The sequence below is a fragment of the Salmo trutta genome, chromosome 5, assembly GCF_901001165.1.
Source record: "Salmo trutta chromosome 5, fSalTru1.1, whole genome shotgun sequence".
Taxonomy (NCBI): domain Eukaryota; kingdom Metazoa; phylum Chordata; class Actinopteri; order Salmoniformes; family Salmonidae; genus Salmo; species Salmo trutta.
The window spans coordinates 54,626,827-54,683,372 of NC_042961.1; the positions used below are offsets into that span (position 1 = coordinate 54,626,827).

At 41.6% G+C, this 56,546-nt stretch overlaps 5 protein-coding genes across 9 annotated transcripts in view; all 5 read left to right on the forward strand.

The window, feature by feature from the left end:
- Positions 1–1,531, forward strand: part of LOC115194543 (E3 ubiquitin-protein ligase TRIM7) — a 10,456-nt gene extending 8,925 nt beyond the window's left edge. The window contains exons 7-8 of the mRNA XM_029754301.1: positions 1–32; positions 1,177–1,531. The exon at positions 1–32 is cut by the window's left edge and continues 342 nt beyond it. Coding sequence (XP_029610161.1) covers positions 1–32; positions 1,177–1,389 — 245 coding nt within the window. The 3' untranslated portion in view covers positions 1,390–1,531. The remainder of the gene's footprint in view (positions 33–1,176) is intronic.
- A 1,583-nt stretch (positions 1,532–3,114) lies between these two features.
- On the forward strand, positions 3,115–16,363 carry LOC115194541 (E3 ubiquitin-protein ligase TRIM39). Its single transcript, XM_029754297.1, has 10 exons — positions 3,115–3,326; positions 4,154–4,281; positions 4,522–4,868; positions 4,976–5,171; positions 5,542–5,637; positions 7,521–7,754; positions 7,867–8,014; positions 9,802–9,828; positions 14,174–14,441; positions 15,279–16,363. Exons 1-10 carry the CDS (start codon positions 3,320–3,322, stop codon positions 15,547–15,549), a joined length of 1,722 nt encoding a protein of 573 aa, XP_029610157.1. The 5' UTR covers positions 3,115–3,319; the 3' UTR covers positions 15,550–16,363.
- Positions 16,364–21,161: 4,798 nt separating this feature from the next.
- On the forward strand, positions 21,162–33,174 carry LOC115194540 (E3 ubiquitin-protein ligase TRIM7). 3 transcript variants are annotated; one of them, XM_029754293.1, is made up of 10 exons: positions 21,162–21,191; positions 21,346–21,501; positions 22,650–23,275; positions 23,445–23,678; positions 24,272–24,367; positions 26,272–26,393; positions 29,717–29,828; positions 30,007–30,154; positions 30,377–30,403; positions 32,016–33,174. In XM_029754293.1, the coding sequence occupies exons 3-10, from the start codon at positions 22,652–22,654 to the stop codon at positions 32,570–32,572; spliced, it is 1,920 nt and encodes a 639-aa protein (XP_029610153.1). In that variant the 5' UTR covers positions 21,162–21,191; positions 21,346–21,501; positions 22,650–22,651; the 3' UTR covers positions 32,573–33,174. The 3 variants fall into 3 exon arrangements, with proteins under 3 accessions (XP_029610153.1, XP_029610154.1, XP_029610155.1); XM_029754294.1 differs by lacking the exons at positions 21,162–21,191; positions 21,346–21,501 and adding an exon at positions 21,542–22,553; XM_029754295.1 differs by lacking the exons at positions 21,162–21,191; positions 21,346–21,501 and adding an exon at positions 21,552–21,626.
- Positions 33,175–33,290: 116 nt separating this feature from the next.
- LOC115194542 (E3 ubiquitin-protein ligase TRIM17) lies at positions 33,291–36,651 on the forward strand. Of its 3 annotated transcripts, none has more exons than XM_029754298.1 (7): positions 33,291–33,451; positions 33,872–34,455; positions 34,547–34,642; positions 34,874–35,107; positions 35,230–35,377; positions 35,480–35,551; positions 35,644–36,651. In XM_029754298.1, exons 2-7 carry the CDS (start codon positions 33,874–33,876, stop codon positions 36,222–36,224), a joined length of 1,713 nt encoding a protein of 570 aa, XP_029610158.1. In that variant the 5' UTR covers positions 33,291–33,451; positions 33,872–33,873; the 3' UTR covers positions 36,225–36,651. The 3 variants fall into 3 exon arrangements, with proteins under 3 accessions (XP_029610158.1, XP_029610160.1, XP_029610159.1); XM_029754300.1 differs by having other exon boundaries at positions 35,480–35,506; XM_029754299.1 differs by lacking the exon at positions 33,291–33,451 and having other exon boundaries at positions 33,858–34,455.
- A 257-nt stretch (positions 36,652–36,908) lies between these two features.
- On the forward strand, positions 36,909–53,917 carry LOC115194978 (uncharacterized). The gene is made up of 17 exons (XM_029754881.1): positions 36,909–37,033; positions 38,321–38,904; positions 38,988–39,083; positions 39,214–39,447; positions 39,537–39,684; positions 39,767–39,786; positions 40,970–41,085; positions 41,230–41,379; positions 46,344–46,456; positions 48,234–48,445; positions 48,877–49,088; positions 49,314–49,473; positions 49,696–49,791; positions 50,267–50,500; positions 50,842–50,989; positions 52,701–52,727; positions 52,908–53,917. Exons 2-17 carry the CDS (start codon positions 38,323–38,325, stop codon positions 53,444–53,446), a joined length of 3,087 nt encoding a protein of 1,028 aa, XP_029610741.1. The 5' UTR covers positions 36,909–37,033; positions 38,321–38,322; the 3' UTR covers positions 53,447–53,917.
- The last annotated feature ends 2,629 nt before the right edge of the window (positions 53,918–56,546 follow it).

The following is a 56,546-nucleotide window of genomic DNA, read 5'->3' on the forward strand; positions in this document are numbered from 1 at the left end:
CCCCTGTGGCCATCGGAACACAAAGGAGCATGGTATGTTGATGGCATAGTTGAATAGAGGGTACTTGGCCCAAAGTGCACTTGAGTCTAGTACAGCTCTATGGTTAAATAAATATGACTATACTTTAAATGTTCTTCACCAGGAGAGGGCACAATCACACAAGGTTCTCTCATTCTGATTCATGCATGTCTTTTGGAGCTAGCCTTTTAAAGTGTCATGATGAATATTTGAAGATACAAGTTGAATATTTCTAATGTTCGATCACTCTGTGGCGTAGATATGAGTCAAACATTTTATTCCAGTCTCAAAGTTGAATAATTGAAAAAAATATTTTAGTCCAAAACTGAGATTTGCTAGATGGAAAAAATGTATGTCACAGATTGAAGGGGTACTGTGAAAGTTCTCCTTGGGTTTATTTCAATCCTGCCCACAGCTGGCATCACTCAAGTTGCCATCAATTTGGCTGCAGCTGAACACGACCAGATCGTAATGCCCATGGTTATTTTGGTTTGACAGTGGGGCTAGTTGGAGACCATCAGTAAATTACACTATGTACATGGGACAATATTTTAAAAGGTCAATAGCTTATTTTTTTTCTTAACCTCAAACCAACTATACATTGTAGGAATGTGTATGCATATTGAAACCATTTAATGAGACAACTAAAAGGTGTGTAACATGAAGATATTGTTGCATTGGAGATATTGTTCCATTGTAAGTTATTGATGGTCCCTAACTAGCCCCACAGATAGGCTATCCAAAGTCAAACCAACTTTGCCACAGTAGCATACCAGCTGACGGAAAGCTTAATGGCGAAAGAAGTTGGCTTGCTAACTAGTCTACTTCCATATATGACCTGGTTAGACACTTTCAAGTTTTCTAGAAGGGTGATTGACTAACTGTGGGTTTTGGCAGGGAAAGTACAAATGCTTCCCTTGCTCGAACACACACACACACACACACACGCGCGCACTCGAGGCCCACATCAAAGCACGCCTCAAACCCAAATCCTGCTCTGTCGCATTTCCTAATGAGAGGAATTGAAACGGAGGCTAAATCCGGAATCATATCTACGCCTTTAAATTCAAGTCAAATGTATTTATTCCGGAGGGGCAATTTTATTCAAATACAATTTTACTTAAGTAACTATTAATAAACGTATTGCATACTTTACAGGCACACTTGGGTGTATACTTTGATGGGCTGGAGCGGCGCGTGTCTTTCTACGACGCAAATTTCGGTCATCACCTCTACACATACCACAACGTGCCAACCAATGAAAGACTCTTCCCTGTCTTCAGCCCTGATTTCTTCAGTCCTGGAGACAACCCTGCCAACCACATCATGATTGTTAGACCCCTGACTGCCACAAACCACCTACGTGGATGATGATGCTCAGTGCCAGTCCAAGCATTTTGAGGGAGAATTCTGGTCAAGATCACTATTTTTTTTTGTTTTCTTGTCAATTTTTTTTTTATCCAGTTAAAAAAATGTTTTTAAAGATGTCTTAATAAAAGTCAAACATTTTTTACCTCGAGCTCCTTATTGTTGCATGTAGAAAACCGATCTCTCCCTTCCCGTCTAACAGGACCGTATAGTGGCATTGCCTTATTTTCATTTAATGTGAGCTGAATTTGAAGATTTTTATTTTTTTTCTTTGTTTCCTCTGTCCTTCCTCTGTTTTCTCAATGAATCTTATTGGAGGAGGTCTGAAAGAGTGAGCTTGGGTCTTCCCCTCTAATGGAGTTGAGGAGACCCAGGGGAAGTTCTCAATTGCATATTCCTCGTGTCCTCTAGTCTCATTCTCAAAACCCATTGGATGAGTAAGCCAGGGGTCCCTCCCCTCTGTCCTCTTCCTCCAATCGGTTTTGAGGAGGAGACTACGTGACGGGTATGAAATTGTACTCTTTCCCAGGATGGAGGAATCAAGGGTTGACTGCTAGTAATGTTTTCAGACGGCCATGGTTTAGGCACATGCAGTGCTAGACTTGGGCAGGAGCTCACAGTAACTGGGTACTTGCAAAAATGATGGTGGGGGGGATGGTCAGACAGTCTATTCCAAAACCACTCAATTCATTGGGGTGATTTGTTCAGAATGTTGCAGATGGTAAGAGGGCAATTTATTATTATTTTTTTATCTGGGCTGCATTCCACTTCTCCACATTTCTCCCAAAGTGTACTTGAGCATTCATGTATTTGAAAGCATTGGCTTGGTGTAAGCATTGGCTGGAAAGTTTCCACCATTGTTAAATCTGTAACTGGGAGTGTACACTTCGGGAGGACAGAGACATTGTTGGCACTCAATCATGACTGGGAGTATGCAAATGTGAGCGACAGAAGGGATGGGGATGCTGCCTAGGTAATCTTTCTACATCACCTCAACTTTCTTCCATTTTACACTAAATTGTTTTTTTTTTTACATTTACAGTGTATATGAATGGACAAACCATTGACCAATACAATTGTTACAGAAGTTATGGCCCTGAGGATTAGTGAACAATTCCAGATTGAGCAATTGAACTGTCTTTCAAGCAGACTATTTCTAGAGGAAGCTATATCTGATAATAGAATAGTGTGTTGGTCAATGCCATGTGAATCTTGACCCAAAACCCATATCGCTTGTGACTTCACAAACATTTGCAAATATTTCCAATCTGTGTTTAGCGCCAACTGATGGCAATGGAGTGAAATGACAGACTCATGCGTAGGCTACTTCAGTGTGCATTGTCACACAGGTATATCTTGACTTAATCTGGTTAGTTTTTGTAATGTTTTCATGGAAAGGAACAAAACTACAATCCATTATAGCATAGGCCTAATTGTGACAATTCTGACAACTTTGCTGAGGCTTCTGGAGTGATTGTGATGTCGTGGTATTGAGGTTGAGTAGGGTCTACACCTTTATGCACACTAGAGAAGCACTAATTTCCTACCATGTCCTGTATTCGTAAAGCCTTTGACTAGGATTGCTGATCTAGGATCAGTTTTGCATTTTGACCATAATATGATTTATATGGACTTGGACAAGGGGCCTGATCCTAGATCCACACTCCTGCTTCGTGAATACAGGCTCAGGTGAAGTTTGGACACACCCACAGTGCTCACTGCTCAGATCAAAGTGCGAGAGGGAGGGAGATACTGCAGGGTGTGATGTTGAGCTCGAGGGAGAGACAGTAGTGTGTTTCACAGGGCCAAAACCTGTTGTGGATTTCCATAGAGTGACTGCCAGTACAATACAGGGGAGTAGGGAGAAAGCTCCAGAATCCTGTACAGACACGGGACTGTGTGGACACACGAGAAACAGGATACCTTAATCAGCATGCAGAGTAAGTTAACCTTTATATTTCTAAACATTTTTATCCCTTTTTATTGTTGTAATATCTCATATGTCATCAAGTTGGTTACTAAGAATGATGCTAAACTTGTTTGGACAGGTTTTTCTCACAGCATGTGGGGGGAGTGTTTTCAATAGTGCATTTAAAGAAATGTTGATCTAGTATAGAACAATTTACAAAAGTATGAATCGATGGTATGGTCAGAAATTATTTTTAAAGTCAACATGAAAGAATAGTATCTAAAAGTAGTATTTTTATTTTTTTGCATGAATTTGATAATAGTTCTTTGGAAATTGACATCGGTTATTCTGCCATATGCTCTCCCTTTAACTTCAAACTTCCTGTATTTGTGAAGCTGTTTTGTTAATAGTATTGTTATTTGAAGTTGAAAAGGTATTTATCGAAATATGGCATGTCATTTCAGTTCAAGTATGTTGCGTCCCAAAGGGCACCATATCCTCCATCAGTGCACTACATTTGACCAGAGTGCACTGTATAGGGAATACAGTGCTATTTGAGACGCAGACAGTACGCATCCGTACAGATTCTTTTAAAACCTAGAGCAGGTACAAGGTAGACATACAGCCTGCATTTCTACATTCCAGGGATGGTTTACAACTGGAACGTTTGGAACAAACTCTTTCATGACCCGTTTGCTGATGGGAGTGAGCATTGTGTTGCTGTTTAAAAACTTAGGGCTGTGGTGCTCATTTAAACATACTGGCTTTTTCATCTCTCCCTCTTATGCACTCACTCACGTGTGCGCGCACACACACTCTCTCACTCACCTCCCTCTCTCCTCGCCTCCCCCCTGTCAGGTGTGAGATCCCCAGGGAGGGGGGGCACCTTGTCAGAGGAGTCATTCCAATGTTCTATCTGTCTGGAGGTCTTCGTAGAGCCTGTCTCGACCCCCTGCGGACACAGCTTCTGCAAGGCCTGTCTTCAGGTATCACATTTACTTTATAAAGCCTTTTTTACATCTGCAGTTGTCACAATGCTTTAGTTACCTGGCCTAGACCCTAAAAAGCAAGGAAAACCTAAGCGAAATGTACGTGGCCAGAAAAAAATATTCTAGATGGTATTAAGGAACCGAGGAAGAATACTAGACTACGTGCTTCCAACCCCTCATTGTGTGTGTTTCCATGGACTATAAAGAAAATGTATCGTCTTTCTTCTCATTCTGTAGGGCTACTGGGACCACAGCAAGAAGTTCCAGTGCCCCATGTGTAAGAAGAGCTACACCCGAAGGCCGGAGCTCAGCATCAACCGGGTCCTCGCCGAGATCTCTTCCCAGTTCCAGGGGCTCGATGTGGGTGTGACTTCACCGAACACGAAGGCGGGTGCGGTGGCTGGGTGTCTGGCGGCGGGACATGGGTTTCACGGAGAGTCACCGGCAGCTGCGGCAGAGGGTGGAGAGTTCGCCCGGGCAGGCGAGGTGCCATGTGATGCGTGCATTGGGAGGAAGATGAGGGCATTGAAGTCTTGTCTCAACTGTCCCGGGTCATACTGTGACGCACATCTCCGACATCACAAGTGAGAAATAAAAACGATATATATATATATTTTTCCGCCTTCTCCCTATGATTGAAATGTAATTGACCCCCACCCTGACACATAAGCTAAACTTGACCTTAACACAGGAAGGTGAAGTCTCTGATGTCCCACCGCCTGGTTGAGCCCATGCACCACCTGGAAGAGAAGATCTGTAAGAAGCACGAGCGCCTACTGGAGGTCTACTGTCGTAACGACCACGGCTGCGTCTGCATCTCCTGCGCAGAAGCCTCACACAAGACCCACGAGATCGTCTCCGTCGACCGTGAGTGGAAGAAGAAGATGGTGAGTCCAGGGTAGACAGACAGATACAGCAAAAAGATAGCCCACTGAGCTAAAGCCTGGCTATTAAGCCTAACAGTCTTGTAGTGCACAGGATACCCTGGTTTATTAAAATTACAGAAATTGTGTAGCACTACAGTGCATTAGCTCAGCAGACAGACAGACAGGCAGGCTGAGATGTGTAACACAATATAACTTGTGGCTACATTATTGTTGGGTACTGCCAGCCCTTGGGTAATGGAGGTGATTTGGCATTCATCACACCTAGCATCTGCATCACATCTAGCCAGTAATTTAAAAAAAATCACCCCCTCTTGTGTATTTTTGGTTTTGTACTATACATCAGACTTGGATATTTTCTGCCCTCACACAGAGTCATCTGGGCAAGTGGAGGTCGGAGCTGAAACATCTGATCAAGGAGCGGGCCAAGAAGTTAGAAGAGATCAACCAGTCCATACGGGTCATAAAAGTGAGTCCCTTGTATAAATGGTGATTTCATCAAAATGCACTGTCTTTGTCTTTTGTTGTGTTTGGTTGAGTGAGTGTAAACTGGATTGTTTTATATTAGGGCAAATCAACAATAGTGCATTGTACAGTATAGTTGATTGGCATACTGCCTCTTGATCAAGCCTCTTTTTTTTTTCTTTTTTTCTGTAACATGAACATCCATCTTGACATATGGTGAATAGTCATATGATGTATAAATCAAATAGATTATATTTGCATAGTGTCATTACCCCCCCATAGTGTCCCCAGCCCTTACGCTAGGTCTTACAGTTGACTACCATAGAAAGCGTTTTTGCTCCCATGTTTGTAATGGCTCTGGTCCATCCCCTAGGCAGACTAACCGGCATGGCCAGTGCAAACATTTACCTGAGTGCCCACACCCTGTTTTAATCCTATACTCCTTAGCTAGAACCTCTTGGAAACTCCCTTTGTGGACCAAAGAGGTTAATAAGGTAGGATTTCTGTAGGATTTAAAGGGGAAATCCGGTATTCCAATAACAGCAAAACGACCACCCCGCCACTTGTTTAGGTAAACAGCTGAGGCATGGGACTAGAGAAAATGTAGCCACTCTCAAATGCATAGAGGCACTAGCCAAGGTCATGGGGTCAATTCCTGCAGGGATTACATACTGTAGACACAGCCAATTGAGACTAGGCTAAATGGTAGTAAACAACCCTGTTTTCTCTCTAGCAGTACTTCCTACTCACTAAAGCTTCCTAAGTTCACTGCTACACTGGTTGACCAGTCTCCTGGTCAGATATTGACTGTAAATAGAGCACAGTGCAACTGCAGTTCACTTGAGCCATGTTTAATGTTAAATGCGATGAGGTTACAGAGGGAGGGGATATATTGTGGGTTACTTTCTGACTAGAGGGAGGGGGGAAAGGGATGGGGGGTTGATAACCAATTTTGTTAATAGGTTCTGATTTTCAGTGTTTTTGTATTATACACTTTTCCTGTGTAATCATGAACATGTGACATGGAAAGGAAGTATAACAAAACACACAGTGTTTCCTCCAACTCAAACCGGTAGATATTTGAATGTGGGCTGAGGGAGATAAGGCAGCCAGACCTGTTAGGCGAGTTGTGCTGTTGGCAAAACGGGTGGGTGGGTGTCTGTGTCCACAGCTTTAGTCACTTTGCATCATTCAAACACCTACCTCAGCCGTGTGTGTTTTCACACCACAACCTCTTTCCTGCATCACCCCGTCTTTATAGCAGTGCTCAGAGGGACATGGAGGAGAGCGAAGGATTTAACTCTCTCCAGAATGTCTGTATACAGTACAGTGCATTCACAAAGTATTCAGACCCCTCGACTTTTTCCACATTTTGTTACGTTACAGCCTTATTCTACTAGTTTTCATCAACAATCTACACACACTACCCCATAATGACAATGTGAAAACGGGTTTATAGAAATTAAGACAAATTTATAAGGATTTTTTTTTAAGTATTCAGATCCTTTGCTATGAGATTCAAATGAGCTCAGATGCATCCTGTTTCCATTGATTATCCTTGATGTTTCTACAACTTGATTGGAGTCAAGCTGTGGTAATGCATTTATCTGTATCTCTAGAATATGTCCGTACATGTCACGCTGTCCTCTCCCATCTCTGACTCTCACTGTATATAGACTTTTCTATTGTGTTATTGACTGTACGTTTGTTCCATGTGTAACGCTGTGTTTGTGTTGCACTGCTTTGCTTTCTTGGCCAGGTTGCAGTTGTAAATGAGAACTTGTTCTCAACTGGCCTACCTGGTTAAATAAAGGTGAAATAAAACATTGAAAAAATAGAACAATGTCTCAATGTCTGTGTACGTCTATCTATCACCTGTCTTTATAGAGCACTGCCCAGAGGGAGTTGGAGGACAGCTGGCAGGTGTATGCAGAGCTGCAGCGTCTAGTGGAGCAGAGCCAGGCTGAGCTGGTGGAGCTGATCGCTACGAGACAGCGTGAGGCGGAGAGGCATGCCCAGGAGCTGGCCCGAGGTCTGGAGGACGAACTGAGCCAGCTCCGGAAGAGGAGCGGAGAGCTGGACGCCCTGGCACAGAACCAGGATAAAGTCATCTTCCTCCAGGTAGGCTAAGACATGACGAGGGGATACACAGACCCACACACACAAACTCAGACGCACATACACACACACACACACACACGCACAGTTAAACCTCTCCTCGTCCTCCCTGCAGAGCCTGCCCACCCTGGCGCCCCTCCCAGAGCCCAGTAATTGGTCAGGAGTGAGTGTGAACACAGACCTCTACATAGGAACCATCCAATCATCCGTCAGCACCCTTGTCGACAGGTTCCAGGAAGAACTGAAGAGTCTGTATGGAAAAGGTGGGTAAAATCAACTATTATTATATAGAGCAAATTATACCTTGTTTTTCAGGGTAAAATAGTGCTGCACTACCCACAGCAGGGGTAGGCTACAGGTACTGCAGGATTTTGTTGCCACTTGGCACCACTCCTGACCAACTGAGCTAATTGATCAGTCCAGTGATTGCCTAAATTCAACACACCTGGTGTTCCACGTCGGTTAAATCAAAAACATGAAGTTCTACGGCACTCCAAGACCAGGGTTGCCTACCCCTGATCTACAGTTTAAGGCTTTAGTCAAATGTGTAAAACTGTTAAAATCGAGAGACAACCATTTTCACTTGCTTACTGTGACCTCACTTCCTGTTTCCAAATCCCATTTCTCTCCAGATAGAATATACCTGTAGGCACCAATCTAGGATCAGTTTAGTTTCACTCAAACCTTATCTCAACTACAAAGAAGGAAAAAAAACACCAAACTGACCTTATGTCAGTGTTTATCATGGCTCCTAATAATGGCCAGAACGGAGGGAATGGAATGGCATTGGTTGGATGTATTTGATACTATTCCACTCCAGCCATTACCATGAGCCCGTCCTCCCCAATGACGGTGCCACTAACCTCCTGTGGTGTCGATGTAGATATCTAGATGTAGGTCATTAGACTAGCACCTCTATATATAAAGAGTGAGTCATCAGATTGAAGTACAGTAGATGCCAAAGGTCAGCCATCTGTTAGTAATGAGATGGCAACAACAGGTGACTGACTGACTGACAGCGCCGACTGTCGCTCGCCCGCCCGTGCCAACTGTCGCTCTCCCGCCTGCGCCGACTGTTGCTTTTTTTGTACCATCTTTGAAATGCAAGAGAAAGGCCATAATGTATTTTTCCAGCTCAGCTGCATTTTAGATTTTGGCCACTAGATGACAGCAGTGTATGTGCAAAGTTTCAGACTGATCCAATGAACCATTGCATTTCTGTTCCAAATTTTGTATCTAGACTGACCAAATGTGCCTAATTTGTTTATTAATAAACTTTTTATGTTCAAAACTGTGCACTCTCCTCAAACAATAGCATGGTATTCTTTCACTGTAATAGCTACTGTAAATTGGATAGTGCAGTTAGATGAAACAGAATTTAAGCTTTTTGCCAATATCAGATATGTCTATGTCCTGGGAAATGTTCTTGTTACTTACAACCTCATGCTAATCGCATTAGCCTACGTTAGCTCAACCGTCCCTCGGGGGACCCACCAATCCTGAAGAAGGTTTAAAGTACAAAAGGGAAAATAAATAAACATAAATATGGGTTGTTTTTACAATGGTTTTTGTTCTCCACTGGTTGCCCTTGTAGCAACAGGTCACAAATCTTGCTGCTGTGATGGCACACTGTGGCATTTCACCTAATAGATATGGGAGATATCAACATATGATTTGTTTTCAAATTCTTTGTGGGTGTGTAATCTGAGGGAAATATGTGTCTCTTATATGGTCACACGTTTGGCAGGAAGTTAGAAATCGCAGCTCAGTTTACAACCTCATTTTGTTGGCAGTGGGAACATCCTGTAGACTGTCTTCTCTTTAGAGCCAGGTCTGCCTACGGCGGCAGCTCTCAATAGCAAGGATATTCTCACTGAGTCTGTACATAGTCAAAGCTTTCCTTAATTGTGTGTCGGTCACAATGGTCAGGTATTATGCCACTATGTACTCTGTTTAGGGTCAAATAGCATTCTAGTTTGCGCTGTCTTTTAGTTCATTCTTTCCAATTTCAAGTAATTATATTTTTGTTCTTGCTCTCTGTCTTTTCCAGAGCTCAGGCAGCTGCAGAACTATGCAAGTAGGTACAGTTACCTGTATTCTTTTTTAGATTTGTGCAAATTTGACTTTCAACTGTGATTTGTCTAAACATACTCCTCTTTGAAACAACTTTGTTTTAACGTTAATGACAGAATCCTGTGGACTACTGAAATGTTGGTCAATATCAGAGGAAAATAGTAAGGCTTTGTTGAACCTCAGTAATTCAGCTCTGTCTATACTTCACCATACATTGTCAGTACTGGGTCATGATAACAGTTAGGATTTGATACAAACCTGCAGTGGAGGTTGGTGGCACCTTAATTTGGGAGGACGGCATGGTAATGGCTGAGCAGAGTAAGTGGAAAGGTATCAACAACATCAAACACATGGTTTCAATGTGTTTGATGCCAATCCATTTGCGCCGTTACAGACATTTTATTATGAGCCATCCTCCCCTCAGCAGCCTCCACTGGTTGTTTAGTCCAGGGATATGTCCACTCTAGAGGTCGACCGATTATGATTTTTCAAGGCCGATACCGATTTATTGGAGGACCAAAAAAGCCGATACCGATTAATCGTCCGATTTTTATTTGTAATAATGACAATTACAACAATACTGAATGAACACTTATTTTAACCTCTCTCGGGGAGCGTCCCACCCATGTTTCACACTATTCAACAGCCAGTGAAAAATTCAAAACCACAAAATGTCATTCAAAGTTGTCAAACAAAGGACTATTTTACACCATTTTAAATGTACACGTCTCCTTAATGTAACCACATTGTCCGATTTCAAAAATGCTTTATGGCGAAAGCATGAAGTTAGATTGTTAGCACAGTTCCAACACAAGAAAAAGCACACAGCCATTTTCCTAGCAAGGACAGGCATCACAAAAACCAGAACCTGCTTAAATTATGCACTAACCTTTGACGATCTTCATCAGATGACACTCCTAGGACATCATGTTACACAATACGTGCATTTTTTGTTCAATCAAGTTCATATTTATATCCATAAACCCCCTTTTACATTGGCGCGTGACATTTAGAAAATATTTTGCCTCCAATACTGCCGGTGAATCAGCACAATAATTTACAAAAATACTAACCATAAATGTTGATAAAATATTAAACTGTCATTCAAAGAATTATTGATGAACATCTCCTTTATGCTAACGCTGTGACAGATTTCAAAAAAGCTTCACGAGGAAAGCACACTTTGCAATAATCTGAGTACTGCGCTCAGAAAAATACACTAGGCAATACAGATACCCGCCATTTTGGAGTCATCTAAAATCATAAATAGCATTAGAAATATTCACTTACCTTTTGATCATCAGAAGGCACTTCCAGGAATTCCAGGTCCACAATAAATGTTGCTTTGTTCGATAAAGTCCACAATTTATGTCCAAATAGCTCCTTGTTGTTAGCGTGTTCAGTTAGCTACTCCAAGTGTAGGAAGCACGCGGAAAATGTCAAGACGGAAAGTAAAAAAAAAAGTTATATTTACGTTCGTTCAAACATGTCAAACGTTGTATAGCATCAATCTTTAGGGCCTTTCACTTAGAACTTCAATAATATTCCAACCGGACGATTCCCTTGTCTTGAAAAACATTTTGGAACACAGCTACCTCTCACGTGAATGCATGCCAATGAACTGATGTCCTTCCCTGGGTCACCAACTTCCTCACCTTCTTGTTCGCTCTCTGTTCATCATAGACGCCTCAAACAACTTTCTAAAGACTTGACATCTCGTGGAAGCCTTAGGAAGTGCAAAATGAACCCTAAGTCACTGTGTTCGATAGGCAATGACTTGAAAGGACTACAAGCACCAGAATTCTCACTTCCTGGTTAGATTTCGCTCAGGTTTTTTTTGCCTGCCATATGACTTCTATTATACTCACAGACATCATTCAAACAGTTTTAGAAACTTCAGTGTTTTCTATCCAAATCTACTAATAATATGCATATTTTAGTTCCTGGGCCCGAGTAGTAGGCCGTTTAATTTGGGTACGTTTTTCATCCGGCTGTGAAAATACTGCCCCCTACCCTAGAGAAGTTAACTTAATATCAATAAAATCAATTTAGCCTCAAATAAATAATTAAACATGTTCAATTTGGTTTAAATAATGCAAAAACAGTGTTGGAGAAGAAAGTAAAAGTGCAATATGTGCCATGTAAAAAAGCTAACGTTTAAAAGAAATTCATGTTAGCAGGCAATATTAACTAAATATGCAGGTTTAAAAATATATACTTGTGTATTGATTTTAAGAAATGCATTGATGTTTATGGTTGGAGCAACGTGTACCTAAGCGGTTATATGCGACGCAGGACAGGCTAGATAACTACACATGGTTCATATTACTAGTTTAACCTCTACGGGCCACGGGGGCAGTATTGAGAATTTTGAAAAAAATATGTGCCCATTTTTAACTGCCTCCTACACCAACTCAGAAGCTAGGATATGCATATTATTAACACATTCGGATAGAAAACACTCTGAATTTTCTAAAACAGTTTGAATGGTGTCTGTAAGTATAACAAAACTCATATTGCAGGCAGAAACCTGAGAAAAATAGATTAAAAAAAATGAGAATTTTGTGGCTGTACTATTTAGTGTCATTGTTTTAAAGATACCACAGTGAGAAAGGATTCAGTTCGCAACTCCTACTGCTTCCACTAGATGTCAACGATCTTTAGAAAGTTGTTTGAAGCATCTGTGATAAATACACACCGAATTAGAAAGCTTACAAGTTGACACGTCATCACTTCATTTTTTGCGCCTGCGCATGAATCTGAGAAGAGTGCCTTTGTCATTATCGTTTATTCTAGACACTTGATAGGTTGTGTGAAAATATTACTGATGTTTACTGATGTTTCACGTTAAAAATGGAACAAAAGATTAGTGCTAAACAACATTTGACATGTTTAAACAAACGTAAATAGATTATTTACTAGGTTTTCTTTAGTTTTTCGACGTGACTTTACACTGCCCACCTCATTTTGTGGGAGCCTACTGAACGCTAACTATTTGGACATAAATTATGAACTTTGTCAAAAGAAACCACATTTGTTCTGGACCTGGGATCTCTGGCAGCGCCTTCTGATGGAGATAATCAAAGGTAAGGGGATATTTAGAATGTTATTATCGATATTAGATGATGCTAATGCTAACGGTATAGCTTAGCTTAGCTTAGCATATAGCTTATTGTTGTTAGCATAGTACCCAGTTTATACAAAATGTGATTTCCCAGTAAAGTTATTTTGAGATCTGGCCCTTCGGTAGCAATTACGAGATGATAATATATTATTCTTTGAATGACAATATTATAATTTACCAATGTTTTCGAATAGTAATTCCGTGATTTGTAATGCTGGATTCACTGGGTGCATTCGAGCCGAAAAAAATTCTGAATTTCACCGCGACTGTAAATGCTGTTTTTGGATATAAATATGAACTTGATGGAACTAAAAATGCATGTATTGTATAACATAATGTCCTATGAGTGTCATCTGATGCAGATTGTCAAAGGTAAGTGCATAATTCTAGCTAGTTTTCTGTCTGTTGATGCCCTTCTTTGAATTGGCTAAACATTACACGCAGCTATTGTCAATGTACTCTCCTCACATAACCTAACTTTATGCATTCTCCGTAATGCCTCTGAAAATCGGACAGCGTGGTTAGATTTAGGAGATATATCTTTCAAATGGAGGAAAATAGTTGATTATTTGATTTTTTGAAATGATTACTCTTGCAGTTTTGAATTCCCCGCCATGGTCACATGACAATGAATCCCAATACCGGGATAAGATCGGGATAAGATCCTCAACAGGTTAACTAGTGATTATGATTGTTTTTTGTAAGATAAGTTTAATGCTAGCTAGCAACTTACCTTGGCTTCTTACTGCATTCGCGTAACAGGCAGGCTCCTCGTGGAGTGCAATGTAAAGCAGGTGGTTAGTAACCGTAAGGTTGCAAGATTGAATCCCTGAGCTGACAAGGTAAAAATCTGTCGTTCTGCCCCTGAACAAGGCAGTTAACCCACCGTTCCTAGGCCGTCATTGAAAATAATGTGTTCTTAACTGACTTGCCTAGTTAAATAAAGATCTAAAAAATATATAATAAACGGCGTCCAAAAATACAGATTTCCGATTTATTATGAAAACTTGAAATCAGCCCTAATTAATCGGCCATACCGATTTAATCGGTCGACCTCTAGTCTGCTCCTCCATTTTGTTTGGTAAACTACAGTACATACATTGTTTTAAATGGAACTTGGACTGGTTGCAATATAACCCACCCTCTTCCAAATATAACTTACTCTCTTCTCATAAGAATAAATGCTTTTCTCAACACGGCTCTCTCTCTCTCTCTGCTCCTCCAGCTGAAGTGTACCTGGACCCGGGTACCGCCCAGAGGAACCTGGTCCTGTCAGAGGATGGTCGCCAGGTGATATACGAGGAACGGAAGCACAACCAGTCGGAAGGCACTCGTCGCTTCAGCCCCGCCCTCTTTGTGCTCGCTCGCGAGGGCCTCTCCTTTGGACGCCATTACTGGGAGGTCGAGGTGGGCCGCAAGACTGCCTGGACTGTGGGTGTGATGCGGGCATCGGCACGTCGGAAAGGAGAGATAAAGCTGAGCCCTGATGGAGGGTAATGCTGACTTTCTGTTTAATTGTTTTAATTTTTCAATTAAAATGTCATACATTTGAAGGATAAAAGTTAAAATGCAACACATCCTTCCACAAATTTGAACACAAAACATCACAAATTGCCCTAGTGGCGCAGTGGTCTAAGGCACTGCATTGCAGTGCTAGAGGCGCCATTACAGACCCGGGTTCAATCCCAGGCTTTATCACAACTGGCCATGATCGAGAGTCCCATAGGGCAGCATACAATTGGCCCAGCGTCGTCCGGGTTAGGGGAGGGTTTGGCCGGGGGGGACTTTACTTGGGTCATTTTGCACTAGCGACTCCTTGTGGTGGGCCCGGGCGCCTGCAGGCTGACCTCTGTCAATTGAACGATGTTTACTCCGACACATTCGTAAGCTGGCTTCCGGGTTAAGCGGGAGGGTGTTAAGAAGTGCGGTTTGGCTGGTCATGTTTCTTAGGACGCATGACTCGACCTTTGTTTGCCTTCCCAAGCCTGTTGGGGAGTTTCAGCGATGAGACAAGATCGAAGTTGGGGAGAAGGGGGTAAACAAAAGTATACAAAATTCATAATAATAACATTCATAAAGCTTCAGTCTAGATAGATTTCATGACCTTATTGTTACAGAGCATATTGTTCAGTGTAGCAAAGTAATTATTTAATTCTACCCTTTTAAAATATTGAGTAGGATGTTTGTTTTATTTTATTGCTAACACTTGCCGATAAGGGTACATGAATAGACATTAACAAATGCTGTAGTTAACATTAGCTAATACATTTACAGATCACTTATGGATGTGATATTTAGCAAGAATAATAATCTGTCAATTCATCACAAAGGTACTGGTGCCTGTGGCTGAAGAGTGGGGAGGTCAAGGCTCTGGCATCTACTCGACAGCCCCTCCAGCTGACCTCTCACCCCCAGAAGATTGGCATCTTTCTTGACTATGAAGGTGGCCAGTTGTTGTTCTACGACGTCAAGGCGCGCACGCACCTCTTCACGTTCGTGGATACGTTCAATGAGAGTTTGTATCCGATATTTAGTCCCTGTCTCAACCAGGATGGAAAGAACACGGCTCCGCTCATCATCAGTGCCGTGAAGCATAGCTGAGACAAAACATGACATGGGATGTGTCCCAAATGGCACCCTTTTCCCAATACAGTGCACTAAGTTTGACTGCACTCCTATGGGCCCTGGTCAAAAGTAGTGCACTATGCAGGGAATAGAGTGCCATTTGGGACACAACCTTGACAACAACCCATTCTGCTCAGAGGTTGACCAATCACAGTTTAGCCACTTGATTAGGGGCCTGAGTTCTTCCTCACTGTGTGATCTTACCAGGAAAAACTGTGGGAACCAAGTGATAGCCGATATACTGTATAACTAAGGCCCAGAGTTTTCCTCAGGTCAGGTAACATGGTCAGGAAAAGCTAATATTTGATTGACCTTACTGTCCAGATTCTTACTTGCTTTAATACACAGAAGTCTAATGCTTTGAACTATTTTGATAGCTGGATTAATCAAAATGGACATTTAGTTGGGTATTGCCATACTTTAATTTGAGTATTGCTTTACTAAACAGTAAACAACGAAACATGATAAGTATTTGTTAAAGGGATTGATCTTTGGATAAAAAATATATCTTTCTAGTCTAGAAGTAAATTGAAAGCTATTAATTAAGAGTCCGGACTCTGACATTGCTCATCCTAATATTTCTATTCCATTGTTTTACTTTTGATTTGTGTGAATTGTTGCGTATCCTTAGATATTACTGCACAGTTGGAGCTTGGAATACAAGCATTTCGCTACACCCACAATAACATCTACTAAATATGTAACTACAGTACAGCAAATTCACAGAGAAATGTTTTTACTTTTGTACTTCAATCTGGAGCTTTTAAATAAAGATTTTCTATCAAGTAAATGACCCCTGAAATTATATTCAACCAAAGTTCTAGGAAAGAAAAGCACTACAGCAAAGTTAAGTGAAATTCACAGTAGACTTGGAGTTATATAAATGTGTCTGGAATATCATTAAATGTGAAGACTATATTATCAAATCAATTCTCTTGGTTTAATTATGTGATTAAATGAATCAATTAGTCTTTGATTTAATGAATTATTATTACTTAATCAATTCTCATTACTGAACGTTGCAAACCCTTGAATATCTGCACAAACCCTAGTTTCCATAATGAATCAGCAATATACAAATTGGCTTAATTATTTACTAACTAATCACAGAAATGCATAACAAACAGTAGATATTGGTTACTAACAATGAATGAAAAGTCCATAGTGGGCTAAGGCAATATAACTGCATGGCAGACAAAGGAAAGGGGCGGGGACTGAGAGTGGATAATTATAATCATTGAAATGCTAATCCTTTGCACATAAATGGCTGTTCATTCGAGAATAATTGCAATGTATATATTTATGCCTGTATGTCATCTTCCGTGGCCTATAGAATTTTAGCCATTCCAACGTGGGGACTCTGTCCCGGCATTCTCTGACATTATGTATATTTTGTTGGAAGTGGGTTTTATACTCTGTGGAAAAGGGGTGGTTCAATGACGCCTAATGTGATGTCTGGGCTCACGGGGGTGTGGCCACTGACTAGTTCATCTTTATATGAAAATCCATACTCCCATTTAGAAGGTTAACATCACATTATGTCTTTTCAAAAATAGCTTAATGTTTAATCACATACGGTTCACAATATTTAGATTTCCCAGATAGCTGGGAAATGTACACTTTATTAAGAGATACGGTTATGTGTGTTTCCTGTCCTTCATGAAACACACATTATTGTCCCTTAAGTGACCATGGACCATTCCCACATTCTCAAAAATAGAAATATTGTTTAGTTCTCCCATTTTGGGGATTAGGAGTTTTGAACAAAGAGAAGCTCTTTGTTCTGGTAGACTCTCTCCCTCAATACTGCATGGCAGTTTCTTCCAGGTACAGTGGTTGCTCCTTTAAAAGTTGTGAGCTTACACTGCGGGACTTAAAAGTACCCAGCATCATGGCTTCATTGCTCCAGACCACCACAAGGGGGAGTTGGAGCACTCATTATGCTTTTGGGTCCCAAGGTTTTTATATGACCAATCATAGTGAGTGGTTCCATTGACAAATTTGGTGTGCGCCACCAGTCCCTGGTGACATTCTTCAGCAAAGGTGGCTGTCAAAACATTACGGTGGAAGCAAATGTAAGTAATTATAACATAACGAGCCAAGCAAAAAATGTACAATTGAGGAATATGTTAGTCGGTGCAGAGACAAACAATTATGCATATTTTTTTGACATATAGTTAATTTACGAAAATCACGATTTCGCACGTTGACTGACTAGCTAACATTAGCCAGCTAGCTAGCTGGTGTTATGACATGAGTATGACATTGTAATTCGTGTTATTTAATGTTTTAGGGACTCCTGAGAAAACCAGCAAACCAGGCTGTCGTCTTGGGAAACAGTGTTTGTAAAGAATCTAGCTTGCTAAAGCATTTACTGCAAATTGAATGTACAATTGTGTAAGCTTGCCTTGCCTTGCAATGCAGCTGAAGTAACATAGCTAACTATTTACTTGCTTATTGTGTAGTGGAGGATACAAATAACTGTATGCCTATGGATGTGTAGCTAGCTACAGTATGTAGCCGATCTGTTTATGGACCCTAAAACGTTTGGTATGAATATTAATTCAGAACCTGTTTATGAACCTCAGCTATGATAGTAGTTGTATCAGGTTTCAAGTCTGAATGGCATTAATGAAGCCTATGGATAGAGTAGAATATAGTAACTTTATTGTGCAAGTCCTATATACATGTACTGTACTTATTACCACGTGTGAGATCCCCACATTGTAGCCTGTACATTGAATATATTTACTGATCATGTACTCTTCCTTGGCAAATAAAGGTGCGGTTCAGGTATGAATCTGAGACATTTTTCAGTCATGTCCAATACCAGGTGTATCAAACTCCAGTGTTTGAATGATGCTGTGTCTGCATGTATGTATTACAATTATACACTTCAACAGTGTTTACCTCTCCTGGGACATCAATGATTACACATTGTAACTATGCAGTAGACTAGAAACATGATTTAAGTAAAGGCTGATTTGTAATTCTTATATACAGAAAAAAACTATGCATATTTAACTCCCTTCATCTGCATTAATCAGAGGACACAGGATACAGTGAGGGAAAAAAGTATTTGATTTTATACGTTTGCCCACTGACAAAGAAGTTATGTCTATAATTTTAATGGGTTTATTTGAACAGTGAGATAGAATAACAACAAAAAAATCCAGAAAAACGCATGTCAAAAATGTTATACATTGATTTGCATTTTAATGAGGGAAATAAGTATTTGACCCCTCTGCAAAACATGTCTTAGTACTTGGTGGCAAAACCCTTGTTGGCAATCAGAGGTCAGATGTTTCTTGTAGTTGGCCACCAGGTTTGCACACATCTCAGGAGGGATTTTGTCCCACTCCTCTTTGCAGATCTTCTCCAAGTCATTAAGGTTTCGAGGCTGACGTTTGGCAACTCGAACCTTTAGCTCCCTCCACAGATTTTCTATGGGATTAAGGTCTGGAGACTGGCTAGGCCACTCTAGGACCTTAATGTGCTTCTTCTTGAGCCACTCCTTTGTTGCCTTGGCTGTGTGTTTTGGGTCATTGTCATGCTGGAATACCAATCCACGACCCATTTTCAATGCCCTGGCTGAGGGAAGGAGGTTCTCACCCAAGATTTGACGGTACATGGCCCCGTCCATCATCCCTTTGATGCGGTGAAGTTGTCCTGTCCCCTTAGCAGAAAAACACCCCCAAAGCATAATGTTCCACCTCCATGTTTGACGGTGGAGATGGTGTTCTTGGGGTCATAGGCAGCATTCCTCCTCCAAACACGGTGAGTTGAGTTGATGCCAAAGAGCTCAATTTTGGTCTCATCTAACCACAACACTTTCACCAGTTGTCCTCTGAATTATTCAGATGTTCATTGGCAAACTTCAGACGGGCATGTATATGTATTCTTAAGCAGGGGGACCTTGTGGGCGCTGCAGGATTTCAGTCCTTCACGGCGTAGTGTTACCAATTGTTTTCTTGGTGACTATGGTCCCAGCTGCCTTGAGATCATTGACAAGATCCTCCCGTGTAGTTCTGGGCTGATTCCTCACCGTTCTCATGATCATTGCAACCCCACGAGGTGAGATCTTGCATGGAGCCCCAGGCCGACGGATATTGACAGTTCTTTTGTGTTTTTTCCATTTGCGAATATAATCGCACCAAATGTTGTCACCTTCTCACCAAGCTGCTTGGCGATGGTCTTGTAGCCCATTCCAGCCTTGTAGGTATACAATCTTGTCCCTGACATCCTTGGAGAGCTCTTTGGTCTTGGCCATGGTGGAGAGTTTGGAATCTGATTGATTGATTGCTTCTGTGGACATGTCTTTTTTACAGGTAACACGCTGTGGTTAGGAGCACTCCCTTTAAGAGTGTGCTCCTAATCTCAGCTCGTTACCTGTATAAAAGACACCTGGGAGCCAGAAATCTTTCTGATTGAGAGGGGGTCAAATACTTATTTCCCTCATTAAAATGCAAATCAATTTATAACATTTTTGACATGCGTTTTCTGGATATTTTTGTTGTTATTCGGTCTCTCACTGTTCAAATAAACCTACCATTAAAATTATAGACTGATCCTTTCTTTATCAGTGGGCAAATGTACAAAATCAGCAGGGGATCAAATACTTTTTCCCCCCACTGTAGCTAGCCAGCATTACAGCAGCTTGTGTGCTTGAATACTGTTGTAAGGCCAGAACGCTCAAATCAACCCTACTCCTCAGCCCGAATGTCCAGTGTGCGCTCCGAGAGTGAAACGGTCTGAATTTACAAACTGACAATCTGACAACACTCTGAATTTATGAGTGCCGGCACTCCAGCATCAACTTCTGGTAGAGAGGTAGAAAAGGCAAAGAGCTAGTACCTTCAATTGAAAGTATGGTTACACTACAATTAGGGTGTGGAAATGTTATGCCCCTTAGATATTCATTTAGAATCCTCCAATCCACTGATGCTGTAGCCTTCTCCTGACCGTCACATTGTATAGTGCCTTATTTGGACACACCTACTCATTCCAGGATTTTTCTTTATTTTTACTATTTTCTACATTGTAGAATAATAGTGAAGACATCACAACTATGAAATAACACATGGAATCACTTTAGAACAAATTCTTATTTACAAGGACAGCCTAGTCCTTCCTCTCTGTCGGGGAATTGAACCATTGTCTCCCATGTGCCCTGCCCATCTCTGGTAATGCCCATATGGAAGACTATCGAATGCTTCTCAAAGATGCCCTCTGGTGGTCAAACTAGCACTAACTTGCATTAACAGAAAAAATGGCTGACGATTAAATGACGTGCCACAGAATGCTGCGGCAGCTCATATGACACAACTTTTAGGAACCACTGTATTTATGACCTTGGTAAAACCTGACGTGGGAGAGAGAGATATACACCCAAATGGCCACGTGTTGACATAACTTACATCTAAAGTGAGAGGTACGGCATTGTGTGATGTTGACATTTACATTTTAGTAACTTAGCAGATGCTCTTACCCAACAATTAGGGTTAAGTGCCTTGCTCAAGGGCACATTGACAGATGGTTCACCTAGTCGGCTCAGGGATTCAAACCAGCTTTCGGATACTAGCCCAACCCTCTTAACTGCTACGCTACCTGCCACCCCGGTATGTCTATTCTATGCGTTACTAATTCTTGTGTTGAGTGTATGACCCAATCTTACAAATGTTAATCAATGAAAAAGTGATCTAGGGCTGTAAGCAAAGAATGACAAAAGCCATTGCCTAATAAAGGGGTAATCTTGTTCCCCTTTGTGCACAGTGGTCGTGGAAGTATAAATTGATAAATGAGGTGAAGAGGCAGAGGGAGAGAGGTATATTTTGGGGAGTGGGGCTTGTTGGTGGCAACAGTGTCATGTGTCAGTGTTGGTCAGAGCAGTCACTGTCTACAGTGGTTCTCTACAGCAGCTGCCTTCTGGTGAGTGTTCCCATATCTCTCTTTTTCTCTGTCTCTGTCTGTCTGTCTGTCTGTCTATGTCTCTGTCTCTCTTTCTCTGCACGTTTTCTCTCTACCATAACTGCTTCAGCAAGAATACACTTAAGGTATTGGGAATTCTATAATGTATTTTTGATTGTGTTTGTATTCGATCAGGACAGATGGGAAAGAGTTTAATATAGCTTGATCTCAGCTTTTTGCTTTTGTACTAAGCTGTTGAAATATCTTGATTGTGTACTACAGGCGGATTGGAGGATGCATATGAAAAATAATTAGTAATTTTCTGAGGATTAAATGGCTTGACAAGATCCAGAAAGTCTCTTTGTGGTTCTAATAATAACAATCTATTTTTCCTCCTGAAGTTAACACTCATTCACGTATGTAAAACCATTGAATTGATATACCAGTCATCTTTCAAATCCATGAAGAGAAGTGCACACGTCTGGAGAAAGAAGAGCTTATACGGATGCACCCAAGTTGTTTATGACAGAGAAAGCAGAGCAGATCTAAGAATAGCCAAACTTCTATCCATGTTGTGCATTCCAAATGGCGCCATATTCCCTTTATAGTGCACTACTTTTGACCAGAGCCATGTGGGCACTAGTCAAAAGTAGTGCACTGCATAGGGTATTATGGTTCCATTTGGATCGCAGGCCATGTGTTCATAAATGCTTGTTGCCCAAATTCAAAAGCGGGTGGACCAGGGGTGCACATAGTTTTAACATGCTGACAACCTGCTTTCCATATCAAACAACTCTTGCCTAGTCTATTGAACATGGGGGATAATTCAAGTAAAGAATGCCCACACGCTTATCAACAGATCTCGCTTGGCTGCTCATCAGAAGTGGCAAGGGCTGCATTTGTTGTGTTATAATAGTAATTCTTCAAGAAACACTAGAAATTAATTTCTAATATTCTGGTTCGAGAAATATATTTTGGAGACGAAATTAACATCCATCCATACTTCATGAAGACCTTTTTTGTTTTAAAATACACCTGATCTTACTGCCTGCTTTATGGCCTGCATCTCACAGGTCAGTTATCACAGGTTGGACAACGATCCCAATGTCAATAAAGTGTCACAGAACACTGCAATGTAAAGTGTGACTGTGCATGGTGTTCTCTGCCAGCAATGGCTTACTTTGCAGGAAATAATGGAAATCTGGCGGAGGAGCAGGTCCATTGTTCCATCTGTCTGGATGTGTTCACCAACCCTGTCTCCATCCCCTGTGGACATAACTTCTGCCGCTGCTGCATCCTAGACTACTGGAAGACCACCGCCCTGTTCCAATGCCCCATGTGCAAGAAGACCTTCTTCAAGAGGCCCGACATTAGCATCAACACCGTCCTGAGGGAGATTGCAGAGCAATTCAAGGACATCAGGGTTAGCAATGCAGTGCGTCTCCAACAGCAGGAGCTGAAAGAGGAACATGAGCTACAAAAGAAGATGGAGGAACAGAGAAAGGAGCAGGAGGAGAAAAAGATGGAGCCGGAAACTAAGAAGAAAGAACAGCAGGATCTGGTTCAAAAGCAGCAGAAACTTCTTCAGGAGCTCAGGCTGAATCAAAAGATGCAGAAGCTACAACTGCAGCTAACGACCAGCCAGGAACCAGAGAAAGTAATGGATTCAAAACCAGAGGAAAAGCCAAAGGCACCACCAGCCCTTGCTCCGCCCTCTCCACCCCACACTCCCTGGGGCGAGGTTTCTTGTGATGTCTGCATGGGTGATCGCATGAAGGCGGTCAAGTCCTGCTTGGTGATATAAGATTCTTATTAGATTTGTTTGTGTTTTGGATAATATATAATTTATACATTTCTTGTCTGTTATATTTTGATGCTGAAGATTATTCAAGTTGATGTTTGTTCTGAAAAGCGCTTAACAATTATAATCATTTATTATGATTATTATTATGAATTATTCGTAGGTGTGTCTGACGTCATACTGCGAGGAACACATGAAGAACCACAACACCCGCTTCACTAAGCACAAGCTGATTGAGCCTGTGGCTAACCTGGAAGATAGAATGTGTCCGAAGCACGAGAGGCTCCTGGAGCTCTTCTGTAAGAAGGACCAGATGTGTGTGTGTGTGCTGTGCACCGAGACGGACCACAGAGCCCACTATACCGTCCCTGTGGAGAGGGAGTGGTCTGACAAGAAGGTGAGAGGAATTCCCTAGACTTGAGGTTAAGTCCTAACATCCAATTTTCTCTTAGTCATGCATTGATGTCAGTGAGAGACTGGAAGTTAGGATTTGCCCCATACTTGGCAAACACTATACTGTATCTGAACGTGTTGAGGATGAATTGGAGTTCATTGAATTGGTTTATAATTTTCGAAGACATAGCAACTCTTCTGATGTCAAGGCCTGATGCACATAGCATGGAAAGCAAAAGAGTATAGTCTCATTGTGATGTAGCATCACATTATGGCCAGAAGATTTTAGATATTTATAGTCCACTACTAATAAAACCGACATACAGTGATTGCCATTGCTGTTGTAAAAGTAACTTTCAGAAGAGATCAAGTGTATTTGTTATGTAAATACACCAATAAAACACTACAATTTGTGAGGCCTAGTCCTAGTTTTTATCGGAAGAGAATATGCTGCCTACCCTGAATTCCAGTCTGCTTGCGCTGTCATGCCAAGTCCTTGTTGGTCATTGTCAACATTTTGTATAAGCAGATCTGGGACCAGGCTGTAGACCGCCTGCTGTAAGATGAATTATCTCTCACCTACGTTTTCCACATCAGGCTCAGGTGAAGAAGACAGAGATTGATGTACAGCAGATGATCCAGGACAGACTGAAGAAGGTGGAAGAGATCAAACAATCAGTGGAGCTGAATAAAGTGAGTTATTTTGCTGCTTCGAAAATGGCACCCTATTCCCTACATAGTGCACTACTTTTAACAATATGGGCCCTGGTTAAAAGGTACCCTGTTCTGAACATAGTGCACTACTTTTCATCACAGACTTGGGTCCTGGTCAAAAGCAGTACTCTACAGCATATAGGAAACAGAGGTTATATGATTTTATTTATTTTTTACCTTTATTTTATTTAACAAGGCAAGTCGGTTAAGAACAAATTCTTGTTTACAATGATGGCCTAGGAACAGTGGGTTAACTGCCTTGTTCAGGGGCAGAACGACAGATTTGTACCTTTTCAGCTCGGGGATTCGATCCACCAACCTTTCGGTTACCGGTCCAACACTCTAACCACTAGGGTACCTGCCGCCCAGTTGTCAAGGTGACAGTTGGGATTCGTACTGTACAAGAGATTAAATCATAGATATATCAGGGATATATTTTGACAAACATGGTGAGATGAACTTGTGGATACCATTTGTATGTCTCTGTGTCCAATATGAAGGAAGTTAGAGGTACTGTAGTTTCGTGAGCCAATGCTGACTAGCATTAGCTCATTAAGCTAACGCTCATGAGCAATTGAACTAGTTAGCCACTTCCTTCAAACTGCACGCAGAGACATAAAAATGGAACCCACAAGTTCATCTGACTCTGGGGAAGTAGATACAGGGCCTCATTGCCAAAATCCTGAAGAATCCCTTTAAGGACCAGAGTTAACATAATACACTGCTGGATTCTAGCATATCATTTAGCTTTGTACATCGGCCCAATGTGGGGAGCAGGGTTGACACAATACATTGCTGTTGGATTTTGTAGGGTAGATCCGTATTTTAGCTTCAAAGTATTTTCCTTCCTTTATCGAGATGTAGAAAAACACACAATGTAAATGTATCCTCCTCAGGCAACCTAAAGGTCATCTGACAGAAGGGGTGGATCTCAATAACGTCCTGGCACACTCAAAGCCAACACTTCAGCCATAAAGACCAAAGAGTCTGGAGGGGGCTACATCCCAAACAGCCCCCTATTCCTTATGTCGTGCACTACTTTTGACCAGGGCCCTGGTTAAAAGTAGTGCACTTATTAGGGAATAGGGTGTCATTTGGTATGCAACCTGGACCTCTTGGCAGGGTTGTAGTATTAACCTTATTGATGTGCTTACTACAGGGTGTTAGAAAGAATACTGTAGAATACTACTGCAGCTGCTACTCAAGAAATGGTATCCTCTTCTACACACTAGAGGGGTGTCCCAATGCAGTATAATAATAACATTGATGATACCCAGTTGCTAAGAAGTAAGCAATATTCAAACGTGTAATAATCAAATCAAATTGTATTTGTCACATGCTTCGTAAACAGCAGGTGTAGACTAACAGTGAAATGTTTACTTAGGGGCCACTTCCCAACAATGCAGATAGAAAAAATTGAAAGATAATAACACAGGGAATAAATACACAATGATAATTTACTCATTGTAACACTGCTCTAAAATGGTATTTACCATGTTATGAAGTCTAAATATTGTGAAGTATGATCCAGTACCCAGAGGGAATACCATAATATAAACAACTAGTATGCACACTGCTGTACTCACAACTGGGGTTACAAAATTCCTGAAACTTTCAATAAATTCCCTGGTTTTCCAGAAATCCTGGTTGGAGTTGTCCGGATTTCCTAATTATTCCCTTCTGATTCCAGGAATCCTCCAACCAAGAAAACCAGGGAATTTATAGAAAGTTCAAGGAATTTTGCAACACTAGTCTCAATTATGCAATTACAAATATGTAAATACCATGTAACAATGTACAATAACATTATAATTACTATGGTATATGTGGGACCCCAGAATGCAATACTGCTTCACCTTAAGTATTGGTACTCCCTGCTATAGTCCAGCGCCCAGAGGGAGATCGAGGACAGCAAGCAGATGTTCCAGGAGCTGATTCGCTCCATCCAGAGGACCCAGACTGAGCTGGTGCTGGCCATCGAGGAGAAGCAGAGCGAGACAGAGAGGTGTGTAGGGGAGGTACAACAGTACCCATAATGCTCTGTGTCGTGTATCCGGTGTTATCTTACTAAAGAGGTTCCTGAAGGAGAAAATGGCGTTGACAGATGGCAGCTCTGCTTCTAGCTCCTGAGCAACTTTTTTTGTCTGTTATTTCTTACATTATTAGCCCAGAAAGTGTTTTTGTGTTATTACATACAGCCGGGAAATAACATTTGGATATCAGATCGGTGGTAACTCACCAGCATTACGACCAGAAATATTACTTTCCCGAATTGGATCATTTGTTCGTACCCCACAGGGCAATTGAACTTATCCCAAAGGCTGCTCCAAGATGCCACCGGCAAAGATGAGGTATTCGGAGTGGACTTCTAGCCGACTCAGGAGGTGTGCAAACCATCCATCACTTCAGAGTATTTTACTAGCTAATGTTCAGTCCTTGAATTATAAAGTAGACAAGCTCAGGGTGAGGATCTCCTTCCAGAGAGACATCAGGGACTGTAACAAACTCTGTTTCAAGGAATCTTGGCTCTTTCCGGAAATATTGTCCCCATCCATATAGCCAGCTGGGTTCTCAGTACATCGCGCAGACAGGAATGAAGAACTCTACGAGAAGAAGAAAGGAAGTAGCATTTGTTTCATGATTAACTACTCATGGTGTGATTGTGATAACATACAGGAACTCAAGTCCTTTTGTTCACCCGACCTAGAATATCTCACAATCAAATGCCGACCGTATTACCTCCCAAGAGAATTCTCTTTGGTTATAGTCACAGCCGTGTATATTCCCCTTCAAGCCGATACCATGACGGCCCTCAAGGAATTACACTCGACTTTGTGCAAACTGGAAACCACATATCCTGAGGCCGCATTTATTGTAGCTGGGGATTTTAACAAAGCAAATTTGAGGAAAACGCTACCAAATTTCTATCACCTTTTTTGACTTCAGTACTCGCGCTACAAAAATTCTTGACCATTGTTACTCTCCTTTCCGGGATGACTGCAAGGCCCTTCCCCATCCTCCCTTCAGCAAATTAGATCACGACTCCATTCTGCTCCTCCCTTCCTATAGGCATAAACTCACACAGGAAGTACCCGTGCTAAGGTCTTTTCAACGCTGACCAATCAGAATCCATGCTTCAAGATTATTTTCATCAGGTGGACTGGGATATGTTATGGGTTGCCTCTGAGAATAACATCGACGTATTCACGACAGGGTAACTGAGTACATCAACAAGTGTGTAGGGAATGTTGTTCCCACTGTGACTATTAAAACCTACCTTAACCAAAAAACGTGGATAGATGACAGCATTCGCACAAAACTGAAAGTGCGAACCACCGCATTTAACCACTGCAAGATGACTGGGAATATGGTCCAATACAAACAGTGTAATTACTCCCTCCGTAAGGCAATCAAACAGGCAAAACATCAGTACAGAGACAAGTGGAATCGCAATTGGCTCAGACACGAGATGTAGTATGTGGCAGGGTCTACATACAATCACAGATTACAAAGGGAAAACCAGCCATGTCACGGACACCGACGTCTTGCTCCCGGACACGCTAAACACCTTCTTCGCCCGCATTGAGGATAACAGTGCCACCGACACGGTCCGCTTCCAAAGACTGTGGGCTCTTGTACTCCATGGCCGACGTGAGTAAGACATTTTAATTGTGTTAACCCTCGCAAGGCTGCCGGTCCAGACAGTATCCCTAGCCGTGTCCTCAGAGCATGTGCAGACCAGCTGGCTGGAGTATTTACGTACATATTCAATCTGCCGAGTCCACTTGCATCAAGATGTCCACCATTGTTCCTGTACCCAAGAAAGCAAAGGTAACTGAACTAAATGTCTATCACCCTGTAGCACTCACTTCTGACAAAATGAAGTGCTTTGAAAGGCTAGTTAAGGATCATATCACCTCCACCTTACCTAACACCCTAGACCCACTTCAATTTGCATACCGCCCCAATAGATCCACACATTATGCAATTGCAATTGCACTGCACACTGCCCTATTCCACCTGGACAAGAGGAATACATGTGTAAGAATGCTGTTCATTGAATATAGCTCAGCCTTCAACACCATAGTACCCTCCAAGTTCATCATTATGCTTGGGGCCCTGGGTCTGAACCCCGCCATGTGCAACTGGGTCTTTGACATGGCGGGGTGAAGGTAGGAAACAACACCTCCACTACGCTAACCCTCAAAACAGGTTCCCCACAAAGTTGCGTGGTCAGCCCACTCCTGTATTCCCTGTTCACCCATGACTGCTTGGCCACGCACATCTCAAACTCAATCATCAAGTTTGCAGACGACACAACAGTAGTAGGCCGTATTAACAACAATGACAAAACAGCCTACAGGGAGGAAGTGAGGGCCCTGGTGGAGTAGTGCCAGGAAAAAAACCTCTCCCTCAACGTCAACAAAACGAAGGAGCTGATCGTGGACAACAGAGAGAGCACGCCCATATTCACATTGACGGGACCGCAGTGGAAAAGGTGGAAAGCTTCAAGTTCCTCAGCGTACACATCACTGACAATCTGAAATGGTCCACCCACACAGCCAGTGTGGTGAAGAAGGCGCAACAGCGCCTCTTCAACCTCAGGAGGCTGAAGAAATTTGGGTTGGCCCCTAAGACCCTCAAACTTTTACAGATGTACATTTGAGAGCATCCTGTCGGGCTATATCACAGCCTGGTACGGCAACTTCGCCGCCCACAACTGCAGGGCTCTCCAGAGGGTGGTGTAGTCTACCCAATGCATCACCGGGGGCACACTGCCTGCCCTCCAAGATACCTATGGCAGCTGATGTACAGGAAGGCCAAAAGATTATCAAAGACGTCAACCACCTGAGCCACAGCCTGTTCACCCCGCTATCATCCTGAAGGCGAGGTCAGTACAGGTGCATCAATGCTGGGACCGAGAGACTGAAAAACAGCTTCTATCTCAAGGCCATCACTGCTAAATAGGCATCACTAACCGGCTACCACCCGGTTACTCAACCATGCACCTTAGAGGCTGCTGCCCTATATACATAGACATGGAATCGCTAGTCACTTTAAATGGAACACTAGTCACTTTAATAATGTTTACATACTGTTTTATACATTTAATATGTATAGACTGTGCTCTACTGTATTTTAATTCCATTCTTTTACTTTTAGATTTGTGTGTATTGTTGTGAATTGTTAGATACTACTGCACTGTTGGAGCTAGGAACACAAGCATTTCGCTACAGCTGCAATATCGTCTGCTAAATATGTTTATTTCACCAGTAAAATGTGATTTTAAGTTAACACTATGGTGTCCTGTCTCTTTAATAATATAAGGTGGTCCCAGGGCCTCATAGGGGATCTGGAGCAGGAGATCACTGAGCTACAGAGGAGGAATAAAGACCTGGAATACCTCTCATGCACAGAAGACCACATCCACTTCCTACAGGTTGGAATTATTTCATACATTCCTTTCATTGTCAGTGCATAGCAGAATATATTTGTGTGGTACCCAAGCATCATCAGAATGTCCACACATTTTAGAGTCTAGATACTGTAGAAATATGGCACACAAATATATTGCATAGGTAGATTGACTCGCCGTTTTTTCATATCTCTCGCTGTAGAGTTTCCCAGCCCTGTGCAGCCCTCCAGCCACTAAGGACTGGTCTGGGACCAGGGTTCACTCTGAAGTGTGTGTTGGGCTCATCAGAAGAGCAGTGTCGGAACTGGAAGAAACACTGGCTAAAGAAATTGAGAAACTGGTGGACACTGGTAGGTTTCTGATTCCTCTTTACATGAGGTCCACACCTTCAGGGGCGGGTTCCAGGACACAGATAGTCTAGCCTTAAAATAAAAAGCATTTTCAATGGAGATTCCCCATTGACTGTGCTTTTCGGTCCAGCAATAGGCTTAATCTGTGTCAAGGAAACTTTCCCCCCAATGTTCTATATAGCAAATTCTACATTGATATTGATTATTTATTTTATTTTACAGAGCTGAAGAGAATTCCAAAATACTCAGGTGAACATTTTTCTTTTCCCTGTGATCCATAGATGTCCCTGTGAAATTATCCACAATTCTAGTCCTTAAAAAGTCACAAGCAACATTGTAACTGGTACAATTGAAGCTGCTGATAGAAGTTTTCTGTAGATGCAGACCTAGGATCAGTTTACCTTCCCCGACTAGTGGTGCACGGTCAGCTGATTGTTCACCTGCACCTGCCTGCAATTGCTAGTAACCCATCCGCAACCACCCGACTATATGTGATAAAGTGAAAATCAAAGGCCCACACCCGACCCTAACCCGCTAATATAGAAAATGCACTAGGCTACAGTCAGAGATCTCAGAATGATTTTTTGACCGGTGGAGAAAGATTTTCTTTATTGTCTGTTTCTGCTTATGATTTTAGGACATTTTGGTTATTTGTTAGTCAACTTGTCTATAACCAGATGCATGCAGTTTGTTTTTTGCCGTTATAAATGATATTGCCCTAGAAAAGGGTTTTCCAAACTCGGTCCTGGAGCCCTCCCTGGGTGCACGTTTTGCCCTAGCACTACACAGATGATTCAAATAACCAACTCATCATCAAGCTTTGATAATTTGAATCAGATGTGTAGTGCTAGGGCTAAAATCAAAGTGTGCACCTGGGGGGGAGGACCCCCCCCAAGTGTGGCAAACCCTGTTCTACAAGACTAAATAAACCCTTGCTGACCAGAAAAATGTAATAAATCGAAAGAACAAATGCTTTAATCTAGTTGACATCGGTAAAGTTTTCTCTGTCATCTCTGACCGGTTGTAAGGAAATAGATTATGCATATTTTATGTGGTTGAAAATTAAAAATTAAAAATCTAGGTTAAAGACAGTATCTAGCTGCATTTGCATTATCTCAAGAAACTGAAAAAAATAAATCATATTTCTCCACTTCTGTTCTTTGAAAGAAATGCTTAATTCTGCAGGAGTTAATATTAAGGCCATGTGAGAGCTTATACAGACATACAGTCAGTGTACTGATTTTAGTTTCCATTTAACCATCTGAAGAGTTGGCTACAGTTCCCTTGATGTGCCATAGGTCTATTTGAAATGCCTGTGGAATTTGTATAGCGCCTCACAATCACACAGTAGGACTCTGCAATAACAAGGTGGTGTGTTAGCCTACTTGTGCACAGCCATTTCAGTGTGCTCTGGGTGTTGCGCAAATGTCAACTCCTTCTACTCCAAACACAGAAGTCGGAGTCGACTCCAAAAATCCTGGAGTCGTTTACCCCTAGTCGGAGTCGAGGACAGTTGCTATCCATTGGACCGCTGCGGTTGATGGCCCAAAATTCTGGGGCAGGGCATAGTGAAGGATCAACTGAAGCTTTGGGTAGAAGCAGATCCATGATCAGTTTACCTTGCCCAAAAAACTAACCTCAACCATTAGGGGAGTTACACATAACTGACCTAAGATCAGTGTGCAGGTGCAATTGCATCCTATTCCTATATATTCCACACATCTCTAACACCTTTAACAGGTCCTCCTGAAAAATGTATATTGAGACTAACCTTTTTTTTTTTTTTTTTTTTACAGTACTTTCAATGTAATTTCATTGCATTACATACTGTAGATCACACATTTCTCCTCCCCATTCTCAGTTGACCTGACACTTGACCCGGACACAGCCAACCCGTGGCTCCAGCTCTCAGAGGATGGCCGACAGGTACGACACCTCGGGGCGTGGCAGGACCTTCCGGACGTCCCAGAGCGTTTTGACACCGTGGTCATCGTCCTGGGCTGCGAGGGCTTCAGCACCGGGCGGCACTACTGGGAGGTTCAGGTGGGAGACAAAGACGACTGGTACCTAGGCGTGGCCAAGGCATCGGTCAACAGGAAGGGCCGGATCGCCATCAGCTCCTCCCAGGGCTACTGGGCGCTGGCCATGAAGAAAGGTCAGGAGTATAGGGCCTCCACGACCCCGCCGTTAACGCTGACCCTTGACCCCAACCCGAAGAGGGTCGGGGTGTACGTGGACTGTGAGGAGGGCCAGGTGTCATTTTACAATGTGAGGGAGAGGAGTCATATCTATACGTTCATGGAGGACAGCTTTAAGGAAAAGTTGTTTCCCTTCTTTTATTTGTACTGTTGTGATAAACAGTCGGATACCATGGTGATCTGTCCGGCCAATGAGAAGACTGAGATCAAGCAATGCTGAGAAAGACTGCAACTCTGAAAGACTACAATTATGTGTGCAGAAAATACATTTTATTTTTTTCATGGTGATAACAACATAATTTATTATGGTGGTGTCGAGTCCGCCTCTCACCCATGTCAGTTGAACCTTGTTGAGAAAGACTGCAGCTATGATGAACAACTCTGAAAGACTACAATTCTGTGTGCAGAAAATACCTTTATAGAACAAGAAGGCCTGCATACTGTTAAAGCTCCCAATTCACCGATTTAATGACAACGTTTCGATCCAAAACAGATCTTTGTCAGGTCAAACAAACGGAATTCTCACATCCCAGAAAATACCTTCAAATATAATCTTGGTAGGTAGGGTGGTTGTTTTTGTTCTTAGAATTTTTTTTATGTTTGTTTTTTTATGGCATATTTCCTGTTCGTTAAAGTCTAGATTAAATATCTGAAAGAAGATTAATCTAACAGACATTGGTTTCATCCCAGGACCTTGAATGTATCTATGAGGATGACAGTACTGTTCTCTAACTTGCACTTTAGCACCTATTTACATATCCAACTTACATTGTGAAAAAAATATGACAATGATTTTCAACAATAAATGTATGATTGTCTTTGGTCCATGTCTTGTGAGATTTTGAAAAGTTTTAACACACTCAATCTGAAAATGTAGGTTTCACGTGGGTATGTTTTGTGTTAGAGTTTAAAGTTTCCCTTTCAGCAAAATGATGGCACTTAGCTCCTCCCTCTGAAACATTCCTCCTCCTCTCTTTGTAAAGGGAATATAATACAGTACCGTTTGTGAGAACGTGTGTTTCGCTGTTGTCATTCTTGTGGTGCATTTTGAAAAGTGAGCCCAGACATTTTTTTATAGTTTTTCTTCTTCACAAAACAGGTAAGCTTATGTTTTTTTGTCTTACTTTGGACTTATTTAGTTATTTTCGGGCTGTTGCTTTTTTTTTAAAAAGTGAAAAAAGTGATGTTTTTCATCTTGAGGTTTTGGTTAATTGGCTGGAGGTGTTGGGTTACATGTATGTACAGTGAGTCACTCAACAGGGTGGAGACCAGTCTTATTATTAATGATAACTGCCTTTGCTTGCAGTGTAGTTCAGTTTTAGCTGCTTAAAATGTTGTGCATGTACTTACATTTTCTACATATTTACATGTGTATTTACAGTATTTTCACTGTAATTTAGCTGAAGTAATTTCTTATGAACCTCATCAATACTGTGCTAAAATATATGGGCCAAAGGTTCAAAAATGATATGATTCAAGAACCATAATCATTTAATCATAACAAATCTCCCAACCATAGAGATGTCATCACTGAATGTTGACAGCAGCCTTCTACCAGAAGAGCAGTTCCTGTGCTCTATCTGCTTGCATGTGTTCACTGATCCAGTTACCACGCCTTGTGGCCACACCTTCTGCAAAACCTGTATTAGTGGACACTGGGATAACAGTGAGATATGCCAGTGTCTAAAATGTCAGAAACGATTCTATGTGAGACCAGAGGTCTCCACCAACTCTGTGATAGAGGAGATATCAGTGCATATCAAGAGAAGAAGACTTGATATACCAGAATGCTTAGCTGCTCCTTGGGAGGTTGCTTGTGATGTTTGTTCCACAATGAAGCTCAAGGCCCTGAAGTCCTGCCTGGTGTGTCTGACCTCTTACTGTGAGATTCACTTGGAGCCTCATCAGAGAGTGGTGAATCTGAAGAGACACACACTGATCGATCCTGTCGAGAACTTGGAGGACAGGATGTGTAAGAAGCACGAAAGAGGCCTGGAGCTGTTCTGTAGAACTGATCAGACATGTGTGTGTGTTTTGTGTACTGAGACTGACCACAAGTGTCACAATACTGTACCCATTGAAGAGGAGGGAGTAAAACAAAAGGTAAGACCTTTTTATTCCATTTTTTCCTATCATTCTTTTTTCGACAACATCTTAATTTCCATCATGCATACTTGCTATGAATTTTCCACAGGCTGAGCTTGTGTCCACTATGGCAGAGGTGCAGAAAATGATTCAGGACAGACATGCAAAGATGGAGGAGATCAAACGCTCAGTGGTGCTCAGCAAAGTAAGTTCTGACAAAAATAAAATATGTTATATTACCACACTGGATTGCCATAATGTTTATTTAGCCAGTGGCAAAATGTGTATACATTCTTTTAAACCAAAATGAATATTTTTCAATCAATTGATCAGATGGCAGGTATCTTCTGTATTCAAACAGTTTATAGTACAGTATTAACCAAATATTCTGCTTTTGAAGTAATTAACTCTACATGTAATTATTTTTTTTCATTAGAAAAGTACTGAGAAAGAAGTGGAGGACAGTGAAAAGCTTTTCACTGAACTGTTACAGTCTATAAAAAAAAGGAGAACTAAGCTTGTCAAGGTAATAGAGGAGAGGCAAAAAGCAGCGGAGAGGAGAGCTGAAGGGCTCACCCAACAGTTGGAGCAGGAAATCACTGAACTACAGAGGAGAAGTACTGAGCTGGAGCAGCTCTCACACACTGAGGACCACCTCCACCTCCTACAGGTCAGTGTCCCTCTCTGTGATCAATAGGTTAGGGTTAATCTATATCGTCAATATACTGTAAATGCATGAAGTGAAGAGTCGCTGAACTCCTGAGATAATAAATACATTTTTGGGAGTTGTAGAGTTTGCCGTCCCTTCGCACCCCTCTGTCTACTAAGAAATGGTCCAGGGTCAGTGTTAACACTGATCTGTGTGTGGGGACTTTGAGAAGAGCCTTGTCTCAAATTGAGGAAAACATAAGAGGAGAACTAAAAGTTCTTACAGAAATAGGTAACATTCCTTTTGACCAATATATTAAAGAAGCATTTAAAAAATCAGTCCTATTGTATTCTGTCTGGATTGTTTAATGATGTGCTGTCTATTTTCTTACAGAACTCACAAGAATGCAAGAGTTCAAAGGTGATATAATTTGTCATTTCTTTGAGAATGATAACGAAGTTAATGGTAATTAACAACCATAATATGGCCCATAATTGTGCTGTATGTTTTGCAATTGCTATCGAACTGATATATTGGCCCATATCTCTGCTCCTCAGATGAAGTCACTCTGGACCCCAACACTGCAAATCGTTGGCTACAGCTCTCTGAAGACGGAATGCAAATAAAGTACGCCAAAACAGCCCAGACAGTGTCTGACAATCCAAAGAGGTTTGACTACTACTCAGCGGTCTTAGGAGAGAAGGGTTTCATCTCTGGACGCCATTACTGGGAGGTCCAGGTGGGCGTGAGTGGGAGGTGGGAGGTCGGCATTGCCATGAGGGCCGTCAACCGGAAGAAGGCGGTTAAAAAGAACTCCGAACATGGCTTCTTTGTTCTGTCAAAGAGCAGATACTTGGGGTATGAGGCTGGTTCTTCACCCCCTACCACCCTCAATCTGAACCCCATACCGAGAAGAGTCGGTGTGTATGTTGATTACGAGAAAGGGCAGGTGTCTTTTTATGATGTGCTGGCAAAGTCACACCTCTACTCATTCCTTGGCCTGTCCTTCACCGGGAAACTTTACCCTTACTTTTACCTCTACAGCATGAAAAAGAAGTCTGAGTCGCTGGTCATTTACAAAGATTGGATAAAGAAGTACAAAGACCATTTGAGGAGACTCTCCAATACCGCAAAGTGAAGATACTCACCATAAAAAGCTAGATATTATTACTCAATAGTACTCTATATTACACTAAATTAAATGACTTGGCACACCTCACTAGTTTCCTCTGACGTAATAAAATCCTATATCATGTTTATATAGCATGTGTTTCCTCATAAACAACAGTAAAAGTAATAAAATGAAGGAATACATAAAGTTGTTATGTTGTCATCAAATATGTGTGTGAAATTCTGCTGAATTTACATGTTTCAAACATTTTTGTTTGTATAAGAATTGCAAGAGAGGAAAGTACAATTGATGACATTGAACAAGGAAAGAGCAACTCCAACAGCGTGAACTAGTATTTGCACACAGGCCTGCTGTGACTTGATTGTACCTATGATTATTACAGTATTCTTTTCTGCCTTGCCATTTAGCATTAAATGCCTATTTGCATATTCTACCTACTCTCTCAGATGTGTACTGCACACTATGTGAAAACATGTACATAGATTTTCAACAAAAGATTTATGTTTGTCTATTCTCCATGTCGTGTAAGATTGTTATCATAAAGTATGAAAAACCTACACCTCAAGTTGAAAATTTGGCCGTCACCTGTGAATGTTTCCAGTGAGAGTTCTAAGTTTTGTTTTCAGTGAAATTATGAAATGTAGCTCCTCCCTTTGAAATGCTCATCCTACTCCCTTCTAAAAGGAACAGCATTTATCTTGTTGTAAGGGAGTACTCTTATGTGTGTGTGATAGTTTTCTTTCCTGTCCTGATGATTCCTGTCTGCGTTTGAAAAGTGTGCCGGGACAAATATAGCTAAAGAAAAGACAAAACAGGTAGTTTTTCTTAACCTTACTTTTTACTTTTGTTCAGTGAAGTGAAAGAAAGTGATGTTCAACTTTAGGTTTCAATTAATTGGCAGGAGGTGTTGGGTTACATGCATGTACAGTGAGTCACTCTCAACAGGATGGAGACCAGTCTTATTAATGATGATGTAGGTACAAGCCTTTGCTTGCTGTTGAGATTTCTAGCTCACTCAGGAAAAGAAAAAGATATATATATATATAAATAGATAAAAGAGAAGCAAATGGGTCTGATGTGTTCAATTAAATGGGGAACGAGTGATTTCTTTAAGTTTCTTAGATGGTCAGATATGTTACGTTATGTGCGCATGCGCAGCTTCACTAGAGACTTAAATTACAGCACCTGGTAATCACTTCACCGTAGACAATCATCAGGAGCACACAGCCCGTTGGCATGTAACTGCGAACTACTCAGTCTAGCATTGATGTTTAAGTCACTTATATGTTTGTGCACTGAACGTTTACCTCACTGTGTCGGTGTTAGTTGGCCGGGAGTAACTTGTAGCTCGCTGGGTGCGGTAGCTCAGCGAACCAGATGCTATATAGCATTAGGCTATTATTATCAGCCATTTGCATTGTGCTGATTGTTCGGAGCACTCTGCTGGTTTCTGTTGGCGGTGGTTTGGTTCGGTGATCCCTGGTGGAGTGCCGCATTATGTTGCGTTTGTGTGTAAATCCTTTGGACGAGGCATGTGGTGGCATGGGTTCTGTGTCCTGTGACAGCGTCCATAGCAACCTGTGACGGCAGTCACTGCGCATGCTCCTCTGGCGCTGGGCATTCTGGGTGATGTAGTTGGTGCTGTTTTAAGCCAGATTCGCCACATCTTTGATGGTGTTGCAGGCTTATTTGATTTATTATTTACATTATTATTATATTACTTGAATAATATGCTAAATAATATATCTGAATAATACATTGTCATTACTTGTTTGTTGTATTTCAGGTTTATGACCTGTGGTCATTTCATAAAATAAAATTAAGGACAAAACACGAGTCATGACATTGTGTGCTTCCTGGTGAGCCTTTTCGGAGGGCTAAATAACGAAAATCCGAACACTTGCAGTGTAGTTCAATTCCATCTGCTTAAAATGTTGTGCATGTGCTTTTTTATACATATTTAAACAGCATTTTCACAGTATTTGGGTTGGTCATTTCTTATCAACCAAAAGTAAGCAAATGGACTAAATGTATATTGACTCAAAGTATATGGATGATTCAAGAGCCATAATAATTTAATCATAACATATCTCCCCCCATAGAGATGTCATCATTGAATGTTGACAGCAGCGTTCTACCAGAAGAGCAGTTCCTGTGCTCTATCTGCTTGCATGTGTTCACTGATCCAGTTACCACGCCTTGTGGCCACACCTTCTGCAAAGTTTGTATTAGTGGACACTGGGATAACAGTGAGATATGCCAGTGTCTAAAATGTCAGAAACAATTCTATGTGAGACCAGAGATCTCCACCAACTCTGTGATAGAAGAGATCTCTGTACATATCAAGAGAAGAAGACTTGATGTACCAGAATGCTTAGCTGCTCCTGGGGAGGTTGCTTGTGATGTTTGTTCTACAAAAAAGACCAAGGCCCTGAAGTCCTGCCTGGTGTGTCTGACCTCTTACTGTGAGATTCACCTGGAGCCTCATCAGAGAGTGGTGAATCTGAAGAGACACAAGCTGATCGACCCTGTGGAAAACCTGGAGGACAGGATGTGCAAGAAGCATGATAGGCTGCTGGAGCTGTTCTGTAGGAGCGACCAGACATGTGTGTGTCAGTTTTGTGCTGAGACAGACCACAAGTCTCACGATACTGTGCCCATTGAAGACATGGGAACACACCAGAAGGTAAGATTTGTTGAAACCACACAGTAAACATTTATTTTTCTGCAAAAACAGAATTGATTTATGTCAATATTGTCTGTCTATAGGGTGAGCTTGCGGCCGCTAAAGCAGAGGTTGAAAAGATGGTCCAGGTCAGACAGAAGAAGGTGAATGAAATCAAACACTCCGTGGAGCTCAGTAGGGTAAGTCTTTAGAAATGTCATAATAAAAATAATATCACCAATACACAATGTTAATGTAATCAATGGGAAAATGGGTATAACAATTCAATCAGTTAATCAATAGTGTGTAAACATCTTTCCATTACATCAGGAAAGTACAAACAAAGAGATTGAGGACAGTGAGAATCTCTTCACCAATCTGTTGCGTTCGGTTGAAGAAAGACAAACCAATCTAAAGCAGGTGATGGAGGCGATGCAAACAGCAGCAGAGAAAAGGGCTGAAGGGCTCATCAATGACCTGGAGCAGGAAATCACTGAGTTACAGAGGAGAAGCACTGAGCTGGAGCAGCTCTCACACAGTGATGATCACCTCCACTTCCTACAGGCCAGTATCACTCAGTGGTTGATGTCAATGTGTCAGAAGATTACTATACTGTACATAACTTGTTGGCTTTCTGATCTCCTTCACTGTAGACTTACCTGACCCTACGTGTCCCTCCATCCACCAAGGACTTTTCTGAGATCAGTGTGTACTCAGATCTGTGTGTTGGGATAGTGAGGAGAGCTGTGTCCAATCTGGTGGAGATATTCAAGAGAGAATTGAAAACGCTAACAGACATGGGTTAGCTTTATCTTAAATTATTAAAAAATATATTTCTGAATGTAAATATAGTGGAGGATCAATCATTTTCATATTTTTTCAGAACTGAAGAGAATGAGGGGAGTTTAAAGGTAAGATGCTAAATTCCTCAACTACAAGCAATATGAAATTTAAATCAGAACAGGAATTGCCATTAACAGTGAATACAGTGCTGTGACAAAGTATTTTCCCTCTATCAAATTTTCTCGACTTGTGCATATTTTTGACACCGAATGTTATGAGATCTTCAACCAAAACCTAATATTAGAAATAGGGAACCTGAATGAACAAATAACACATCAATGACATACTTATTTCATTTATTTCATTAACAAAGTTATGCAACACCCAATGCCCCTCCATGAAAAAGAAATTGCCCCCTTACACTCAATAACTGGTTGTGCCACATTTAGCTGCATTGACTCCAACCAAACGCTTCTTGTAGTTGTTGATCAGTCTCTCACATCACTGTGGAGGAATTTTGTCCCACTCTTCCATGCAGGACTGCTTTAACTCAGCAACATTTGTGGGTTTTCAAGCATGAACTGCTCATTTCAAGTCCTGTCACATCTCAATTGGGATTAGGTCATGAATTCTGCACTGTATCAGATAATTCTACATATTAGACCATCCATCTGTTAGCTGAAGCTGAAGCACAGCTGGTTCATGCAGCAAGACAATTTTCCAAGTCCACAATCAAGTCTACATAAAATTGTTAAAACACAACCAATTTCAAGTTTTGGACTGGCCTAAACTGAAAGTCCAGACCTAATCCCAATTGAGATGCTGTGGCAGGACTTGAAACAAGCAGTTCATTATTGAAAACCCACAAATATTGATGAGTTAAAGCAGTTCTGCATGGAAGAGTGGGCCAAAATTCTTACACAGCGATGTGAGATACTGATCAACAATGACAGGAAGCATTTGGTTGCAGTCATTGCAGCGGTGGCACAATCAGTTATTGAGTGTAAGGGGGTAATTACTTTTCACACAGGGGAATTGGGTGTTGCATAACTTTCTTTGTCAACTCAGGTTCCCTTTATCTAATATTAGGTTTTAGTTGAACTGAAAACATTCAGTATTACAAATATGCAAAAATAGAGAAAATCAGAAAGGCAAATACTTTTTCGCAGCGCTATATATTTCAGTAAGGTTGCTATGGATTTTCTGTTCCACAGAGGACGTCACCCTGGACTCGAACACAGCAAGTCGTTGGATATGCCTGTTTGATGGTGGCAAACGCATCAAACACTCTAAAACATCCCAGATCATCATATCTGACAGCCCAGACAGGTTCGACATCTACCCCATGGTTTTAGGAGAGAAAGGCTTCAACTCTGAACGCCATTACTGGGAGGTTCAGGTGGGCCTAAGAAATGACTGGTATGTAGGTGTTGCCAAGGAAACAGTAAACAGGAAGGAAGAGGTCCAAATTAACTCAGCGCATGGGTTCTTTGCGCTGGGAAAAGATGGATTTGATTATAAGGTTAATTCCTCCCCCCTTAAGAATCTTTATCTGAACCCCAGGCCTAGAAATATTGGGATCTATGTGGACTATGAGAGGGGTCAGGTCTCCTTCTACGACGTGGATGAAAAATCTCACATCTACTCTTTCACAAACCAGTCTTTCACTGAGAAACTCTACCCTTACTTTTACGTGTATAGCAAGGCCAGAAAGTCAGAGGCATTGGTCATTTCCTGCATGGAGGACCCAAGCGCACGCTACCTATCACTCCTGCAAGCCGTCTCTAAAGCTAAAGAGTAACCATATGAATTGTATGGCTCTAGCACTGTAGAAATCAGATGTTATAGTTTCCCTTCCAGTCATTCTAATGCATCATAATGTGGTTCACTTTCTATAAATTCCATAAATATTTATTTCTAATGTATCTTTACTGACAGTGTCAAAACACATTTTACATATCGTAGAACAATAATTCAATATTGTTGACACTCACTGTTGCCTATCTGTATCAATGGTTGTTTAGTTTGTATGTACACTGAGTATATAATGTTATAAATCAAGACAAAATAAATATTTTTCTAATCTACATTTTTTATTTTTTTTATTTTGCATGTGTAAGATTTGCTAGAGGGGAAAGTACAAAAAGCACCAGCTCCACTTTAGGACATGTTTATTAGAATAGGTGGTAAGGAAGATGCAATACTATGTGCCTCCCCTGGAATACTATGTACCTCTCCAAATGTGCCTCCCCTTTATTGACAGTGACAAGGTGTGTCCTCACCCTTGTGATTGGGTGAGGAGATCACCAATGAGTGTGCCACTTTACTGCACACACACTTACACACTTGTTGTGCCACCGTAGGCCTAGGGCTAATGCCACCGTAGGCCTAGGGCTAATGCCACCGTAGGCCTAGGGCTAATGCCACCGTAGGCCTAGGGCTAATGCCACCGTAGGCCTAGGGCTAATGCCACCGTAGGAATAGGGCTTGACTTTATAGTATCCTCCTTAAAGGACTGGTAGGTGACATTAGCTTCTTATGTTTTAATATTATATGAATATCATGAGTATTCATACATTAATGTATTAATATAATACTTTTCATTTTTGTGGTTTTCTAGACTGTGGTGTCATGCTGTATGTGCCTGTAGAAGGAGTGCTATACTAGGAGCTAGAGACAGACATAGCTGCAGAGGTTCTCAAACAAAGCAGTCGTCTTACACAGGGTTTTCCTAAGAAATATTTAAATATTAGGATGAGCGTGTCGGAGTGGCATTGACACAAATTCAGTAGAATAGAACACAGTATATCCATATGAGATGAGTAAAGCAGTATGTAAACATTATTAAATTGACTAGTGATCCATTATTAAAGTGACCAGTGATTCCATGTCTATGTATATAGGGCAGCAGCCTCAAAGGTGCAGGGTAGAGTAAGCGGGTGGTAGCCGGCAAGTGATGGCTATTCAACCTCTTTGGGCTAGGGGGCAGTATTTTGACGTCCGGATGAAAAGCGTGCCAAAGTAAACTGCCTGTTACTCAGGCCCAGAAGCTAGGTTATGCATTTAATTTGGATAGAAAACACTCTAAAGTTTCTAAAACTGTTAAAATAATCTCTGTGTATAACAGAACTGATATGGCAGGCGAAACCCCGAGGACAAACCATCCCCCCCAAAAAACATTCTGCCTACCACTGATTTCAATGGCTGTCACTTTCATCATGAGGCGAAATCATCCCAAATTGCAGTTCCTAGGGCTTCCACTAGATGTAAACAGTCTTTAGAAAGAGTTTCATGCTGGTTTTTGGAAAAATGAGTCAGAAAATGTAGTTTTTCTAGGTGGCTCCCATTTTGGCTGTAGTGTTTCCAAGCGAGTGGTTGAGAGCACGTTCTTTATTTATCTCCGGTAAAGACAATAACGATTCTCTGTTTTTTTAATTTGATAATTTATTTACGTATTAGGGTACCTAAGGTTTGATTATAAACGTTGTTTGACTTGTTTGGAAAAGTTTATTAGTAACGTTTGGGATTCATTTTGTATGCATTTTGATGGAGGGAAACCGGTGGATTATTGACTGAAGTGTGCCAGCTAAACTGAGTTTTTATGGATATAAAGAAGGGCTTTATCGAACAAAAGTACCATTTGTGATGTAACTGGGACCTTTTGGAGTGCCAACAGAAGAAGATCTTCAAAGGTAAGGCATTTATTATATAGCTATTTCTGACTTTCGTGTCGCACCTGCCTGGTTGAAATATTTTATTTTTTATTTATTTATTTATTTAACCTTTATTTAACCAGGTAGGCAAGTTGAGAACAAGTTCTCATTTACAACTGCGACCTGGCCAAGATAAAGCAAAGCAGGTCGACACATACAACAACACAGAGTTACACATGGAGTAAAACAAACATACAGTCAATAATACAGTAGAAAAATAAGTCTATATACAATGTGAGCAAATGAGGTGAGATAAGGGAGGTAAAGGCAATAAATAGACCTCGGGCAGATAACGTCGGTAGTCCAGTCGTGAAGGCCCAGTGGGGCTCCGGATCGGCAGTAAAACGGGTCCGGATAGGTGATTGTAGACCAGGAGTGGCTGATGGAACTCTTGAGCTAGCTAGCTCCGGAATAATTTATGTTTGCTCCGGGATCGACGTTAGCCAATAGTCACTCGGATAGCAGCTAGCTAGCTGCAAGATCCAGGTGTAAATGTCCAGAGCTTGCGGTAGAAATCCGGGGATATGGAGAGAAAATAGGTCCGGTATGCTCTGGTCTGAGTCGCGTTGTACAAAACTGCCGATTTGCTTTTTGAGGAAAAGGATAGCTGATGACCGCTAGCCGTGGTTAGCTGAATACTAACGTTAGCCAGTGAACTGGCTAACTTCTGGCTAGCTTCTGTTGTGGATTTCAGATTTGAGGTGAAAAATACTTTAAAAAAAACAAAAAAAGATTCGCACCACAAATTGGTGAGGTGGGTTGCAAGAGAGTTTTAAAGTAGAGTTTTTAGAAATATGATATAATAATGCTGTGAAAGGATCCAGGAATCCAAATGATTTGGGTGTATCCCATCCTACTTATAACATTTGCTTTGTTTCCAGAAGGTATAAAAATTGTCAATAAAATGTTACACCCACAGAGCTGCAATAGTTTCGTAGCTATATATGGAGGGCAACAAGTCTGCTGAAACGTTACATGCCATGGGGAGGGCACTGGGCCAGATATTATGGGGCGTTTGTTGGTGTCAAGCAGAGACCCAATCAGTTCTTTAAAATCCATCTTCAGCTGTTGTGAGCTGCCCTTCATAATATTATTTAATCCCACATGAACTATCATAAAGTCAATTTCCTGATGTAGGTTTAAAATGTTTGGGAGCAGCTTATTAATGTCTTGTACTCATGCTCATGGATAGCATAACGTTTTTGCTCAGGTACTGAGACATTTCTCATCATTGAACTTCCCAATACAATGGCCGGAGAAGGGGATGGAGAAATCCACCCATTCCTACCCCTCACACAATTCGTTGAACCTTTCGCAGGCCTATGAGTAGCAGGATAGCATACGCCCGCTGCTCCTGGGGATAGATCCAGACCTCCCATAGCAGGCAGTGCCCCGTCAGATCCAGAGAGAGGGAAAGGTTCCAAACTCGACGACGAAGCCGCTGCAGGAGTCAGCGTAGCTGAAAGCAGCACAGCCGTCGCAGACACAGGCAATCCCAACGATAAAGGCACAGGTCGATCAGGTACCACCAGTACAGCGAAGCTATAACTTATGTCTATCTGCTCCGAACCCCTCGCACACACTCCTGTCCGCTTAGCAGCATGCCACTGCCTTCTGTTTCCACGACTTGTGACATGGGACCAGTGCTGATTGAAACAATCATCTTGCTGTTCTTCGTCTACTCCACTACAAGACGGAGGAGGAGAAGCAGATGGAGACGTCTTTCTCGGCAGGCAAGTTCCAGGTAGCACAGGCCATTCGGAACGCGACAGATGACAAGGCGGGGAAACATTCATCAGGCCTGAGCGGCATCCAGCTACAGGAGTCGAGAACTGAAACTTGACTCGAGAACTAAAACTTAACTGAAATCTTATCAGAAACACGTTGGGTTGTTTTCACAGCTTTCTTTTTCCTTACCATCGGTCAAACTGATGTCATTTGGAGATTTTGTACATTTTGTAAAAACGTTTGCGATATGGTATTTTCTCACCAGTCCCTAAACGTCTTTGCTCCTCGAGCGATGACAGAGAACTTTACTGATATTCACTATATAGATTTGAATCATTCATTCTATCAAATTATTACATTCTGTTTCACAGGGGTATATTTAGTCTTCTATGGCAACATATTATGACAAAAGAGAAGCTACATGTATCTAACTATAGACACGTTGACTAACAAATAGCCTACCCAAATATCCGAAATTATAAGCAGGAACATATCTTAATCAAGCAAAAAATAAATCCTGCAACCGCTGTCAAAAAAACCTTTCTGCCGTTTTTGACTGTAGCTTATAGCGCATTGTCTATATTTGTGGGTTAGGGTTGTGTGCGGGACTCAGAGTTTGACTTTATTACATATGGGTTATTAGATGGGTTATTAGCGGGGCGGCAGGGTAGCCTAGCGGTTAGAGCGTTGGGCTAGTAACCGAAAGGTTGCAAGTTCGAATCCCCGAGCTGACAAGGTACAAGTCTGTCGTTCTGCCACTGAACAAGGCAGTTAACCCACTGTCATTGAAAATAAGAATTTGTTCTTAACTGACTTGCCTAGTTAAATGAAGATAAAATAAAAATTGCGGGTGAAAAAACAGCTGACCCGCACACCACTAAAATGTATGGCTTCTTATAATTTGACTAGAGTAAAGTTGAAGGTGTTGAATTATTTTGAACTTTGCCAGAAAACAGTATGACCCACCAATCAAGTTTTACACAGGGTTGTCACCATTTTGTGATTGTGCAGTTAGCATAGTTTGTCTTTGTCTTGTGTAAATACTGCAGCTTGTTGTTAACATAACGTAATGCCACAGAAGTGAAACTTTGGTAACAAATCTGCACGCAAAGAAAAATGTTTGACTTTCAAGCATAAAACACACACACACACAAACACACACACACACACACACAGGTTTTCCACACATGTTTGCATAGGCCCACACTGGTACTGATGTAGAAATACCTGATTCAGGGAAAGGGGTGTGGATTTCTTATGTTTTCAGAAACGAAACTCAAGACAGAGAGAAATAGAGATCAAATACACAGGGAGTACACATGGTAAAGGAAGATCGCATCAGCTGAAAGGTAGAACTCTTTTTCTTATACTAAAAACAGATTGTATGACTTTTATGTGTACATTATACTACCGTCAGGATGTGTTGATATAGGATGTCAAAGAATGATGTTCAACTGTCATGTATTATTGATTGTTTGTTATTGATCATGTACAGGTACGATAGATGTAATACATTATGAGATGGTGTAATACTGTTGATAGACATATTATACTTTGAAGGACTATGGTAAAACTACTTCAATTATTATTTCTGTATCAAAACTAGCCAACAATTAGCCTCATTCAATAATCCATGAAATAGTCAAAAGTAGGTCAGTACGGTACGTAGGTACAGTAGGTAGGTAGGTCAGTAGGTAGGTAGGTCAGTAGGAAAGTAGGTAGGTAGGTCAGTAGGTAGGTAGGTCAGTAGGTAGGTAGGTCAGTAGGAAAGTAGGTCAGTAGGTCAGTAGGTAGGTAGGTCAGTAGGTAGGTAGAACAGTAGGAAAGTAGGTCAGTAGGTAAGTAGGTAGGTAGGTCAGTAGGTAGGTAGGTCAGTAGGTAAGTAGGTCAGTAGGTAGGTAGGTCAGTAGGTAGGTAGGTAGGTCAGTAGGAAAGTAGGTAGGTAGGTCAGTAGGTAAGTAGGTCAGTAGGTAGGTAGGTCAGTAGGTAGGTAGGTAGGTCAGTAGGAAAGTAGGTAGGTAGGTCGGTAGGTCGGTAGGTAGGTAGGTAGGTAGGTCGGTAGGTAAGTAGGTAGGTAGGTCGGTAGGTAAGTAGGTAGGTAGGTCAGTAGGAAAGTAGGTAGGTCAGTAGGAAAGTAGGTAGGTCAGTAGGTAGGTAGGTCAGTAGGTAGGTAGGTCAGTAGGTAAGTAGGTCAGTAGGTCAGTAGGTAGGTCAGTAGGTAGGTAGGTCAGTAGGAAAGTATGTCAGTAGGTAGGTAGGTCAGTAGGAAAGTAGGTAGGTAGGTACAGTAGGTAGGTAGGTCAGTAGGAAAGTAGGTCAGTAGGTAGGTAGGTACAGTAGGTAGGTAGGTAGGTATACACACAGTGTCTTAGAGGCGTCTCTCGTTACATGGGTGTGTCAGTGGTCATACCATATGAGGGCATACCTATATGTCTCACTGTGAAATCTCATTTGACTGATGCAAATACCTCAATAGACAATGTACTGTAGACATCAGGATGGTGTTGTACTGTCCCTGTACCAGCAGAGGACGACCAAACACGGTTCATTTTAGTGCCTCAGTTACACAGCAAAGTTGTGACTATTCTGTAAAGCAGCGTTTTCCAAACTCGGTCCTGGGGACCTCATGGGGTGCACGTTTTGGTTTTTGCCCTAACACTAAACATCTAATTCAAATAAAAAACGTTGATTATTTGAATCAGCTGTGTACTGCTAGGGCAAAAACCAAACTGTGTACCACCAACAATGCATCTCTAATATGCATTTTAGTCTCTTAAAGGGGCAATCAGCAGTTGGAACAATAACAAAGTGTGATTCCCACCCCTGTTTCGGTAAAAAGCTTATCAATGGGGCTGGAGAATTGTAACCATTCCTAAATTCATGGACAGACCTATGGATGCAAGGGCTGACCATCCATTATATCAAGATGATAGTTTTAACCATGTTTTAAGGATACATAGTGTTTGTTTCCAAACATTGGAGTAAAACAAGCTTATATTTTGGGTTGTGATGGAGTACTACAGTTGAACTAAGCTCACGAGGCATTTAAAAAGATGTAGCAACTGCAGACTGTCTGTTTAATGAACGATGAATAATGAATCTGATATCTCTAACGTCCCATATCAGACATGGCCTTCTCATCTGCAGTCTCCATCTCCATCAACACCCCTGTCCTGATTGAGCAGCACCTCAACTGCTCCATCTGTCGGGGCCTGTTTAAGGACCCGGTCACCACCCCCTGTGGTCACACCTTCTGCCAGACCTGCCTGGAATGCAACCTCCACTTCAATGACCTCATATGCCCCGTCTGCAAGGAGCATCTGAGGAGGAACCCACAGGTGAATTCATGCCAGATAAAGTCAATATAACACTTCCTGTCTCAGCCATTTTCCCCACTACATCAACCTGTTGTTTGGTGGGGGATGTATTGTACTAAAATCAAATCAAATGATTTGTAGACTAACCGAGCTGTATACTAACAGGGAAATGCTTACTTATGGGCCCTTCCCAACAATGCAGAGAGAACAAATTTAGAAATAGTAGAACAAATATTACACAAGGAATACATAGACAAATAATAACACAAGGAATAAATACACAATGAGTAATGATAACTTAGCTATATAGACTTGGTACCAGTACCGGGTCGATGTGCAGGGGTACGAGGTAGATATTTACATACAGGTAGGTATAAAGTGACTAGGCAACGGGATAGATAATAAACAGTAAGAGCATCAAATTGATAAACAATGCACAATATCACCCACAGGTGAACATCATCCTCAGTACTCTCATTCAGGAGTTGAAGAAGGCCCAGGAGAGGAAGCCAGGGGAGTATTCTGGAGCTCCAGGTGAGGTGGCCTGTGACGTCTGCACTGAGAGGAAGCTAAAGGCCCAAAAGTCCTGTCTGGTGTGTCTAGCCTCATACTGCGAGACTCACCTGGGCCCCCACACCTCAGCAGGCAGGCTGAAGGGCCACAGGTTGGTGGCCCCTGTGGATGTCCTGAATGGCTTGGTTTACTTTGACTTGATTTGATTCTTGCTAACAGGTCACAATAAATCTGTAGAAATACAGAAAATTGCATAGAAAACTTCATCAGAAAACACACACTTAGATAGATGGATAGGACAGGACAACAAAATAACATACACTTTCCAGTCAACAAAAGGAACTAAAATGTTGTATTGTTTAAAATGTATAAACAGGCTGGTGGCCCCTGTGAAGGACCTGGATGGGAGGGCGTGTCTGACCCACGGTCGTCCCCTGGAGCTGTATAGCAGAGCAGAGGGGCGCTGTGTTTGTGCCCTCTGCGTGGAGGAGGGTCACGAGGTCATCTCCGTGGAAATGGAGTGGGACAGGAAGAAGGTGTCATATTGTCATATTTTCAATGGGTTTTCATGCTGTCATATATTCAATTGGTTCAATAAACTCTGTAGATGTTTCGTTGTGTTTAAAAAGTGTGTAGTATTGAGTGGGTCTGAATGAGAGTGTGTATTGAGTGATGAAAACATAAAATAACCTAACACAAAACCATGAGATTGTGTGTGTTTCATTGTGTGTGTGTCTGTACATGTTTGTATGTCCTAGGGTAACCTGGAGAGCACCAAGGCTGATATGCAGGGGAGGATCCTGGAGAGGGAGAGAAAGGTGGAGGAGATCAGGGTGTCTGTGGAGCAGTGCAAGGTGAGGCCTGGTTAAGTCAGAGTGAGGTACTACCTGTTTAGCTGCAAACACAGAGATGGAGGACTGTAACAGTGCACATGAGACTGTGTTACAAGCACAGAGAGAGGGAACCAAGATAGTACAAATAATCTGGACCGTATGCACAAAGACATGAGGAACTATACCTGTAAGGGTAGTCTTGTGTGAGTCAGAGTGAGTCACTACATGTCTACCTGCAAACACAAAGATGGAGGACTGTAACAGTGACATATTTAACCATGAGACAGGCGGAGAGACCTGTTGCACATAGACAGGGAGAAAGAGAGACCTGTTGCACATAGACAGGGAGAAAGAGAAACTTGAAACATGAAACACAGACAGTGAGACAAGCACAGAGAGAAATGTACAGTGAAAAGTGAGGCAGACAGAGACAAAAACACAGGGGGAGAGAGACATTGAGTTAATACTGAGTTGTTGTCCACCATCCATCCTCTAGGCCCACGTGGACAGGGAGAGGAGGGAGATTGACTCTGTGTTCAAAGCAGTGATAGCAGCTGTAGAGGAGACCCATCTAGATGCTCTCAGGCCCATGGAGGAGAGGCAGCAGGAGGTGGAGAGAGAGGCAGGAGAACTCACCCAGGAGCTGAAGAGAGAGATCAGAGAACTGAAAGAAACCATTGGTCAATTGGAGGATGTTGCTGACCTCAAGGATCACATTCACTTCCTGCAGGTGAGTAATTTTACTTTGACATAACCCTTTTAATATATGATCCACTCATGATCTCCACTGGCACCACACTCTGAACATTCTGCAAGCTGTTCCGATGTTAGTTGATGCATGTGTTTGTACCAGTATTGTGTGAAATACAGTACATGGATTGTACTAGACTGGAGTGTCTATTGTCTGTCTAAAAATGGTTGAATTTGAATTTCATAATGATACAGTATAATGAAAAACAAGTATTCAATGAACTTTGTCATCTATCTCTGTTAATGTGTCTCTCTTTCTCTCTATTGATTCCTGTCTCCCTCTCTTTCTTTCCCTTGTCCCTCCATCCGTCTCGCCACCAGACTTTCCCATCCCTGTCGGGGCTGGGTGATGGCAGAGACTGGACTGAGGCCTCCATTGATACTACACTCTCCTTTGGCACCATGAGAAGCAGCTGGTCGACCATGACGGAGAGAATCAAGCACGAGCTGGAGAAGCTCTCCTCAGTTGGTAAAAGATTGAGACAACATAAACCGTACTAAAAATAATACAGTTGAAGTCGGAAGTTTACATACACCTTAGCCAAGTACATTTAAACTCAGTTTTTCACAATTCCTGACATTTAATCCTAGTAAAAATCTCCTGTCTTAGGTCAGTAGGATCACCACTTTATTTTAAGAATGTGAAATGTCAGAATAATAGTAGAGAGAATGATTATTTCAGCTTTTATTTCTTTCATCACATTCCCAGTGGGTTAGAAGTTTACATACACTCAATTAGTACTTGGTAGCATTGCCTTTAAATTGTTTAACTTGGGTCAAATGTTTTGGGTAGCCTTCCACAAGCTTCCCACAATAAGTTGGGTGAATTTTGGCCCATTCCTCCTGACAGAGCTGGTATAACTGAGTCAGGTTTGTAGGCCTCCTTGCTCACACACACTTTTTCAGTTCTGCCCACAAATTTTCTATAGGATTGAGATCAGGGCTTTCTGATGTCCACTCCAATACCTTGACTTTGTTGTCCTTAAGCCATTTTGCCACAACTTTGGAAGTATGCTTGGGGTCATTGTCCATTTGGAAGACCCATTTGCGACCAAGCCTTAACTTCTTGATTGATGTTTTGATATAAATATATCCACATCATTTTTCTGATGCCATCTATTTTGTGAAGTGCACCAGTCCCTCCTGCAGCAAAGCACCCCCACAACACGGTGCTGCCACCCCTGTGCTTCATGGTTGGGATGGTGTTCTTCGGCTTGCAAGCCTCCCCCTTTATCCTCCAAACATAACGATGGTCATTATGGCCAACCGTTCTATTTCATCAGACCAGAGGACATTTCTCCAAAAAGTACAATCTTTGTCCCCATGTGCAGTTGCAAACCATAGTCTGGCTTTTTTATGGCGGTTTTGGAGCAGAGGCTTCTTCCTTGCTGAGCGGCCTTTCAGGTTATGTCGATATAGGACTCGTTTTACTATGGATATAGATGCTTTTGTACCTGTTTCCTCCAGCATCTTCACAAGGTCCTTTGCTCTGAAGTACGTTCATCTCTAGGAGACAGAACACGTCTCCAGAACGCGTCTCCTTCCTGAGCGGTATGACGGCTGCTTGGATCCATGGTGTTTATACTTGCGTATTATTGTTTGTGCAGATGAACGTGGTTCCTTCAGGCGTTTGGAAATTGCTCTCAAGAATGAACCAGACTTGTGGTGGTCTACAATTTTTTTTATGACGTCTTGGCTGATTTCTTTGGATGTTCCCATGATGTCAAGCAAAGAGGCACTGAGTGTGAAGGAAGGCCTTGAAATACATCCACAGGTACACCTCCAATTGACTCAAATGATGTCAATCAGCCTATCAGAAGATTCTGAAGCCATGACATCATTTTCTGGAATTTTCCAAGCTGTTTAAAGGCACAGTCAAGTTAGTGTACGTAAACTTCTGACCCACTGGAATTGTGATACAGTGAATTATAAGTGAAATAATCTGTCTGTAAACAATTGTTGGCTAAATTACTTGTCATGCACACAGTAGATGTCCTAACCGACTTGCCAAAACTATATAGTTTGTTAACAAGAAATGAGTGGAGTGGTTAAAAAACGAGTTGTGTAAGTGTATGTAAACTTCAACTGTAAATATTATCGGACTACTTTCCAGTGTTTTTCTGTTTAGCTTGATATGTTGCAAGTACCCTGACAGCCCAAATATGTGATTTCTTCCACAGAACTTGAGAGGATCCTGAAGTTTGCAGGTGTATATTGTTTTTATTTCAGTGTAAAACTACATTAGTATACGAATATTTTAGAGTACATCTCAACCACATTCATTTTGTAGTAGGCCACATGTTAACCTCATTCAGGCCAACTGATAGGCCTTATATATGCCCATATATCTTTTCATATCAATAACAACCATATATGATGTTATGCAGTTGACGTGACATTGGACCCGGACACAGCAAACACACAGCTGATTCTATCTGAGGACGGGAAAGAAGTGAGAGATGGAGGGAAGATACAGGACCTCCCTGACTGTCCGCATCGCTTCGATCACTTCGGCAGTGTCCTAGGACAAAACAAGCTAACCTCTGGGAGATCATACTGGGAGGTGGATGTCGGCAACAAGACGGGTTGGGATCTGGGAATAGCAAGAGGAGATGCCAACAGGAAGGGGAAGCTCTCTGTGAATCCTACTAACGGTTACTGGGCAATAGTGAATTATAATGGTGCCAATTACGGAGCCTTGGGGGACCCCCCTTTTCTGTTGTCACTGAGAGAAAAGCCCCAGAAGGTGGGGGTGTTTGTGGATTATGGGGAGGGGTTGGTGTCTTTTTATGATGTGGAGGCTAAGGCTCACATACATTCTTTCACTGGGTATTCCTTTATTGGGGAAATATATCCATATTTCAGCCCACATCTTCTGAATGGGGAGGAGATCTCAGACCCACTGGTCATCACCAAAACAGGGTGATGTCACGCATTGCTCAGCCTTATAGGTGAAAGACATTCACTTCAGGTTAGGATTAGGGCTACAACTAGAGTTAGGGTTGAGTCAGGTTAGGGCTGTGGCGGTCACAAAATTTGATTGTCAAGCAAATAACTGTCGGTGTCAAGGTAGTTGACCGTTAATTAACATAAACACATTTAGCATCTCCTGGCTTACACACATACAAGCCATTGGTGCAGACCTTTGGAACGTTAACATTTAAAAAGTCTAATAAGTCCATGTAACATAGCCTACTAATTCACAATAAATCCATTATTTATTTTAGACAGGTCTAAAGAAGCATGATATTAAGAAAATGTAGTCTATTTCAGAAGAATACAATAGCATATTTTGAGATGTCCTTCTTTTAGGTCCTGATCTGGCTATGCCTGTCACGTCCTGACCATAGAAAGCTTTTATTTTTCTATGGTAGAGTAGGTCAGGGCGTGACAGAGGGTTTTGTCTAGTTTATTTATGTCTATGCTTGTTCTAGTTTCTTTTTTCTATGTTGGGGGTTTGTCTAGTTTATGTATTTCTATGTGGGGTTCTAGTTGTTGTATTTCTATGTTTTCTTTGGGGGGGTGATCTCCAATTAGAGGCAGCTGGTCATCGTTGTCTCCAATTGGGGATTATATTTAAGTGGTTGTTTTTCCCACCTGGGTTTGTGGGAGATTATTTTGAGGTAGTGTATGTTTCACCTCTTCGTCACGGTTTGTTATTTTGTTTAGTAGTTTATTTTTATATCTTGCATAGTTTCACAGTTTAAATAAAAATGTGGAACGATACACACACTGCACTTTGGTCCCATTCTTCAGACAGCCGTGAAAATGCCAAATTCATGTGGGCTACACTAGTTAATTTAGAAGACAAGATTTGCTTAGAATTCCGTTGCATTATTTTATAGTATGAAGAATAAAATTGAACAAAGCTGAATAAAACAGAAAGGATATTTTCTCCAATAGATTTGAGGAAGTGCACACATGCGGCTATTTTATGTTTGGCGGTTAACAAAGAAATAGGTATTCCTATATGCTTAATTTAGTTATTCATGTAACTTTAATTGTTCTACAAACGTTGAGCTATATGTTTAGATGTCTAATACATTGTGAGGCTGCATGATGCGACTCTAATGATTTGAAAAACGTTGCTTTAAAGGCATGAGCTCTGCTTAGTTTTTTGGTGCAGGCTGTACACACTACATCAGTCACTCATTCACAATTTGACAAGCACTTGATGCCGCCTAGAATTTTACAGTGGAATTCCCTTTGTGTGGCCGTAATGCACCCTAAAAAATGTCATGCCTTTTGCAGGCAGTAGCCGTTGTGCCCTTCTCCCCGAGTGCTGCTTGCTCTGAATCACCTCTCACTAGCATGGCTCTCCATCACTTGATCGGGTCTTTCTCACAGGCTACAAGTGAAGACCGACACTTCGGGGACACAACTGCGCGCGTCCTTATCCAATTCAAAGGTTCATATTTAAGTTATTGGAAGAACTGTCCACATTTACTTTTCGTCAGCCAACCAGAAGAGGAGGCCTAACGAACAGCAAAAGCACTAGCCTATGTCAATCTACTATCCCCCATAGTGCAAAAGTCAACCTATTCTGTTCTGTGTGATAAATAAATATTCCAAACATAGTCTGGGCCAGTTGTGGGATGTGATAGATCCCAAATTAATACAAAAACACTTTTTTTACGCAATATGACTGACCCAACAGATCAGAACATTTAGCTTAAAATGTTAGGCTATTAGGCTATTTCTTCACATTATAAGCGCAGCAATGCGCACATGGTAGTAGGCTATAATTAGTGGAAAACACTAAAAAGCTTGTAATGCTTTTATTATAAAGGTGCATTTTTCTGGTGAAAATGATCTTACCCAAACTTTAAACTCACACGCTGCTTATGTATGTCAGGCTTTACACCCCATGTAAAGCGGATTAATGTACTTAGTTTTAAGAAGTTATTTGGCAACTTTATATAGAGCTATGGGCTAGGCTACATGAGATGTGCAACTATGATTAGAAAAAGTTGCAAAATTAAAAAAAAAAAAATCTTATGCTGGGCATCATTCACAAGTGATAATATATAATAGGCTAATATTGTCACCCATCAGACTATTCTTGATTTAATCTTTACATATACTAAATAATATTTGTATGACATTTGTTTTGATTGAGAATGGACCATTATCATGCACCTGTATCAAAACAGGGGCAGCGGGAAAAACATGTCATCTATGCACTTTAAGAGCGAATGGAGGATGCTTTTCCCATGGTTCATTTTCATTCCAGTCAGGTAGGCTATACTCCTGTTATAAATATAAGCAACGTGCTTAATATTAGGAAGGTGTTACAATGATGCTTGCACGAACTCGAACCCAGTCGCAGAGAAACACAGCAAGCAGAGGTAAGGGTAAATCCAGATCTTTACTAAAAGTCTTAACAGAAACAAGGCAACCACACAAGAGTGCACTAAAAATAAGACCTAAGCAAGGATCCAGGCCAACAGAGGAACCTAAATAGCCAGGCAACCAGGTGAACAGAGGGGGCAGTCAAACACAGGTGAAGCCAATAAGAAACAATCAGGGTAAGCTGGAAACTAGAAACAAGGTAAGGCTGCCCTCCAGCAGTAACCTAAGGAAACACACTCAAAATAAAACAGAAACTGTAACAGAACAATGAGAAATAAATATAGTAGGCCTAGCCTACAGAAAGCGGATGTGATCCTCCTCTTTTTCATAGAGGCCATCACTCTTTTCTTGCGCAATTGCATAGCCTATAGAAATGTTGTGCAACATGAGCTCATGAACTTGCATGAAGTGTTTGATTAGATTCGATTACATTTGCATTGATGTCAGAGTGATTAGATGGACAATAGAGTGCTTAGTACCAGGCAACTAGCAAGTTTGGTAGGCTACTAACTTCCAGCAGAAAGCATCAGAACTTGGAGAAGCCTAATAAACGTGACTAAACGGTCACATGGAAGTTGACTGCGTTCATGACCGGTGTTGCGGTAATACGGTCACCGCAACAGCCCTAGGTTGGGTTAGGGTTAGTTTGGTGTTAGCAAATTGTCAATTCAATC

Coding starts and splice junctions, on each gene's coding strand:
- LOC115194541 (XM_029754297.1), top strand. Junction 4,282..4,521: donor TCTGCAAGGCCTGTCTTCAG/GTATCACATTTA, acceptor CTCATTCTGTAG/GGCTACTGGGACCACAGCAA. Junction 7,755..7,866: donor ATAAAGTCATCTTCCTCCAG/GTAGGCTAAGAC, acceptor TCCTCCCTGCAG/AGCCTGCCCACCCTGGCGCC.
- LOC115194540 (XM_029754293.1), top strand. CDS start 22,652: ATGGCTTACTTTGCAGGAAATAATGGAAATCTGGCGGAGGAGCAGGTC. Junction 23,276..23,444: donor AGGCGGTCAAGTCCTGCTTG/GTGATATAAGAT, acceptor AATTATTCGTAG/GTGTGTCTGACGTCATACTG. Junction 30,155..30,376: donor TGAGAAACTGGTGGACACTG/GTAGGTTTCTGA, acceptor TTTATTTTACAG/AGCTGAAGAGAATTCCAAAA.
- LOC115194542 (XM_029754298.1), top strand. CDS start 33,874: ATGTCATCACTGAATGTTGACAGCAGCCTTCTACCAGAAGAGCAGTTC. Junction 34,643..34,873: donor GCTCAGTGGTGCTCAGCAAA/GTAAGTTCTGAC, acceptor TTTTTTCATTAG/AAAAGTACTGAGAAAGAAGT. Junction 35,378..35,479: donor AAAAGTTCTTACAGAAATAG/GTAACATTCCTT, acceptor ATTTTCTTACAG/AACTCACAAGAATGCAAGAG.
- LOC115194978 (XM_029754881.1), top strand. CDS start 38,323: ATGTCATCATTGAATGTTGACAGCAGCGTTCTACCAGAAGAGCAGTTC. Junction 38,905..38,987: donor ACATGGGAACACACCAGAAG/GTAAGATTTGTT, acceptor GTCTGTCTATAG/GGTGAGCTTGCGGCCGCTAA. Junction 49,474..49,695: donor TGGAGTGGGACAGGAAGAAG/GTGTCATATTGT, acceptor TGTATGTCCTAG/GGTAACCTGGAGAGCACCAA.